This window comes from Anabrus simplex, chromosome X, assembly GCF_040414725.1.
Source record: "Anabrus simplex isolate iqAnaSimp1 chromosome X, ASM4041472v1, whole genome shotgun sequence".
Taxonomy (NCBI): Eukaryota; Metazoa; Arthropoda; class Insecta; order Orthoptera; family Tettigoniidae; genus Anabrus; species Anabrus simplex.
The window spans coordinates 129,703,935-129,776,023 of record NC_090279.1 but is presented as its reverse complement, the minus strand read 5'-3'; the positions used below and the strand labels follow the sequence as shown (position 1 = coordinate 129,776,023).

Sequence of the window (72,089 nt, the reverse complement as noted above, 5' to 3'; positions counted from 1 at the left end):
TAGTAGCAGTCAAGAAAGAAACTATTTCAGTTTTACTGTGAGTGGCCAACAACGCTATAAATCCTGCCAATACTAATTAAGTGAAGGGGTTACTTCTTGCTCACTCATGTTTGAATGACTGCGCCGCCTTCAGACGGTAAAAATGAGCAAACCAAATACACCATTCGGAGTTGGTAACAATGAATATATTTTACAGCCTTTTAATATCAAATGTCAAAAGAAACAGAGCAATAAATAGCAGGTGGTGGGCACAATGTTCCCCCCGTTAGTATTCCTGGGGTTAACTATAAGAAGGAACCACGAATCCAAACCTGACCGTTGCCAATGAGAAGTAAATAATATACAGTAAGATAAAATAAACCCAGAAGAACAGAAAAAGTACAATTTCAACAATAGTATTGAATATTTATGTTTTTGGCTTTACGTACCACTAACTACTCAACTTGTACAGTTTTCGAAGACGCCGAGGTGCCGGAAGTTAGTCCCGCAAGAGCACATTTACCTGCTCGTAAATCTACCAGCTTGGGGATGACATATTTGAACACCTTCAAATACCACCTGACTGAGCTAGGATCGCACCTGCCAAATTACGGTCAGAAAAAGTCCAGGTAAAATGTATATCAGTACTCGGAGAACCATATAACTAAGTCAAGAGTGTGAATTTAAATCGGTAGTTGGGATCCAAAACAGAGAGATGTTAATCCGTCTAAGGACATCCCTCATGGACCTGTGATTTACACTATAAAAGGCCTTCTGATGACCAACTCCTGTGCTCCCTCTACCATCCAACGCATATTGTTAATGCTATCTATCCTAAAACGAGCTCGAGGTTTAGACAATTAAGGTTCTAATCTTCGTTGCGTGATCTTTAGCAACACCTTACTAGCATGTGATATTAGGACAAGCGTACTGTAGTTTGTGCAGTCCAACAGATCGCCTTTTTTGGTATAGGAACGTAGATGATGGATCGTTTCCAGCCAGTGGGTATTGTTCCATTTTTCCAATCTGCTGACATAATACTCTTAAAGCTTTGACCGAACCCTCTAGTGTAGCTTTATTTTGATATTAGAGTATCTCCTTAGTAACTACATTTTGTATGTGTCTTGACACAGATGATGTACTATACTGTCTTAAACTACCTATGATACCCATCAAACACCTTTTAAGGGGGAACATACTTAAAAATGAGTAAAAATAGCAAATTTTTATTTGCTCATAATATACCGTAACATGTCAGGATTTTAATAAAAAATATTACAGGTCAATGCCATCTGTAAATATGAGAAAAATGAGTATCTGTAACTGCTTGTATACTGCCACGCCCAACTCTGTAGGACGAGTTTTTTCATTGCTCTTACGGAGAATTTCCACGTGTTTGTCTTTCTTCCATGGAAACCTGTCATCAATAAAGCTGTGGAAAAGTATGGCCGCCGCATTCTTCAGGTTCCTTTGTTGACAGCGTATTTATCTATATGTGTTGCTGTGGTTTCAAATCCGATTTACCAATTGCTAATTTTGTTAGTTGTATGTTATTCAAAGTAACAGTATGCCTTGAGGTGAACGTAGAGTTTTGAAGAAAGTAAAAAAAGGACAGTTCTTCTCGGTTTACGAAAAAGAAATCGAATGTATCAGGGCAAGGCACAGAACAGGATACCAGTATCCGCAGTACTTCGTTCAAGATATCCAGTGCTGCTGAGACGAATATTGATTGAGGCATTTCGTTCGATGAATACAAGATGGAAGATAAATCCTCAAGTGGGTTTAGGTTCATAGATTTGAGGATTCTGCGAGAAGTTATTCGTTCAGCTTGTGCATGTGCTAACTGTTGTGCGCGAGATTTGAAGTTATATGAAGACGAAGAGAGGGTTGGTGTAGTCTGTACGTTATATTTGTATTGTGACAGCTGTCAGTTTTATATTGCTTCTAGAACGTCTGAAGTGAATAACTGGACTTATGAAGCAACCTGAGATTGTGCTATGGAATGAGATGTTCAGGTATTGGAAGGGAAGATACCAGCTTGTTTTGTGGAATTATGAACATGCCACCCCCAGCTGCAAGGTAGACTCATACAAAGAGAAGTAATGTGAGGATAATCTGACATCATCAGTGCAGGAAGCTGTGAACCTAAACAGTGATTTGGAAACAACTGAATCAGATGTTCCCGTTACTGGCTTGTGTGTGTCTTGCGCTGACACCTGGATGAAGCGTGGGCAAAAGACGTGAGTGAACGATTCGGAGATGACTGGAGCAAGATATTATACAATTATAATTGGTTACTTATAATAATACCAGTCAATGAACCTGAATTATGATACGATATTCTGAAGTAACAAAATTCCAAATTTAATACAAATGAATGAAATTCCCCTTGCAAGAAACTTATTCATTTAATTTTCATTATACTGATGTGTGTATGGTATTAGATATGTTTTTAATTTTCCAGGCATGTTTTTCCGACGAACCAGTGTTTGCAATAACAGGCGAAAGTAGTGAGTACGTGAGGAGAAGCACTGATGAAGAGTTCTTGCCCCAATTAATTGCACAAACTGTCAAGCATCCCATCCAGGTTATGGTCTGGAGTGTTACGTCAGTTCATGGTATAGGACGTCTGTATATTGTAGAGGGTATGATGAAGCAGCCTCAATACAAAACAGTACTTGAAAGAAGATTATTGACGCAAATGAGAGAGTGGATTCCCAATGGCGACTTTGTATTCATACACGATGTTGCTCCTTGCCATAAAGCGAAGTCTGTGACGAAGCTTATAAGTGGAAACAAAGTAAAAGCACTTTCTTGGCCTGCAGTAGTCCAGATGTAAACCCCGTTGAGAATCTCTGGGCCATTGTGAAATGAAAACTGAAGAAAAACAGCATTACAACAAAGATAAATATCATAGGGACACTTATTAATAAATGGCACTATGATAAGCAAATCAAAGATTCCTGCAAAAAAAATGTAGAAAGCATGCCATATCGCACTGAATCTGCCATATAATCAAAGAGAATGCATACCAAATACTAAATATGTGATTAATTTCAATTGGAAGAAAAATATCAATGAATAAAAGTGATTTTATACAAAATTTTCAAATTTTTCTAATAATTTTCACACCGCTGTAAAATCAACAATGCTAAGGTATTTCCTATAATCGATATCTCGATACAAAGAGCAATGCACAGAGGTTATAAATACGACGAGACTGCAAGTGAACCCTTTAACAAACAAAGATGTAGGAACGAGGTAGTTTCGGCATATAATCGTACACCTGCTATTGAATTTCGTGATGTTATTGTGCAAATTATTGCAGTAATGTTCAATTTTCTAGTCATCTGAGTTCGCCAAAGCTATTTCTTTTTAGCAATATTGAGCAGTATAGCGTGACGTTCCCTGAACATCACTTTTTAGTTACTCTTCAAGCTTACCCTTCTCTGAATGAACAAAAACTGAAAACAGAATTGCAAGTTCTATATTCAAGACCAGGTCTGCGAGTGGCTGCCGGTGCTAAAACGTTGTTAAGGCTTCTTCATTCGGAATTACTTTCTGGTAATGCGTCAATGCTGTGAATAAAACCGTCACCATACACATGCCAACTGTTGAGTTAACGTCGTTCTTCGACTCAAAATGGGGTTGACATTTTTCTGAGAAACACTATGAGAAGATGGCTCTGTTCAGCCTTGGGAAACATCCCGGAGTTTAATAAGAAAGAAACAGAGCAGTACACAAGAGCTAAAGAGAGAAGACTAGAACTTTTATACAAACAATAAATCATCAGGTGTGGTTATCATAATTATCTGCATGTTAATTACATTGTAATATTCCTTAATTAGTTAGCTTAGCTCAGTTCCGCTCTTTTTGGGTAGCGTTCTATCAAATGACAACCTAGCAAAACATGAGGTGAACAATCGAATCAATAAGGCAACACAATTTTTCCACCAGGTAAGACACATGCTGTGGGATGAGCAAATACCTATGAAAACAAAAATGACGTTGTACAAGTCCTATTATACACCAATTCTTACATGCAGTCTCGAAACCACAACACTGACCAATAGAGATAATTACAAACTCCAGACAGCTGAAATGAAACTTCTACGCACTGTGATCCATAAAACCAGGAAAGACAAGGTTAGGAATGAGAAAATTCGAGAAGAAGTAGGAATAGATGATTTTCTCCTCAATAAGATTCAGATATCAAGACTGAAGTGGTTTGGCCACATGAAGAGGATACCAGTTAACAGAACTGCAAGGAAGGAATTTGACAGAAAAGTAAGGAAGACGACCCGTGGGAAGGCCACGAAGGAAATGGATAGATTCAGTTAAGAACGATGTATTGCTGAGAGGTCATGATTGCAACAAGTTGGTGGAGGAGGAATGGTACAAGGCACATGGTACGTATACCACACCCGGGAAACTGGAGATGGTTTAGGATGTTGATGATGATGATGAGTTCATATCCGCTCTCGAAAGCATTTTCTTCGTGCGGATGAAAGAATTCCGAATGATGTAGATCTTTTTTTTTCACTGCTTACGTCAGCCAGAAAGGCTAGGATATATAGATCAAGGTCAGGAACCACCCTTTATAGTGGGATTGCTGCCTGGGAGACTGGTTACCTCGGATCGAGTAGGGGTATTTCAGTCGCTACCAAACGGGTTCTTAATACTATACTGTTCACGTCTCATAGTTCCTTCTACAATATACAATCGTCCACAGCCATACCAAGAAAACACACTGCAGACCACCACTAAAGTTGGATGCTTCACTCAATCTGGATGGAATGCTTCTCCTTATCTTCTGACATATTGACTTGTCTCTTCTTCGACAGGAATTACCGATTCGTCACTAAAGCAAACCTGAAATAAATAAAACAAATAAGCCTATCATTAAATGCAATAAGCTGTATGGTTTAAAAGAAGAATTTCATACATTTACTGTGCTGTACGGTTACATCACTTAGATTGGGTTATAATGGAATAATGAATGGTAATTTAGGAATTACAGTAATTGTCATGGACTTGCCTGTTTCCATTCATCAGATGACCAATTCTGGAGGGTCGTGGCACACTGGAATCTCTTTACAGCCATAGCAGGAGTAAACTTCGCTTTGCCTTGAGGTCATCTTGCTTTCATTCCAGCATTAAACAGCTCTCGCCTCAGAGTCCTGGCTAATACAAATGACCCATACTCTTCTAATTTCTTACGTAAATCTAAACTAGTAACCTTGCGGTTGTTTACTGACAAATTAATCAGTTTTGCTTCCTCCTTGGGGTTGGTTTCTTCTTCTGCACACAGTTTCCAACACGTTGTTGACATTTTGTCTTGGGCCGATGACCTTCGATGTTAGGCCCCTTAAAACAACAAGCATATCATCATCACATTTTGTCTTCCCGTTATCTTCACATTTTAAAATTCTACTTACAGATTGCTGTGGTATTTGCAATCTAGAATCTATTTCTTGTTGTGATTGACGTTTCTCAAGAAGTAGCTCTCTGACAATGCCTTTCTTGGCGAAAGGTCTCTTCGTCTCCCCATAACCTCAAATTTTGACAGTTCTCTAGAACCACTCTTAAGAAATATGAACTGAACTCCTGAATAGTATCAATAATACATGTAATTTACAGAATGCACAGTCTTAATAATAGGTCACATTATTTACTTCCAAACAGCAACAATATGCAGGTAATAAAGATAGACAACAGAACATGTTCACTAACAAAAATGACACAAAACCATGTGAATAATGAAATTACATTGTGGTTCTCACTGTAGCCACTGTATGAAAAACATACAATAGTGTGGACCAGGATATCTCAAGTGGAAACTTTGCCTCCAAACAAGTTCAAGGATTAGGCTATAAAGGTCGATAGTTTACATAAAGGTAGAAATATAACTTTTACCATTAAAATTTGGCCACGTCTGGTGTATTTCTACAAAATAGGACTCAGAGCATTAGAGTAGGTGAAGCTTTATTTGATCCTGTAACAATTATGGTATTTGGTCCCACAGGGCAGTATTATGAGACCTTTATTTTCTGATATATTAAACAAGATGAATAATTAACTGAAAAAATGATGAGGCTCTGTGTAATAAATAAGTTTCAGGATTATGAGCAACTGAAAAAGACCTTGACAATATTGTAAGTTGGACATCGTGCAATGCTATATTTGTAAACGTGGTGAAAAGTCAGTTTCTTTGTTTCACAAATAGAAAGAGTCCTCTCCGTTTTTATTATTATATTGATGGGTGAAATTTCTTCATGGGGATCTCTGTAAGTACCTAGCTATTCATAATAAGGATATAGCTTCATTATGGTAATCACTTAAACATATTGAAAATAAAATTTACAGATCTCTTAATATGATTATGAGGTTATTTAGGGGTTGTAAAGGAGAGGGCATATAAATCTCCAGCAAAGCCACAATGAGCGTGTGAGACCATCACCAGTATTACTTGAGTAGAGAACAGGAAATGATCCACAGATATATCTCCATTTCTTGCAGGTGATTTCTAACAAAAGAGTTGTGTTACAGAGATGTTGCAAAGTTTCAGCTGGGGAGAGTTTGAGAAAGGAGACCAGTTGTTTGATTAAGCAGTATATTCTGAGATGTCATTGGAGAGTTGGCTTGGAATGACATTAGTTGATGAATACCTTTAAGTCATGTTCTTTAACTGTAGGAAAGGTCACAACATGAAGATAAGTTTGAATTCAAGGGGACAAATTTTGGCAAATGTTCACTTATAGGAAAATGATTTAGTGATTGAAATAATATGTTTCATATATTTCCACAATCTTTTTTCTATATAAACAACCAACAGCCCTAATTGCTGTTGTTTGATTGATTCATTGATTCATTCATTCATTCATTGATTGGGACATTAACTGATTTATGCTTTTGGTCTTAATGTGATTTACAGATGGGGGATGATGGATATTTCTATGCTTATGATTTAAGCATTGTCCACTTGTTGGGAAAGTGGTAGGAGTACTGTGGGATTATTTGATATTACAGTGAAGTGTTTTTAGAAAGATAGTATATAGGAACATGGAAATGAACAAAGAGGTGACAAGTCAACTCATATGTAGGAAGATGGGAACAGGGCAGTATGAATATAAGAGGATGAAGAAAATGGCTAGTCATTGTGGAATTAGGGATCAACAGAAAGAGAAACAGAAGCAAGGAATGGTATTGGGTAATGATTCGGAGATACTGCTTACTATTATTTATTTTCCTAAAATTGTACATGTTCACATACATGGAAGTACCTCCACCCATACATGTATGTGTACATATACTCTGCTGAATATTCACAAATATGTAGGTGATTTTAAATTTACAAATTTGCAATGTTCCTCCCTTTCTATGCTACTGTGTTTACTGCTGTCCAACAGTGTGTTCCTTTTCATGTTCTTATATCTCATCAATTGTTTGAAAAGCAGTGCCAAAGGGACTCAGGTTAAAACACAGCAGGTCATTGTGCAAGTTAGGTTCCAAAAAGGGTAAAAAATTAAAGAAGTAAATGCAATGTAAATTTTAACCTATTAGAATTTGTATAGTATTATTTGAAGTAGTTGCACAAGTGGTATGTGTGTTGATTATGTTTGTAAAACAGAAAACATTATGAGTAAGAGTTTGTAAATTCTATACATTTATTAAGGATGAGCTGTGTGCTTAATAGAAAAAAATAGCAAAAATTGTAGAATACTGTTTTTAGGAAATTGTATTCTTCTCTGTCCTTTTAAAATTTAGTGCTTGATAATAATGTATTTTTGTGTACCATTTACCACTAAGGTGGACACCTCTCTTGCATTTAATGGGATTTTCATTTGATTGTTCCTTTCCATTATACATTTTTTAAATGGGGGATAAAATAATTATACTCTTCTTGTGCCACTATGAAATTTATTTTCTCAGCTGTTTCTATTTTAGGCCTATATATTTTTATTCCTTACTTCTTTATTCTACTTGTCTTATTTCTTACTGACAGCCTTCCGAAGATACTAAGGAGGAAATATTCATAGAGGAACAAACTGATGAAAAGCTGTTGCCATACATCAAAGAAGAAACAAAGTACGTACACTACAAGTTTTATACAATATGGAATATGTTGTACCTATTCACAGTTGTGTTCAGTAGTGGTTGGTTTATCTCCAAAAGTGGCCATGTTCATCAGTTCAATCCTGTCTTTACAAGGTTACATTTAAACACTAATATCTGAAAATTCTATTGGTTAAAATTATGAAAAATATTCAGGAACTTTAAGGTCATATTTAATGTTCCATCATGTACTCATAGTTTTATTCAATATATATCTACAAAAAGAATCTCTGGTAAAGCTAGATATTTTTGAAGTGTATTTGTTTACAATACCTTTAAGCAACCATGAAAAAGTGTTCTTTCTTTCACTTTCTCTGCATCATTTGTTCATCACATTCTTATCATCTGAAATGCTATCTGAAACTATTGCTTCCAGATATTCTGAGTAATATTTTTATACGTTCATGCCAACAGTGACACACAGAAAAAGCTATACTTGTAGATTAGAAATTAAATCTTCTAATTCGAAATTGTTAAGTTTTATGTACATTGTAAACAATAAATATTTCAAACTAACATAATCAGTTTCATTAATCAATATAATGATGGCTCAGTTCAATAATGTGATAACTCGAAGAATGTCATTTTGAAATTATTTGGTTAGATTCCTTTTTCTGATCATTTCTGTTCTCTTGTGTGTTAAGTCAGATTCCTCCATTTGTGGACGCCAAAGCAGATAATGTGTTGTAGAAATGAAACTTTGAGGTCAGTTATGCTACATCTTCGGTATCATAGTTTTCAAATAAAACTTGTGCATTGTTGTAAGCATAAAAAATTGTGCTATTTATTTATGTTCATTCCAGTGATGTGGTCACACTTTCTGATTCATTTTAGTGTTCATTGTCAGTCAGGTGCTTCTAGTGTTATGATTGCAAACATACTTACACAATTAGTATTAACTAATAAAATAGACAGGTACAAGTGGAATTTTAAATTTGTTCAGGATGCCTAAAAAAATTCAGAATTCTGCAAGTAAGTGAATTTATTATCTCATAAAAGTAGATAAATAGGCGGTACATTATTGCTTCACGTCCGTAGGTTTACCCTCAAAGTGCCCTACACGTGACCCCCGGGTGGTGCTAAGAAAGCAATAACTGTGTCTGCTGGACCTATCTTTTTAATGATCCTCTAGCAATGGCAGAAGTATTTCATGGAAATGGCTCTTCTCAGAGCTACCAGACAAGAAACATCGGACCTTTCATCCATGTTTTCGAGCTTAACCTAGAAAGCATCAGCAGAGCAAAATATGACTACCTATCCAAAGTTATCCTGAATAATAATATAGACGTTGTGGTTATACATGAAATCCATACAGCCGATAAAGAAGAGTTTCGGAAAAGGGGCCTCATTGATGGTTTCACAGCTCTTGGTGCAACATATCACAGTGCACATGGTATAGCTACTTATGTTCGTAATAATATCCAAGATGCCTCACTGCTCTTTCAAAACGAAGACGAAGGCATCCATTGTGTTGCTGTGTGAGTGGCAGATGTTACTATTTTTAACATTTATAAACTCCCAAACGCACAGTGGTCAGGTACCGTACTCCCGACTGCTCAACACCCTGCAGTTTATATAGGCGACTTCAACAGCCATCACGAACTATGGAAGTACTCGAATAACAATGAATGTGGAAAGAAACTCGTAGATTGGACAGAAATGAACAATCTCCACCTGATTTCTTACCCAAAAGATCTTGGTACTTTCCAATGAGCTGCATGAAATAGGGATTTCAATCCTGAATTGTGATTTGTTACCTGCAATGAGGCAGGACAGCCCTTACATACCAGTCGTAAAGTGTTAAGACATTTTCCCCACAGTCAACATGGCCCCATTGTAGTGGGCATTGGCATCAAAATTCCTGTTTTACGGTCAATACCACATGCTCGGAGGAACTTCAGAAAAACAAACTTGTCAACATTCACCACTGAACTGGATAAATGTGTTCGGTGGATTGCTCCCAAGCACAATTACAAGCGTTTCGTAGATGCAGTTATGATGGAGGCTAAGAAGAAGAGTATGCCATAGAAAAGAATACATCCCTGGTTGGAATGCAGAGACTGATGCACTCTATAACGAATATCTGCATACTGGTGATGAAGACATAGCTGATGAACTTCTTTCCAGCATGGATACTACGCGGAGAGAACGGTGGATTGAAACAGTGGAGAATATCGACCTAACTCATTCCAGTAGAAGATCTTGGGGGCACCGCAGAAAACTTGGAGGAAGGACACATTTGGTGAAGGAACAGCCTGGAGTTACTCCGGATGAAGTAGCATCTCACATCGTCACAACTTCCCAAACTCTGCCGGGGTGAGTGGCTCAGACGGTTGAGGCGCTGGCCTTCTGACCCCAACTTGGCATGTTCGATCCTGGCTCAGTACGGTGGTATTTGAAGGCGCTCAAATACGTCAGCCTCGTGTCGGTAGATTTACTGGCACGTAAAAGAACTCCCGCGGGACAAAGTTCCGGCACCTTGCCGTCTCCGAAAACCGTAAAAGAGTATTTAGTGTTACGTAAAGCAAATAACATTATTAACTTCCCAAACTCCATCAGATAAGAAACATACCAAATACATACGGCGCCAGCTCCAAACTCTGGAATCAAGAACACCACGCACATCAAGGTATTCACAACCGCTTACGGTGTAAGACATCAATGCTGCTCTCAATGACGTTAAACCAAGTACAGCTCCAGATTTTGACGACATTCATCCAGAATTTCGCATTCATTTAGGGAAGAATGCAAGAAGTTGGCTGTTAAGGTTTTTTACCGACCTTCTACAGAACAGACAACTCCCGGCAGAATTCAAACGAACGAAAGTGATTTCCATCTTGAAACCAGGTAAGCCTGCCAATGACCCAAGCAGTTATAGACCAGTTGCCTTTCTTTTTTGAGAGGCTATTCCACAACAGAATCAGCGCAACTATTTTTCAGCGTATTACAGTTGATCAAGCTGGATTCAGGCCAAATCGCAGCTGCTGCGATCAAGTGCTTTCACTGACATTCCACATGGAAGCAGGTTTCCAGAAACAACTCAAGACCTCAGCTGTATTCATTGATCTTACAGCAGCATTTGACGCAGTCTGGAGGGAGGGATTAATTTACAAGCTTCTCAGAATTGTACCCTGTAGGACCATCGTGCAGGTTATAAGCAATATGCTCGATGACAGAAGATTTTGAGTGTGTATGGGAAATAGTATGAGTAGAGAAAGGAAGCTCAAAAATGGATTACCCCAAGGATCGGAACTGTCTCCCCTACTGTTCAATTTGTATATCTCTGATCTCCCAGAAATAACATCACAAACATTTTGTTATGCTGATATCATAACACTAGCTACTCAAATTCGAGACCTTAGTGTGACAGAAGAAGTGCTACAAAGAGACCTGATTTCACTTGAAACATACTTCAAGAAATGGCAACTGTGTCCTAACTCTAACAAAACAGAAGTGTCATGTTTTCACCTGAATAATCGCCAAGCTGGCATTAAACTTCACATACGTTTTTGTCACCAAGAACTTCGGCATAGCAGCTATCCCAAATATTTGGGGATTACACTTGATCGCACACTATCTTACAAACAACATCTTATGAATCTGTCCAGAAAGCTCAAAACACGTAATATTATCCTTCAGGAATTGTATGGCTCAAGTTGGGGTTCATCAGCAAAGACTTCATGATCTTCTGCTTTGGGACTGGTTTTCTCGTGTGCTGAGTACTGTGCACCAGTTTGGCTGGATAGCCCACATACAAGACTAATTGATACTCAACTGAATGCTAGCATGCGGTTAATATCTGGTACTATCCTGTCCACATCCCTTTATTGGCTCCCAATTCTGTCAGCTATAATGCCGCCTGATTTAAAAAGATGAAATGCTACAATCCGAGAGTTCAAGAAGATAGACATGAACCCTCAACTGCCTGTTTTGGATGATATTCCTGTTCTCAAAGTAACGAGACTCGAGTCACGACATCCATCTTTGCATGATGCTGTCGCATTGGCTGATGGGAATTTTCACCCTTTAGAAGAATGGAGAAGTCGCTGGAAAGTTGCCACAGACAGTTCCTTACACAACATCTTTTCTGGTGAACATCATCTACCGCGTATGATTTGGACCACTCTGAATCGGGTGAGAACAAATCATGGACGATGCAGGGATGCCCTTTATAAGTGGAAATATATCTCATCACCAGAGTGCGACTTTGGTGCATCTCGACAGATGATACCCATATTGTAAGTGAATGTACACGACGTTCCTACACAGGTAGCCCGAGTGACTTTTTGGAACCAACAGAGGAAGCCATACAGTGGATCACTCAACTGGACATTCTGCTATAAAACATGTTTCTTGTCTGTGAATATTTGTAAATACTATATATTTGTTTATATGTATCTAACTTGTTGCCCTATGCTAATAATAATAATAATAATAATAATAATAATAATAATAATAATAATAATAATAATAATAATAATAATAATAATAATAATAATAATAGGTAAATAACGAAGTGATATAATATTCTTTCAAAATTGTAATTATTGTCACTGACCTTACAAAGTACCACAAGTGTATGTCCTGTTTTAAAACATTTAATGCAGTAGTGTTTTTGAACTGTAGTTGTGACATTGCTAATTAACTTTTTGCTGTCACACCTTTGTTGGTTACTGTGTGAAATGATCTTTGATAATCCCTGGGAAATGATTCTATAGTCTCGGATTGGTGCTCTTAACCAAGCCCTTGTATCAGCAGGTCATGCGATGGCTAGTCGTAGCCTAAGGTTTGACTTCAAACAAGATTTGTGATGGAAACTACGAATTCTGTATGGTTTATTTGATTTTGTGAGTGGTTAGAATCTTCTCGACCCTTATGTGATGCACTGACTTGTTCCTACTGTACTTTCACAACTAGTGGCAAGAAATATTCATGTCGGTCCTCAGAGCTACCAAGTACCAGCTCACACTCTCTGTTTCTTTGTAATTCATGTGTAACAGGACACAATAGGCTACGTTAGAGAACAATCTTGTATTATGACCACCAGTAAAAATGTTGCTTATGAATCCTTTTCACACACAAAATCATATTTCTATTTTTGATGGAGTCTAAATTAGCTTTCTACTTTCTAAACATATTTTGTGCAGAGACCAGCAAAGCGACATGCATTTTATGTGTCTTCTTTTTTCTTGGCATATATGTCAGAGGACAGTCCATTGTCTGCGTAGCATAGTCCATTTTACATCATAGATTTTAGAAGCTTCTGAAGGATTCAGTCGACCGGATCTTATCTGCTACTTCCCACTTTGTTTTAGATCTCACCTCAGGCGCTATTGTTTCCTCACTCTCGTTTCAGCAGTCTACAAATATCATGCCGCAACTTAAATGACTTCCTTTAAAATGTCTAAACTATTTGCCATGCCAGTTGGGTATTGAATTACATAAGAAAAGATTTTATGATTCAAAAAATTTCCTAATTGCTGACTTGTGGAAATACACGTATTTCTGAGGTTACCAATTAGTGATGAGATTACCTTCCATTTGTGGAGACACACATCGTCCTGAGCTAAATAGTGATGAGGCTTACTTCCGTTTGTGTAGAGACACATGGTCCTGAACTAACCACTTAGTTATGTGGCTTCCTTCCAGCTTTAGAGCGTTGAGTGTCACATGGCCCTGAGCTGACCACTTTGTGCCACACCTCCATGGTCTTCATATTTATAGGCATGATCGGAGTGAAAATAACAAACTGATTAATATGATCGTCTGCTGTCTATGACGTATGTAAGCAGACATATGAATTGCAAAATTCTATTCAGGCTAGAATACACTGACGGACTCCCCTCTTGTAGGTACTGAGACAGTATTACGGATTTAAAACTGCTTTCCCAAGGAACGGTATTGATTTGGCCAATTAGCCGTAGAAAACAGTGTCACGTTTATATTCTCAACTTGGATTTCTCCTACTTGTAAACCATCATATTTCTTAAGTAATTAATTTATTCTCTGGGACTTGCTCTCGATACTTAACTCTCATTCTGCTGTGTGCTGCCATCTGTTATGGTGTGGTCGAAACGTGACCTCGCCTCCGACCAATCAGGGAGCTCCTCGCCATCTTGTTGAACTGCTCTCTTCCAGCGGGAGTAATCGGCCATTATGAAATGAGAAGAAGCTTGACCATGATGGAGGAAGGACATGCTACTCACTCGCTCCGGCTTTTGGCCTTAGCGCACATTATGGATCTGACATAATATATTAGTGCGATGGCTTTCAGCCATTCTAAAGGTTAAATTTTTAAATTTTGAAGACCGTCCTCCTTTCTGCAGTAAATGCAATATTTTGTGATATCATTACGTGAGTATGGAGCAACTGACGCTTTGATGTTACTACAAGCCTGATTCTGCAACTGTAAGTTTCTTCTTCATTTAAATTGAACTTAGTCTCCGGAGACCGGAATGATGTTTTGGAAAACATGCCCTCTTCTTTGAAAAGCCATCACGCTAGTTGTTGGTTCAAAAATTTAAAAGGCAGTAACTGTTCAAGTTTTTCGGCTTTCCTCTGTAAAAATTTATATATATATATATATATATATATATATCATAATGATCTGGATATGTGTGGTATGAAGGTGTATTACGTTTCATCTAGTTTGGGAAATTATGAAAAGTTATGATTATTATTAACGTGGAGTTTTGGGAGATAAGGTGTATCTCCTCTATATGTACTTCATAGGAACTCTACCTCTTGGAAAGGTTTTAGGACCATGTGAGTTTTCTCCAGGGTATCAGAATATTAGTTTGGGTCTCTTTTAATTTTATTCCTGCTTTTCCTTTTTTTCTTGTAAAATGTAAATGAATGAGTTTTGGAATTTCCGGGTTCCTTATGTTTCGACCATTGTTATGCTTATGCTTTGTGATTGGTCATTGCCAACTCTTGATGGCGAATGTTGGTTACCATGGCTACTCTGTAGTGATGGTAGTGGTTGTTTTTGGGATTCTGTCGCTTTTGTAAATATTTTATTTTGGTGTCTGTGTGACTTTAACACTTTATCCAAACTTTCTTTACTTGATATTTTCCCGGTTTGTGTTTGTTCGGCTGTCTTAACGTCTGTTTATTCTACTTGTGTTTATGTCACTCGAGACGTAATTACCCTGATCCCCTTGCGAAAGCTCCACGATCACACTATTCGGACGAATATAATAAGTTAAATGAAAGTAAGAGTAAATGAAGAGAAAACTTGTACTTTGAAGGTCACCCTTTGTAAAGCACCCCAAAGGCACTACTCACTTAAAGTAATTATCATGTAGTCATGTACCTTTTACACTTATTTCTGGTTGGCCGACCTCAGTTTTTCAGGAGTTTTACTCAGTTGTTAATTACCTTATATTATTGTTTGTTTTTCTCTTCTATGGACGGTTTTATTTAATTTTATTTTTATAAATAAAAAAAGTACAGGGGTTAATTTAAATTATCCACGGTTTGTTGTGACACTTCTCCACTTGTTAAGGTAAGTTTTTCTTGTTCTCTTGTTGTTGGAAGGAGTGTATAGTGTTTGATTAAGCTTCCACTTATTTCTTACGAACTGGTGCAGTTGTGTAACTGCTAGTTCATACTTTGGGCTGGCCGTTATGGTTGTTGTTGTGGTGTTTGGCAATGTAACGGCACAGTTATTGGTAGCAGAGCGTGGTTAATTGTTTTGTATTCCATTTACTCGTATATTCCGAAGGTGTGTTGTATCCTTCATTAAATTTATTCTGCACTGTACTGTACCAGGATGTTAAGTGAGTGAAAGAAGGACATGGTATTTAAAAGGTGTAGAATGTTATTGTAAAAGAAATGCATTCGTCTTGTTTATTTTGAACGATTTTTATTTCATGTAATGTCAACGCGGAGTTCCTTGCCTTTCCATTTCTTGCTGTTTTGGTAACTGTTTCGACTCAAGTGTGTGCGGTTGGTAGCCCTGTTACTAGCTGTTTACTCTCGCTGTATGCTCCTCCCTTGGTTTCCTGCTTCTCAGGTGTTGTGTACCTTTTCCTCTCTTGTTTCTTCATAAATTGGTGAGTACTGCTGTATTGATTTAATTCGGAATTTGGTGTATTATTGTAAACCTTGAAACTGTTCCTAGTATTTCTATTCAGACACAAATAGGTTGGGCTTGGGCTGTGAGCATGCTACGGTTTTCAGTGTGCTCTCCGTGATTTGTGTGACTTATCTGTTTTGATATTTTAAAAAACAACATGTTTGTTCTCTATACTTGTTCGGTGTGCATTAATTTTAATTTCTACTTGGTAAGCTCGTGTGATTTTATTCACCGTGTGAAGTGCAGTTGGTTTTTGGTTTAAAGTATGATGTCTTAGTTCGTGATCTGGGAACGCTTTATTATATTATTTGTCATGGCATTGTGTTTTGATTCCCAGATTTAGTGTGGTGATTATAATTAGTGTTGTTTCCTGGCCTGTGTATTTGTCAGGGTGTGTACCAAAATTTTATATGAGAAACTACTGTTTCTAACCGTGTTCTGATGTGCTAGTACTGGTGTGTGAACCGAAATTTTACTTAACCTAAATTTAGGCCTAAGCATCATGTGTTATTCATTTGTGCCACTGGTACTGTACCATCATATATCGGAAATTATCTTCTCCTAGCATCGTTATTACCTGGTGCCACGTATTTTAATTGTTTCTGGTGTAGTGTGATTTCCCTGGTGGTCGTGTTTTCCGTGCCGTTTGTGAATATTTATGTATAAAATCGACCTTAGGCTTGCTGGTACGGTTTTCATGCTAGCTCTGATTTTTCTAAATTAAGTGAAACCTAACCGGTGGTGAATTATTTATGCTGGTTTTGAATTTAATTCGCTCTATTGTGTATCAGTAACCTTGGCCTTGCAACCTTATTTAACCGTTAATATTTTACGTTTTCATGCAGTGTCTTGTGGCCAGTTACGTTATTTACTGGTGTGATAGCTTGGCAAGCCTGTAATGCCTGTATTAACCTGTGTAGCATCTGTTTTGATTATTTATGGCCTGTTGATGTGATGGCTCTGCTTTTGTTGCGTGTTTGCTGGTCTGTGCTGGCTGTGAGGTTGGTGTTTGCAAAATTGCATGAATGAAGTATTTCATTTTTACCCTGTCTCGCGGTTGGTATGGATTGGTGAACTGCTGGATAGAGGTTTGACTCATTCACCCACCTCGTCCTTAATATTATGTGTTATGGGAAAAGCATTGGTTACGGTTGTATACGGTTAACTTGTGAACCTTTTACCTGTGATGTATGTGATAATGTGCTGTTGGAAACTACCTTTGGCCTAATTGATATCGTTCTCGTGTGCCTTGCTTCTTTTAATATTTATTGAGATCTAACTGTTGAAAATTTATTTAACTAAGTTACTGTTTTCATGTGAGGTGTCAAGTATTAGCGACTTTTGAGTTATAATTATTTCTGTATTGCTTAAAATTGTTTACCTTTCGGGGCTACTTGAGGTTCAGTCATATTTTCTTGTGGTGATATCTTGACTGAGTATTGAAATTATATCTCCTGTATTATTTATTCTGGTCATCTGGGGACTGTCATTGGTGGTGTGTTCCTGTTCCTGCTACGCTATAGCTGGCCTATGCTAATTGTGAGACTGATGTTTGCCTATGGCATAAATATGTATTACTTTTACCCTGTCTCGCTGCTGGTGTGGGCTGGTGTGTTGATGAGTGGTCACTCGAGTTATTTCACCAAGGATTCTGTTTGTGTGGGATTACTGGGTAGGCATTCGTTGTTGTTGAATTCTGTCAGGCAGTAACAGTGTGGATGCCTTGTTGACCCTGTGTCTGGACCTATTCAGGTCTTTACTAGTTCATCCGTGCTGGTTATTGGTTGCTGGCAGTTTTCTATTTCTGATGGATCCTGTGCCCTCTAATTAATTTAACCTGTTCCCTGGTTATGGTGTAGTCGCCCGATGTGTGGTCTTCCTCGAGGTTCCAGCTCATGTATTTTCTGTCGTGCTTTTGAAACCTAACCTGTTGCATCTGTGAAATTCTGCCTGTCAAACCTCTGTTAAAAATTAAATAATTGAAAAGGAGGTTCAACCTATTCAATACATAAAAGAAAGAAATGTAGTAATTACATTCTTATTTAAATAAATAAGTCTAATGCTTTTTCTAAATCTGGTGTATACAGATTTAAATGCAACAACTGCAATTCCTCCTACGTCGGACAAACTGGCCGCAACTTCAATATCAGATACTCTGAACATGTCAACGCCATTAAATACAACAGATTCTCTGCCATAGGACAGCACATACAAGACTCCAAGCATATTTTCACCATTATTGACAATGACATGAATATACTTAAAATCATTAACAAAGGCCCCCTCTTAAACATTACTGAAAATTGCTTTATCCACCTTGACCAGTACTTCAACCCTAATTTCAATTTAAACGACATTTCTGAAAAACCCAATATCCTTTTTGACTTCCTAATTCTTCTTCTCAAAAATTCCAAATTCCAAAACCCCAATTCTATTTTCCATGCCTTACAAAGTTCCCACCCACATTTTCTACCTCCAATAACCCACCCTCCTAACCCACCCTAAACTACCCCTCCTTCATTTCCCTATCTTATCCTTCCTCATTACCATCTAACTTCAATTTCTTTTATTCTTTCTCTTATTTCACTATCACTCTTCCTCTTTTAATTTATTCTTCCTTCTCTATTAAAAAAAAAGACCTTCATTTCGGTTCTCCTCTTTCAAATTTCAACTCTTGTCTTGCGCCAACTTCGACTACTTCAATCATGACCTAAAAATTTTTCAATTTAAAAAATAGCGCACTGTGCATATAAGTTTTCACTTGTTTTCCGATATTGCGCTTTTTACTATATTTTTTTCTTCTCTTTACAATTGTTTTTTCAAGTCAACTGTTTTCCAAGAACTTAACAGGAGTACAAGTACTCATTCAATTATACTGATTTGCGTCGTATACTTTTATATACGTACTTAACTTCCCGCAACCGAGACAAATTCTGGACCTTCAAAACATTCTCCACTCTACTTTGGCGTTCGAGACCGCAGCGCATGACCTTGAATGTGCCGCGCTGATCACCAGGAGCTGGCGGTTTGCTACTACAAATCTATTCGTCTGCGACTTCAAGTTATTTATGATCTTCGTATATTATTTGATAGTGTTGTGACTTTGTGCCTGGCAGAATGTGGTGTCGTGACTTTGTGCATAACAGAGTGTGAAACTGACCTATTTGACCGTTCTACAATATTCATAAATATTGTACATGTTTTTACGTCTGATGATGACCTGGACTAAGGTCGAAACTGGTCCCATTTAAATAAGAATGTAATTACTACATTTCTTTCTTTTATGTATTGAATAGGTTGAACCTCCTTTTCAATTATTTAATTTTTAACATCAATACTTTCGATACGGAACAAGGAAATTTTTATCTTTAAATGTCAAACCTCTTGCGTTAGTTCTGGTTCATGTGTGGATATTCTTAGGCGACTAGTGGTTTTCTTGTGTAGTTTGTGTGGTACTCTGCCGTGCTCATTGTGTTCGTGGAATTCCTATGTCGAGAAAATTTCTAACCTATTTGTATTTAATTGCATTCCTTTTTGAGTTGTGGATTCCATCGGCCTCCCTACCATTTCTACTGTATTGGGTTGCTGTTGAGCAAATGTGGTCTGTAGCCTGAGGATGGAAAAGCCTCTTAACCTAATAGGATTGGGTACAGATTGGTGTTGGGTGATGAGATTGGTACCAAGTATTTGTTGTTTGGGGTTTATATTTCGGGGTGGGCATGATAGTTTCGCAGCATGTCGTTGAGGGTTGTAAGTGCCCTTTTTTCCCTATTTGGGCTGGCGCATGCATGTTGGAGCTAGTCATGGTTGTTTTACGGTTTCTGTGTTGTGTTGGCTCATTATGACATGTCAGGTATGGACCGGTTGAGGTCTTATTATTGTACCTTGTGTCTTCGTAGATTTGGAAATACCCTTCGAGGTGGGTCTATTGCTCTGATGGACTGATTTTAACTTGTGTTATGTAACTTGTTGGCTTTGTGTGTCCTGGTTTCTTCGCTTTTGGTCTCACTGCATTACCTATTGATCTGATGTTATCTTGTGTTCTGTTGCTACCTCTTGTAATGCTCAGTTAATGTTCACCTGTCACTCTTTGACATTTTTTCTCTTCAGTGGATCTAATTTGTCTTTCGACAAGGTTGTTTGGTCATCTTACCATTCTGTGGAGTCATTAACTCGGTATGGGACTCGTTAATGGTCTTTAGGCAGTACCGTAGTCGCCCAACTGTTAGATTATGGGGTCTATGTGTTGAGTTCCTCTATTCTTCATTTTCTGTGAGCATTTTTCCAACGTCCTGCCATCTTTTCTGCCATTTATATTTTATTTTACCTTGTTTCCTGGTTGTATTGAAAGGTACCTGGTTAGCGGTAATGCTACAGTGTGAATCTGTGGATGTCGTATATTTCTAGTCCGGTTATCACCGAGGCCTTGTAAAAGGCAACCGGTAGATTAGGTTGGGTAGGTCATTGCTCTAATTTCTTCATGGTCATTTGGTTTGAGGTGGATTCTATCGCATTTTCTTACTTAATCAGGTGTCCTGCGTGAAAGCATGTTGTTGTGAATTCAATGAAGTTGGAGGTTTTGTGACTTCGGATAGGTTTTCCCTCATGAATTTCTTTCATCCATTTTCTATTCTGTTATTCCCATGGGGTTAATGAAGGAGTCCTTATGTATTTACTGTTTTCCATCCTTATATTATTCTTGGCTTGGTATTGTTGTTGCTAGTTCGGTTGTTGATGACAAACATTTAGCGCACCTCACCATCTTATTGAATCAGAAGTCTCCTTCCGTACTACCAGCGTTATCTTGTCTCGAAGATTTTTACCTCTAACCCTAGGATATTTTCATTTTTCTAAACTTGCATTAGGTGTGTGATATTGTTGAATTGAAGTACTGTTTCCTCTCAGTTCTCTTGCTCAATCAGGTGATGTGATTGGGAATGTTGAACCAGTAATTGTTGCAAATTTTACTTGATGTCTTTGAAAAAATTTTGGAAATTTTAAAAATGCATTTGTTGCTCACCGAGCCGCTATATGGAGATGGTTTTGTTCTAATAATTTGAAATTAAGTGTACCTTCAGAATGTCGGCTCCTGTAATGTGTTATGGTTAGGAATTTGTACCTCTGAATATACCCGGGGTTATTTTATGTTCACTGTGATGTGGTTGGTTGTGACCTGGTTTGGTAAGTACATGCGATGTATGCCTTAAATTTGTGTGTTACCTAGTTAAGTGTTCAGTGGTGGTACTGTTATTTAACTTGGCGTTGTGGATTTTTGATATTGTGATGATGTTAACTGGTAACGGACTTCCGCCGTGTGGTGAATCGGAAATTGATTATTGCACTGCTGGTTGAAATTGGTATCGAAATTTCTATTTTCTAAAACTCGGACGTGTGCACCTATTTAAGTGTCGTTCATTCTGTATTGGTGGAATTTCAAGAGTCACTAATGTTTGTGCGGTTTACTCTTGTACTACTCTGTAGGCAAACCTATGCTCTTATGTGGTATGCTCTGGCCCTGGCTCAGTCGATTGTAGTTTGAAATTTTAAATTCATTTCTGCCTATTGGATCTTAGTATCCGTTGTAATGTATACACCAATTTAGCCATCTTTTCTCTGTTTGCCGGACTGAGTGGCTCAGACGGTTAAGGCGCTGGCCTTCTAACCCCAACTTGGCAGGTTCGATCCTGGCTCAGTCCGGTGGTATTTGAAGGTGCTCAAATACGACAGCCCCATGTCGGTAGATTTACTGGCACGTAAAAGAACTCCTGCGGGACTAAATTCCGGCACCTCGGCGTCTCCGAAGACCTTAAAAAGTAGTTAGTGGGACGTAAAGCAATTAACATTATTATATTATTATTTCTCTGTTTTCCTTCTTTGCTCTTTTGTGGTCTTGATTGTGTGGTTACGCCCTATTTAATTTTGAGATGAAACAAGAGGCTGCATTTCTTGATACTTGAAACCCGATTATTTAGATCTGCACTGAAACTCCATGTTTAAAGGTTAATTGTACTGCCAAAGTGTATTATTCCTGTTAATCCTATTTGTCGTAATCATTTGGCAATTAGAACTCCACTTGAAAAAGGTTAATTTTACCTGTGCATCTGCGTGCGTGTTGTGTTAAGATGAACTGATTACTGAAAATTTAATCTGCCGTTACATTGAATTAAAGAAAGTGTGTAATGTTGAAGAGACTCTGGTCTAGTGCTCGCAAGTGATGTGTCAATTTAGACTGTTTCTTGACCACTAATCTAAGTGACCATGTTGGAAAACATGGTCAGTTTCGGGAGGGGATGACTGAGACAGCATTACGGATTTAAAACTGCTTTCCCAAGGAACGGTTTTGATTTGGCCAATTAGCCGTAGAAAACAGTGTCACGTTTATATTCTCAACTTGGATTTCTCCTACTTGTAAACCATCATATTTCTTAAGTAATTAATTTATTCTCTGGGACTTGCTCTCGATACTTAACTCTCATTCTGCTGTGTGCTGCCATCTGTTATGGTGTGGTCGAAACGTGACCTCGCCTCCGACCAATCAGGGAGCTCCTCGCCATCTTGTTGAACTGCTCTCTTCCAGCGGAAGTAATCGGCCATTATGAAATGAGAAGAAGCTTGACCATGATGGAGGAAGGACATGCTACTCACTCGCTCCGGCTTTTGGCCTTAGCGCACATTATGGATCCGACATAATATATTAGTGCGATGGCTTTCAGCCATTCTAAAGTTTTAATTTTTAAATTTTGAAGACCGTCCTCCTTTCTGCAGTAAATGCAATATTTTGTGATATCATTACGTGAGTATGGAGCAACTGACGCTTTGATGTTACTACAAGCCTGATTCTGCAACTGTAAGTTTCTTCTTCATTTAAATTGAACTTAGTCGCCGGAGACCGGATTGATGTTTGGGAAAACATGCCCTCTTCTAGAACTTTCGTGTGTTCAAGACCTTTGAAAAAGCCATAATGCTAGTTGTTGGTTCAAAAATTTAAAAGGCAGTAACTGTTCAAGTTTTTCGGCTTTCCTCTGTAAAAATTTATATATATATATATATATAGTATACATATCCTAATGATCTGGATATGTGTGGTATGAAGGTGTATTACGTTTCATCTAGTTTGGGAAATTATGAAAAGTTATGATTATTATTAATGTGGAGTTTTGGGAGATAAGGTGTATCTCCTCTATATGTACTTCAAAGGAACTCTACCTCTTGGAAAGGTTTTAGGACCATGTGAGTTTTCTCCAGGGTATCAGAATATTAGTTTGGGTCTCTTTTAATTTTATTCCTGCTTTTCCTTTTTTTTCTTGTAAAATGTAAATGAATGAGTTTTGGAATTTCCGGGTTCCTTATGTTTTGACCATTGTTATGCTTATGCTTTGTGATTGGTCATTGCCAACTCTTGATGGCGAATGTTGGTTACCATGGCTACTCTGTAGTGATGGTAGTGGTTGTTTTTGGGATTCTGTCGCTTTTGTAAATATTTTATTTTGGTGTCTGTGTGACTTTAACACTTTATCCAAACTTTCTTGACTCAATATTTTCCCGGTTTGTGTTTGTTCGGCTGTCTTAACGTCTGTTTATTCTACTTGTGTTTATGTCACTCGAGACGTAATTACCCTGATCCCCATGCGAAAGCTCCATGATCACACTATCCGGACGAATATAATAAGTTAAATGAAAGTAAGAGTAAATGAAGAGAAAACTTGTACTTTGAAGGTCACCCTTTGTAAAGCACCCCAAAGGCACTACTCACTTAAAGTAATTATCCTGTAGTCATGTACCTTTTACACTTATTTCTGGTTGGCCGACCTCAGTTTTTCAGGAGTTTTTCTCAGTTGTTAATTATCTTATATTATTGTTTGTTTTTCTCTTCTATGGACGGTTTTATTTAATTTTATTTTTATATTTAAAAAAAAGGTTGTTCTACTTTGGGCATCAATATTAATTTATTTTACCTTTGTAAAGGTATGTTGTTGTTGTTCTTTCTTTCACTTTTTGGTGTTCTGATGTCCAGTACAGGGGTTAATTTAAATTATCCACGGTTTGTTGTGACACTTCTCCACTTGTTAAGGTAAGTTTTTCTTGTTCTCTTGTTGTTGGGAGGAGTGTATAGTGTGTGATTAAGCTTCCACTTCTTTCTTACGAACTGGTGCAGCTGTGTAACTGCAAGTTCATACCTTGGGCTGGCCGTTATGGTTGTTGTTCTGGTGTTTGGCAATGTAACGGCACAGTACTCATAGAATTTCACTGGATATTCAAACTGTCCTTCCTATTTAACACAGATATACCCATTTTTTATTTTGTTGAGTTATAAATTTTTCTTCGCAATGCATTTATAGGAGTCACTTAAACACGAAATCGAGAAGCGTTCAGCCACTCAAACACTATTTTGTAAAAATAAGTTTTTATAGATATCGGACATAGGCATTAGGGGAGAAAAATTGAACATACAATAAACTAATTTGAATGTTAGGATGTGTAAAATATCCTTTGCACTCCATTTTTGTAACAGAATATTCATCAGTCTGCATCTGGTGGCAGGGTCCGGTGTTGTGGTTCATTGACTCCAGTTAGTTCGGTCTCCGGCCATGTCTGCATGTAGTCTTCCAACTTTCAGGCCGTTGTGCACTTTATCAGTCTATGCTGTTTGGTTCGTCCCTAGCGCCTCTTTTCACCGACTTTCTGTGTAATACTCTGACTTTCCCAATGTATCGTCCTCTACACGCAACACTTGCCCAAACCAGCGCACACGCCTTTCCCCAATTTTCTTCTGGATCGTTGCAATGCCAAAACGTTTTCTAATAACATCATTTGAAATGTGATCTAGTCTAGTTATGCCAGCCTTCCACCTAAGCAACTTCGTATCCATGATGCTTATTTGGCGTTCTACCTCTAGAGCTGGGCAGCATTCGTTGCCGTAGAAAACGACAGGATGGATATCGATAGGACAGATATCAGTTCGGTAGAACTTAGTTTAGAGATGGCCCTTCGTCCAAAGTTCGGAAGGGCGCCTGTTGTCATTCTCCACTGCAGTCAGGCTTTGTATATCCTTAAGTTGACTTCATCAGTAAGTCGGCCATAATCATAGATTGTGGAGCCAATATACTTAAATATCTCTACTCGTGCTGTATCTTCAACGTCAACATGCATGGTTCCAACTTCTCGACGATTTAATGCAATGTATTCTGTCTTGTTGTTGTTGAGGCGCGGGGCTTATTGCGCTAGTCGATTGTTCCAGTCTTCTGTTTGACGCTGCAGGTCTAGCTTATTCTCTTCAGCCAAATGATATCATTTGCTTAGAGAAGTGTCCCTGGTATTGAACTGCACAGGTTTGTGGTAATTGTGTCCATCACAAGAATGAGCTGCAGTGGTGATAAGCCTGGGCCTTGATGGACTCCTACAGTTATGCGGAAGTCATCAGACGCTCCTGCGGCAGCTTGAACACAACTCATTTGTTCTTTGTAGAGCAATTATACCCTCTCAGCTAGGTGCTCTGGAATGCCATGTACTTGTAGGGCTGACTGATTACGTCATGAATTACCCGATGGAAGGGCTTCTAAGGGTCCAGAAATTTGTCATGAAGCCTCTTATTCTTTTCACAGTGTTTCTCAAGTAATATTCCGGCAGCATGGGTTTCTCCTATTGCGCCACAATTTTACACAAATCCAGCTTGGCTTGTTGTATGTTTGGCTAAATCGCTAATCCTTTTGTCGAAGATTTGTTCTAAGTCTCTCGTTGCGAGGCTCAGAAGTATGTTCGGGCCGTGATTAGAAAAATCCCCAGGGCTTCCCTTATTTCTGAATTGATACTCCGTCGCCAGTCTGTTTGTTTATGACCTTCTTTGATGATATGGTTGAAAAGCTTGCTTTAGCCACACTGCTGCATCCCCCCATTGAGAGAAACAAAACTCTGCTGGAAGATAATCGGCGCAGATGGCTTTCCCTGGTTTCATTTCCTTCAGCATAGCCTGGACTTTAGTGACGTCATTTTCCTACGTTGGACCTTCAACAGCGGAGGTGATTAGGATTGGTAGATACGGAAATTCCATGATTGAAATGTTGTCAAAATAGTTCCGCCAGTGTACTCGCGCTTCCCGCCTGTCCAGTAGCAAATCGTCTGTTTCCTCATTGATGCCGTAAAAACGTTGGACTTCTGACGTTTTGCGTTGGCTCGATTGACTAGCCGTTAAAAATTCCGCTCCAATTCGCGCATGTCATGTTTAACATATAGTCCTGCCTACCGGTTTGATTATGTTACGGCAAATACCTCCTTCATTTTATGAGTGGCAGCCTCGTAGGCATTCCAACGAGCAAGAAACTTGTGGTACAGCTGCTTCTTCAACCGTACTGCATATTTAACATATTCATTCCTTAGCCATATGTCATGTTTAATCCTTCGTTGTCGTCGCCCTGACTTAATTGTTCCAGGAATAGAGCGAAAGGCGTCTTTCAGTTAAGTCTGACTCACTTCAACTATGGTGATTTGTGACTCTATAACTTTTGCAACGACGTTAGTCTCCTTCTTCAGGGGCAACCATTTGATCCCAATTTGTCTATTTCCTGCGAAGTATTGGGCTCTTGGTGACTTTATCCGCAGCTTAGATGACTGGTCTTTGTTGCATCGCAAGGATTTAATAAGGGACAACTGTTATCATTAGAACATCTTCGAGATTTCACTCTCACACAAGGATGTAGTCAATGCGAATTGGATGGGAGCCACTGTAGTACTGAGTAGATGAATATCACTCTTTTTGAACCGTGTGTTTGCGATGATCAGTTTCTGCATAATCGCGAATTTGTTGGGCATCGTCATTCTTTTCACTAGTCCATGAACGGCATGGACTGTTTGTTCTTCTTTCCTCGGTCCGACACGTCCATTCAGATCAGCGGCAGCGATAAGATAGTCAGCGGTCTTCTTGTCAGGCAGTGCCCAGAACGCATCTTTGGTTTCCATGAGCACGTCAGTTTGTGGAGCGTTGCTGTGAAAAATTGGAATTTCCTTCTTTCCCCAGTGCGGACGACTTTCATCAAGCGATTGTCAAACTTTTGCACCTCGGAGACTGAACCGTCAAATTTAGCTGATATGACAATGTCAACACCATGAACTGTCCTTCGGTTTCTGTTGTACACCAGTTATATACCACACCTCTTTTCCCATGACTTTTCTCCATTCCATCTTTTTTTCCGCACCTCTCAGATGCCTATAAGCCTTCTCTCAAGTGCAGAGGATTATTCGCTACTTCATCCAGGCATAATTCAATGATGGGATGCAAAATGGGGGTACTAGCATGGTTAGCCGTTCAGCCCGTGCGACGGTAACCCTAGCATACTTTTCATGCTGACTGGGCCCTGCCAATGCGCGTCCCTTCCAGGGGCTGCACTAACCGTGGCTCCGATACCATGAGAAATATTTCTGTAATGATATAACGGTATTATTTTACGGCCGGCTTGTCTTGAGCATTTTAGAACCCGTATCCGTCACCTGGGACGCGCCACAAGTTACAGCAATATAGCTGGTTCGTATAGAATATTTATCAATGCAAAATGAAACATTATTTTACTGAAAACTAATTGTGAACCTGATAAATTACTTGTGACAAGAATCACATATTCACGTAAAGAAGAATGGTTACAGACGTTTGCACCTTTGCTTGGCGTGATATGCCACATAACGCATGACATACAATCCAGTGTCGTATTTTCTGCCCCCTGTTGTCTAGGGGTGTCAACATCAATATCTTGTTTGATGATCAAGAGGTTTAGTCTGTCATATTTGGAATCAATGTCCCCCTTTCATTTGTCCACTTATTTTCTCCAAAGAGTGCAGTAACAATACATGGTCGAGCCTCCCATTACTTTGCTTGTGAGCCAGTCATGCATTCGACTGGGCCATGTGAATTCATATCATACAGCATGAATTGGAAAGTACCTGTTCATGTTACTATATATTTTAGCCTGCGTGATCGATTTTCCCATGTGGCAGTTGTAAGCAGATCTCACCTTTAACCCTTCTTCCGTAAAATATGTAGAACTACTCTGTGGTGGGGAGACAGGCACAGAATTGGATGCTATCCAACTATGTTATCAATCCACTAAAAATAATCACGTTGCCCGTGATCTTTTGAAATAAATAGAATAACATTCCTTCCTTTACATAGCAGCAATATCCACTACAGTGCAATTCAATGTCTTGTCATCTCGAATTTTGGCTCAAGCCTTTATTTTCATGCTCCTTCTATCCGTACTGTTAAAGTAATACTTGTAAGAATATTCATAGGTTTCGTTTGGTTTCAAAATCAGGATATTAGAACATTGTAATAAAACGCTACCACCAAAGCCATATTCTGTGTTGCCTTTATAATGTCTATAACAGCAGTGTCTTGAGGAGAAAAGACAGTATCAATGCTAGGGAGAGAGCCGTCGTATACTTGTTATATTTCAGCTTTTCCAGGATTTCGTCAGTATTAGTGGTTTTCGTGTTAAATACACCAATTAAGACGCAGACTGATGTAGTACATGGTAGTAAGTATGAACGTCCTTGTATAAACCTATCGTCCTATATATAGGTTGGCTATGTTTGATTGCACATCAAAGATACATATTTCGGAAAAGCGACACAGTGACATAATAAAATGCTATAGTGATATGATAACAATGTACAAATACAATGTGTATATATGTGTGACAAAATAACATTCATACAAGATTAGCCATGTTTCAACAGATCTTGCTGAATGTCGGCAAACGTTCTCAACTTTATTAATATCTACAACACAGACATTCTCTCAAACAACCTCAAGAACGTCGTCCTTTACAAAAATTATTACTTGCCTGCGACAAAGCGCAGAGTGGTTCAACAAGATCAAAACTCCAAAGCATATGCCGTTCTTTATGTAGGAGAACAGACTACGGATTTCGGTAGAATAATATGTGCTGGATTAAAGAGCTTGTATGAGTATTTACCCTTTTAGGCTGGACCACTTCTCATGCTTTCTTCAAATGAGGTCTATTAACTCGTACATTTCTAAACCGTGACAAGTTTCTTGCGCGTGATATCGTGATTAAGAAAATACGCAACACATTCTCGTTACAAGTGAGAGGTTTTGAATTTTAACCTCAGATAATGTTTACTCTCAGGTTTGTAATGTTTATGTGTAACGTGCTCTCTGCACTGGATATCAGTGATTGGAATGTCCCGTAGCAAATCCCCTGTGTGAGAGTTGTAGTGGAGTTGGCTGTTGAACTATTGGTCACATGGTTTTAATTTGTCACTGTAGATCGAGACCCGAGGTGAGCTATAGAGATCATCAACCTCCGGACGGCGGATCTGCTAGTTTTAGGTGTAGTGTGTGCTGTGACATCCTGGCTGGGAAGTTGGACCTCTTGCGACATCTGAAGAGACACAAGGAAGATCGACCCTTCAAGTGCGATCACTGCGGAAAGGTGTTATGTAGCCGAAGCAGCTTGTCCGAACACCTCAGGATCCACCCGCTCCAAGTGTGCGTATTTTCTGATAGATGTTTTACAAAGAGGAAAATGGTGACAGGGGACACGCGATTGCATACAGGTGCCATTATAAACGAATGCTCAGTATCTCATAAAAATTTCAGGAAAAGGGCGGGCGTTATGCGGTCTCACACACGCGAGAAGCCAAACCGCTGCAATGTCTGTAGCAAATCATTCATACAGAAAGGCAATCTAACGAAACAATTGCGGACCCATACAGGTGATAAGCCATACAGCTGCGGTGTCTGTGGGAAATCATTCTTAAAGAAAGGCAAACTGACGGATCATATGCGGACCCATACAGGCGAGAAGCCATACAATTGCCATGTCTGTAGCAAAACATTCATACAGAAAGGCAAACTAACCGAACATGTGCGGACCCATACAGGCGAGAAGCCATACAGTTGCCATGTCTGTAGCAAATCATTCATACAGAAAGGCAGTCTGACCGAACATATGCGGACCCATACAGGTGAGAGGCCATTCAGTTGCGGTGTCTGTGCGAAATCATTCATAATGAGAAGCAAACTAACCGTTCATATGCGGACCCATACAGGTGAGAGGCCATTCAGGTGCAATGTCTGTGGCAAATCATTCAAGATGAAAGGCAGTCTGACCGAACATCTACCCATTCATACAGGAGAGAAGCCATTCAGGTGCCGTGTCTGTGGCAAATCTTTCATAAAGAGAGGCAAACTAACCGATCATATGCGGACTCATACAGGCGAGAAGCCATACAGATGCAATGTCTGTAGCAAATCATTCACACTGAAAGGTATTTTAGCCGATCATATGCGGATCCATACAGGCGAGAAGCCATTCAAGTGCAATGTCTGTTGCAGATCATTCACAAAGAATGCCAGTCTGACCGATCATTTGCGGACCCATACAGGCGAGAAGCCATACACTTGCAATGTCTGTAGCAAGTCATTCATACGGAAAAGCGTTCTAATCGGCCATATGCGGACCCATACAGGAGAGAAGCCATACAGGTGCAATGTCTGTGGCAAATCATTCATAAAGAAAGACAAACTAACGGGTCATATGCGTACCCATACAGGCGAGAAGCCATACAATTGCCATGTCTGTAGCAAATCATTCATACAGAAAGGCAATCTGACCGATCATTTGCGGACCCATACAGGCGTGAAGCCTTACACCTGCAATGTCTGTAGCAAGTCATTCATACGGAAAAGCATTCTAATCGGCCATATGCGGACCCATACAGGAGAGAAGCCATACAGGTGCAATGTCTGCGGCAAATCATTCATAAAGAAAGACAAACTAACGGATCATATGCGGACCCATACAGGCGAGAAGCCATACAATCGCCATGTCTGTAGCAAATCATTCATACAGAATGGCAGTCTGACCGAACATATACGGACCCATACAGGTGAGAGGCCATTCAGTTGCGGTGTCTGTGCGAAATCATTCATAATGAGAAGCAAACTAACCGTTCATATGCGGACCCATAGAGGTCTTATGCCATACAGTTGCAATGTCTGTGGCAAATCATTCATAAAGAAAGGCAGTCTGTCCGATCATATGCGTACCCATACAGGCGAAAAGCCTTAGAGCTGCAATATCTGTGGCAAATCATACATAAAGAAATGTAGTCTGACCGATCATATGCGGACCAGTACAGGCGTGAAGCCAACAGCTGCAATGTTTGTGGCAAATCATTCATCCTGAACAGCACACTAACTGTTCATATGCGGACACAGACAGACAGGAAGTCATACTGTTGCAAAGTCTGTGGCACATCATTCAGCCGGAAAGACACTCTATCTCATCATATGTGGACCCATACAGACGAGACTTTCTGTGGCGAATCCTTTAGCAGGGAAGACAACCATGCTATTCACATGCGTTCTCACACGGACGAAAAGCCTTACTCCTGCAATGTCTGTGGCAAGTTATTCGGCAGTAAATCCGTCCATGCTATTCACGTGCGGACACACATAGATGAGAAGCAATAATGCTGCAAATGTCTGTGGCAAGTAATTCAGCAGTAAATCCGTCCAAGCAAGTCACAGACCGACACACACAGTTGAGAGGCCATACTCCTGCAACGTCTGTGGGAATTCCTTCAGCCAGAAAGTCCATCTATGCAGTCTATGCGTACCCTCACAGGCGATATACCACCCTGTTGCAATGTGTTCGGCAAATCATTCATCCACAAACGCGAGTTAGGAGATCACATACGGACACACTTAGGCGAGAAGCCATATTGCTGCAATATCTGTGGCATATTCTTCAGCATCAAAGTCAAACTAGTAGTTCATATGCTGACTGGCACAGGCAAGAAGCCAATCTCATGCAAGGTTTGAATCAGGGTATTCAGCAGGAGATCCCACCTAGCACGTGGTATGCGGACTCACACGGTTGTAAGGCGCACTGCCGTAATATCTGTTGCAAATCCCTCATCCAGAAAACCGACCTACCAGTTCACATGAGGACTCACCCAAGCCAGAAGCTATACTGGTGTTATGTCTGTGACAAATATACAGCCAAGAAGGTCCCTTTAACATTTCAGATCCGAACACACACGAGTGCTCTGTTTTGCGATAAAATGTTAAGAGAATCATTTAAGTTAACCACGCACATGTAAACCACACTGGTGAGATGCCGCACTCCACCGTGTTTCTTGGCAAATCGTTCGCATGCAGCACCACGCTGTCGGTTCACACGGGCGATACGGCGCACGAACGTCACGTCACGTCGTGATTAAGCCGCACGTGATTTAATAACAATGTTATTTTGCTTAACGTCCCACTAACTACTACACATGTGTCCGGAGTTCCACAAGACCTCCAATTCCGGAGATGTAGCAAGGCGCATGAAATCGCACACAGCAGAGAAGGAGTAAGCTCTTCAGCTAGAACAGCACCTTTTCTGCGACCTCATAACATACATCGGGGAGCGGTCCATCCTTTTGTACCATTTTCTCTGAGAGAAAATCTTCAGGTAACATAATGCTAGGTCCGTGTACGAAAAGAGCAAAGGTCATTTCATGAATTATCTCCTCATCAACCACAGATATATACAACCGCTTGTTCTCAACCATGGACGACCCTTTTTATGTTTTCGGACCAAAGTAGAAGTGTGCTCATCAACAATCGTTTGGGAGCCGTCCAGGACGAGGATAAGAATTAATTCGGATGAACACAGAAGGATCCTATGACAAAGAAAACTGGTAAAAGTCTAGAAGTGCATGAAAGAAGTATTCAGACTTATGAATAAACAATTCAAGGGAATTAGCAAGTGCCGAATCAAGTCATAATACGGCGCAATTTAAGAAATTGTTGCTGAAACCTGAGCATATCTGTGCTCCCGTTTCCTACATGTCGTGTTTTCTTTTAATTATGAGTAGACCAGTAGCTCAAAACTGTACATGCTCCCTCGGCACTTGTACGATAATATTGAGTCTGTTAGCCGGTTCTGAATGCAAATTGAAAGTTCTACTTCAGTGCCTATAGCTATTCATGTATGTCACGTAATTCTCGAGGGGCGTCTTTAAGTAGGGACTCGTATGTTGACAGCTGCAGTATACTTTTCTCCATTTTAGTTTACCTGGGGGCAGTTAATTGGCCTCTCTCTTTTCTCTAACGGGGCCACAAGGAAGTTACTAAATATCTCTTATATCTCAACGTTGCAAGTGTTGAAGAGACATAGTGAGTAATGAACCTTTTTCGTCATGTCAAACTGGTGTTTGCCTGTTCCAGGTCTTCAGCATGAATTGTTAACTCTTGTATCTCAGGGGTTGTTAATGGCTCTTCGTCACTTCCAGACATGACTATTGGAGTATCAAGGAAGGCCTACATAAATTAAAAGCCTACATAATCTAACTATTTTATTCAATAAAAGACAATGAAAAATGATGGCGGGTTTGTTAACAAATATGGCCATAAACAGTGTTCTGCGGTCAGTGATATTAATATAACGCTGCGGCTGGACGATTTCGAGTTGAAATTAATATCCACCACAAAAAAGTCTGAAGGGCTATTCACAGAAAACCAGTTTATGGTTAACTAGAAAACAACATGAGATTTAATCTGCTCAGCTCCATAAACAACTGTGCGATATGCATCCGATTTCTCGATCGTCTAAATATGAGGAAGTGTTTTCGATACCTTTTTAATTTAGGCCATCCACTGACTGTCCATCACCATAGAACGAGATACCTGGACCCTCAATGGAATCTGAGAAACGTCGAAATGAACATCACTGAGCTATCATGGTCACCCACTATATTAATGTTTAAGGTTGAGGACCAAAGTGACCTATCGTTGAAGATAATTGAATGTGCGTGATGACCACAGTGACCCTCCAAAACAAGTGGACTTCGAGTGCCAGTGAATAATAGCGTAAAATTATACAACAAAATAGTGTTATTTGTATTGACTGAATGATGTTTCATGAACCGAAATAACAGGTTGAAGTCAGTGATTGGAATAAATTCATGAAAACCTGTGAAAATAAATTCTGTAAACATTTAGTTATAACCTTCAGTCAAACCCCAAAATAAACTTGACTCATGTGTAACCCTTACATATTTTAAGTCACGGAGTTCAACTGCATCCACTTATAGTCCTGCTAAAATATAAACACACAAAATATTACAACTCCTTTATGAACAACATGGCAAAAAATCATGGGTATCCCATGGACTAATGGCAGGGTGCTACTACACCCTATGGAATACTATGTGGTACTGACTCATTGTGTCAAACAAGAATAGTCACCTGTCATCTAGGAGCAGTTGGCTAGCTACGTAATTTCACGATCCTAGCATGGGCGAGCAATCCCAATATTCCCTTCCATGCACTTCAACCACCATCCTGCTTTCCACTGAAGGACACGCCATCGGCAGTCCTTAACACCTAGCTGCACTATGAATATGTCAAGAAATGGAAATCTTAATATCTAAGGACAACCTTCTGACACCAAAGTAATTATTTAAACGCTCAGTGGCAATACGAACTATGACTGTGTTATGGAAACATCGAAACGAGAATACATAGTCAAGTGTTCGGGAATGTTACTGAGAATCCACTCTTGTCATTTGCCTATGCAGTAGAATTGAAATTCAAATTACTCCCCATTTATTGTAACATCAATAATGTTGTAACACGGGCCTCTATTTCCTAAGAGGTTCCGCCGCATATAAATGTGAACACCTGTTATCTCGTCAAACAGGTTTATACCTGCCGCTCTCCACTGGCTTACACAAGTGAGCAAACAGATCTCGCCACGGATGGCCTTTTACTACAGCACAAATCTTCGTCCAAATCCTTGTATTATCACAATATATCGGTCAACATTATTGCCATCACGAATTATTTCAAGTCTAATGGGATCTGTAGAATTTGATATGCATTTCACTGGTACTAATGGAGTAATTGGATGAACAAAGAATCCCTCTGGATATACGAACCTGTTCTGTGTTCAAACCATGGACCTTACCATATTTCAAAACACTCTGCCTGATTTTTTCCCTCGAGCATTTTTACAAAGAAACCTCGGCATTATCTACACCATTACCTCTGGAGTATCTACTAGGAGCATGTCTCACAAACTGAGTCGCATGGTTTCATAACTACATGGACAAATAGAACTTATCTACCACCGACAGTTATGGACAGTTACGAAGTTTCTCACTTCACTTGGAAATACAATAGTCCAGACGCATATGACACTGACTTCAACATAGACCCCAAACCTCAATACACCGAACCCCGAGCTATCACCTCCTGACAAATGTATCGCAGACTGACACTTCACAAAAAAGCATACCACATGGATGGTAACTATTACTCATTCCATTACTTATTATTATTATTATTATTATTATTATTATTTCAAAATGTTTTGCCCCACTAAGGAGCGCGATTGTACTTATTTTGCAGATGGTTGTGCTTTCTTCTCCTGCCAGAGTTTCTTCCCTCTTTGTGTTTATCATCTGTTCTTCCTTCTGTGTAACTGTGTACTCATCTTGGGTTCTCAGCAAAATGATGTTTGTTCACCAACGTTCTAAAGCTAGGCGTGTCCCATATAATTTCATCTGGTATGTTGATTTCTTGAAGGTCCTTTTCAATTTCGATTATCCAGTTATTCTGACTTTGAGCGAGGAGGCATTATTAAATTTTTAGTGAGTCTTTCATCATCTATTCTTTGAATATGGCAATCAAACTTCAATCACCTTTTCCAAAGATTGTATCTAATATTTCCTCAATATGTTGATTTAATTCCGGTGACCTCCTATTCATCCACACTCCTATGCATACTGGGCCATGGTTTCCCTGAGGACTTCCCTATCTTGTTTTTCGATCATTTTAGATAATGATCTTTCTCGACTGATCAAGGTTTCTGACGTGTGTAATGTTTGAGGCTTAATTACGGTGTTATAATGCTTTAATATAGCGTTGCTTGATACTGATATTTTGTCGTACTTTTCCATGTGGTTCTATGGCCTACTTGTAATATAGAAATCTCTCTCTGTTTTCCTCATGATTTAATGCAGATTGTTGGATGATTTTCCCAAGTATTTGAAATTATTTACCTGAGTAATTTTGCGAAAATGAGTTACCAGATTTTGTTTGTGTAATTATCGAGTAGATCCTCCCATGTATTGGGCTTTCTTATATGAGTTTTAGATTCGTTTTAGATGCAATTGCACGAAGTTTTCCAGGGACTAAATTCGTTCCTGCCTATTGTTGGATAAAATAATGAGACCTTTTGTGAAGGCCGAACATTTGATATGAATTTTATGATTAACTAGCTTCACGGAAAGTGTCTTGACGCAACCGCAGATGCTAAATATCTTAGTTATACTGCTGAGATAGATTAAAATCGAACTCTCCCCTGTATTCAACTTATTAGCATTATGAAATCAATTATTGATATTAGTATGAGATAATATTTGTAAATATTATTTGTTTTAGTGATGTAGCCACACGCCAAATAAATAAATAAATATTGGAATTACTGACATGTACAAATTAGAAGTTGACCAGACCTTTCCAATTTGCATACTCAACTGATCCTCTAAATTTCACTGCTATACTGCAAACATGTTCCTCATTACGTCTGAACAAATTTTATGAGAAATGCACTCAATCTAACGTCCCATCCTTAAAAAAATATGAATAAATGTCGGTTATAACACAGTGACACTTCTACCATATGCAAGCATCGTAAATGTCTACTTGTGTCTTTTCAGCACAAAAATTAATAGCTGAAACTGTGATAAACTTCCACTAAAATATTACAAGGTCAAATCAGACCTACAGATAGCAAAATACACCATGCTACGTTGTAGAAGTTACTATAAAAATAATTTCGTGTGGCTATTTCTAGCCGAGTGCAGCCCTTGTAAGGCAGACCCTCCGATGACGGTGGGCGGCAACTGCCACGTGTAGGGAACTGCGTGTTATTGTGGTGTGTGAGATGCAGGGATATTGGGGACAGCACAGACACCCAGCCCCCGGGCCATTGGAATTAACTAATGAAGGTTAAAATCCCCGCCCCGGCCGGGAATCGAACCCGGGGCCCTCTGAACCGAAGGCCAGTACGCTGACCATTCAGCCAACGAGTCGGACTGTAGAATTTACTGGAATACACAGACTATATTTAACTCTTATCAGCTCCCATTTTCTGCTCAACTTCGTCCTCTGTATGTACAGGTTTACTGGTTTATGTTACGCAAGTTTTCATAATAATATTTTGCACTTTGATTATTTTATTTCTATTATTCACTTAATTTTAAGAATCTGAAAGACAACACAAAATATATAGCCTTGCAATTTACTGGACACTCTAATAATATGCATTTAGGAAAGTCGCCGAGACTAGAATCTTCGCCGTCCAAAAATCAATGTCATGCGTTTAGTGGTTGAACACCCTCAGTGCTATCCAACATCCAGATCATCTCCCGTGATGACATTGAGACTCTCACAGTATAGCTCAATCAATAAGCCACCAGGTACTGTATTTAGATTTGTGGAGCCTTCCAGCATCAACATGTGAATTTTTTGGTTGGTGACATCAAGAGTCATAATACAACATGGGGCTACCCAGGTACCGAAGAAAGAGGAGAAGCTGGCGTAGAATGGACAGATTCGTGCAATCTATTTCTACAGCATGATAACAAACTTCCAGTATCATTCAACAGTGCGAGATGGAGGATGGATATTATCCAGATATTAAATTACAGTATCTGCGTAAGCAAACACATATCTCGGTTTTCAGCGAAATCAGTGGGGCAAACAATCCCTCATCGTCCTGTTATATGCCAGAACTAATCAATCTTAAAATGTATTTTAAGAAACGGCTCTTTTCAGAGCCATCCATGACAATAATATCCATAAATATTGAAGGCCTGTCAGCTGCCAAAGAGGAACTCTTGAAAGAACTATGCCAAGACCAGAAATGTGACGTCTTGTGCATTCAGGAAACGCATAGGGATGAACATCAGAAACGTCCAAAGATTTCAGGAATGATTTTAGTTGCAGAAAGGCCTCATGCGAAATATGGTAGTGCTGTATTTGTAAAGCCAGACATCCAGATCATCAGTACTCATCATACTGAAGATAACGACATCGAAATAATCACCGTGGAGTTAAGCAACATGACCATTACATCTGTGTACAAGCCTCCAAATGAAAAGTTCTCTTTCTTACCACCTGTAAATTTTGGTAATCAAACAAAGTCAATAGTAATCGGTGACTTTAACAGCCGTAGTCACGTCTGGGGATATGCTCAAGAAGATGAGAATGGAGAGATCGTCATTGCATGGGCTGAAACTCAGGAGCTTTTCCTTATTCATGACAGTAAGCTTCCCTCCTCCTTCAACAGTGGAAGATGGCACCGAGGGTATAACCCAGATCTTCTCTTTGTGAGCAACTGCTTTGTGCAGCAATGTTCTAAAGAAATGGGTTCACCAATCCCAAGAACACAACACCGGCCACTAATATGTCACCTCTCTTCACCCATAAGACCACACGAAGTTCGGTTCAGACGGAGATATAACTTTCGAAAGGCTGACTGGAAAAGGTTTTCCAGTATGTTGGATGAGAGGATAAAAACTGTCTCTCCTATACCCCAAGATTATGACAAATTTATTGATATCGTGAAGTTCTGTTCACGGGCATCAATTCCCAGAGGCTGCAGGACACGCTACCTTCAAGGTATAACTCGTGAAACAACTGCTCTGCTGCATGATTACTACAGGCTTCACGAAGAAGACCCATTTAGTGAGCGAACGATTCAAGCAGCACAAAGTGTTCTTTCCTCTATCTCCCAGGCAAAGAAGGAGACATGGATGAAGTTGATGTCTGAAGTCGATATGGGTAGGAGCAGTCAAGAAGCTTGGAGACTTTTAAAACACTTGAGCAATGATCCTACGCAAGGTAACACACATGCCAATGTGAGTGCAGATCAAATAGCACACCAACTTTTGCTTAATGGAAAACCTAAGCTTTCCATGAAAGTAGGGAAGAATCCTATAGTCAGACAACCAGACGAGAGCAATGAATTATCTAAGCATTTCACACTAACTGAACTGGAATTAGCTCTCAATAAGTGTAAGATTGGGAAGTCAGCAGGACTTGATGACCTTCGAATGGAACAAATTAAGAACTTTGGTCCTACTGCGAAGTGCTGGTTGCTAGAACTCATGAATAACTGCATTCAGTCTTCCATGATACCTAAAATATGGAGGAAGGCTAGGGTCATAGCCATTTTAAAACCAGGCAAAGATAAAAATGACCCTAGGAGCTACAGGCCAATCTCCTTATTATGCCATCTTTTTAAGATTCTGGAGAGACTAATCCTCAATAGGTTGACTGATAAAATCGAGCCACTTCTGATTCCACAGCAAGCTGGATTCAGGAGAGGGAAAAGCCGCACATCGCAGGTGTTGAAATTAAGTCAACACATAGAAGATGGCTTTGAAAGCCGGAAAATCACAGGAGCTGCATTTATAGATCTCTCGGCAGCATATGATACTGTTAATCACCGAATTCTCCTTGGAAAGGTATACAGCATGACAAAGGACTTCCATCTGACTTGTGCCATTAGAAACCTACTTCAAAATCGAAGTTTCTTCGTTGAGTTCCAGGGAAAAAGAAGCAGGTGGAGGATACAGAAGAACGGACTACCTCAGGGAAGCGTGTTGGCACCAATGCTTTTCAATATTTACACAAATGATCAGCCTCTTCCTGCCGGGACGAATAGTTTCATCTATGCTGATGATTGTGTCATCACATCTCAGGGGATAACTTCGAGGCGATTGAACAAACATTGTCCACAGCTCTAGACACTTGCTGGCTATTACATGAAGAATCAACTAACACCAAACCCAACTAAGACGCAAACCTGTGTTTTCCATCTAAACAACAGAGAAGCTTCCCGAACTCTGAAGGTCACTTGGCAAGGCATAGCATTACAACACAATCCTACCCCGAAGTACCTCGGAGTCACTCTGGATCGTGCCTTAACCTACAGAAAACATTGTTTGAACATCAAGCAGAAAGTGGCTGCTAGAAACAATAATGTGCGGAAGCTAACTGGAACATCTTGGGGCCAGACACAGTGAGGACATCTGCCCTTTCGCTCTGCTATTCCGCAGCTGAATACGCATGCCCGGTGTGGTACAAATCTTGCCATACCAAAGCAGTTGATGTAGCACTCAACGAAACCTGCCGCATTATTACTGGATGTTTGAGACCTACACCTTTGGAAAAAGTGTATTGCCTTGCAGGGATAGCACCTCCCGATATTCGCCGTGAAGTGGCAGCCAAGAAAGAAAAGAGAAAGGTGTTGAAATCGGAAGCCCACCCTTTGTTTGGATATGAGCCACCACGCCAGCGGCTTAAGTCTAGGAAAAGCTTCTTGAGAGTAACCGAAACACTTGCAGGAACAGCGCAGCAAGCAAGAATTCAAGAATGGCGCGTCAGGAGTCAACATACGAGGATCAGTCAATGGATGACACCAAAAGAGGAACTCCCTCCTGGCCATGTCACAGATTGGGTGAATTGGAGAGCACTGAACAGACTGCGCTCTGGTGTTACGCGGTGCAGGGTAAACCAGAAGAAATACCTTGTGTGTATGTGGAGAAGAGCAGACCACAGCCCATTTGCTGCAATGCAGTTCATGCCCATTCAGCTGCACAACAGAAGACCTGGTTAAAGCGAAGCCAAATGCACTTGATGTTGCAAGGTTTTGGGCTCACATAGTTTAATGTGGCTCTCGCCATTGGAGTATTTATATTATGTTTTATGTTTTTCCTTATCTTTAATTTTAAACTTATGTATGCTTCTGACACGATATAAATAAATAAATAAATATATGCCAGATATATGCTGCAATCTGACCGCAGACAGTTCCTTTTCATACATACATCTTCATTACAGACTTTTATGCCTTTCATCGTTCAGTCTGCGGCTCTCTGTGAATTTACAAAACGCCACCACAAAATTCTGTTTGCAACTAGTTCTGTGGCCTCGTGTTAGTTCAATACATCTTACCTTTAAATCGTTAGAATCTGAGTGCCTTTTCGAAGATGATGTCATTTTAAGAAGGCTGATTGGGGAAATGTGTTATTTCACTGCACGAGAACATTCTGAATATGGAGCATTTTCCTTAATGTGATGATTATGTAAATATCGTGAAATTTTTTCTCGTATCTCAATTCGCTGACGGTGAACTCTATATACAAAAACTATTGAAATATTAAGAAACTATCGTGATCTCTTTGACAACGATCATTTGAGATCCGATACCGTCCAAGCTGGGGAAGATTTCTTAAAAGCGATATCTAATAACAGGAGCGATGGGGACACTGATCTAAGGAAGGATAGCCAGAAAGGCTGGAGGTTTCTTAAACGTCTGAGTTGTAACCAACCAGTTACAGAGGGTCATGCGAATGTTACAGCTAAACAGATTGCCCACCAGCTCGTGGAAAATGGTAAACCTCACCAACAGACTTCAAAATGTTACGGTCAGAAGAATTAGAGTCTAGTCATCTTATGCGGCTTTTCTGTATGGCAGCCATTGGCAGTTCTAAGAGAGTGGGGACACACGACATCAAGTAACAGCAGATTATCCACGAACCTACTACGCTGCCGTAGCATGGGGAGAGGTGTTACTCCCACGTGCTGCGTCCCAGGTGGCGTGTAGGGGGTTCTTACCTGGCTTTCCCGTCGACGTGTGCGAAATAATATAGCTCTCGCGGACCAAACACACAGATCTCTGTGCGTGGAAGACGAGACCAAGGGATGCTGAATTTTGAACCAAATTACTTGTGCTTAGTTCCACTATCCTTGTGATTAGTACCACAAACTGAGGAATACCATGGGTCTGTTAGAGGATCACTGTGTATTTATAGTACCCATCACTATGACGGAGGCTAACCCTTTGCCTAGATTCGGTTAGAGGATCCCAGGGAGATAAAAGAAGCTAACGTCGCTCGGGTGTTTCAGCATCTGGTTGTGGAAACATGGGTGTGCGTTCCGAGGAACTCCACCGGATAGTACGAGTCCCAGAGATTTGTACAACTATATGACGAACACCATGGGTTGCGTTCCAAGGAACATCTGAAGTCTAGGTTTTATCTGTCATTAGTACCCACTATGTGAGGAAAACAACGGGAATGTACGGGTCCCTCAGATTTGCACAACTATGTGACGAACACCATGGGATTGCGTTCCGAGGAACACCACGGGTCTGGGATTTTCCTGACATTCTTACCCACTATGTGGGGAAGACCACGGGATAGAACGGGTCCCTGAGACTTCTGAAACTATGTGACGAACAGCATGGGTCTGGGATGTACCTGTGATAAGTACGCACTGTCAGGAACACCACAGTATAGTACGGCTCCCTGTGATTAGTTCTCACTCTGTGAGGAACACCATGGGATAGGACGGGTCCCTATGATTAGTACCAATATGTGATGAACACCATGGGATAGTACGGGTCCCTCTGATTAGTAACACAATGTGAGGAATACCATGGGATGGTACGGGTCCCCGTAATTAGTTCGCACTCTGTGATGAACATTACGGGATACTACGGATCCCTGTGAATAGTACAAATGTGTGAGGAGCACCACGGTATAATACGGCTCCCTATTATTAGTACCGCTATATGAGGAACACCAGGGTATAGTACGGGTCCCTGTGATTAGTACCACTATGAGAGGAGCACCACGGGATAGTACGGGTCCCTGAGATTTGAACAACTATGTGAGGAAGACCATGTGCTTCGTTCCGAGGAGCACCACGGTATAGTACGGGTCCCTGTGATTAGTTACGCTATGCGATGAACATCATGGGTCCGCGTTGCATGGAACACCACTGGTCTAGGATTCACCTGAAATTAGTACCCACTATGTGAGGAACACCACCGGATAATACGGGTCCATATGATTAGTACCACTATGTGAGGAAATCCAGGTGTTTGCGTTTTGAGGAAAACCACAATTCTGCCGTTTACCTGTCATTAGTACCACAATATGAGGAACACCATCTGTCCGCGTTGCATATCACACCACTGGTCTAGGATTTACCTGAAATTAGTACCCACTATGTGAGGGACACCATGTGCTTCGTTCCGAGGAGCACGACGGTATAGTACGGGTCCCTGTGATTAGTTACGTTTTGTGAGGAACATCATGGGTCCGCGTTGCATGTAACACCACTGGTCTAGGATTTACCTGTGATTAGTACCCACTTTGTGAGTAACACCCCTGTATAGTTCGTGTCACTGAGATTTGTACAACTATGTGAGGAACACCATGGGTTTTCATTCAGAGGAAAACGCCGGGATAGAACGGGTCCCTGTGATTAGTACCCACTTTGAGAGGAACACCCCTGTATAGTTCGTGTCACTGAGATTTGTACAACTATGTGATGAATACCATGGGTTTGCGTTCCTAGGAAAACCACGGGTCTCGTGTTCACCATGGAGAATCACGGGTCTGGGATTTACCTGGCATTAGTACCCACTATGTGACGAACACTACGCGATAGTACGAGTCCCTGAGATTTGTACAACTATGTGACGAACACCGTGGGTTCGCGTTCCCAGGAACACCATTGGTCTGGGGGTCACCTGAAATTAGTACCCACTATGTGAGGAACACCACCGGATAATACGGGTCCATATGATTAGTACCACTATGTGAGGAAATCCAGGTGTTTGCGTTTTGAGGAAAACCACAGGTCTGCCGTAGAACACCACGGGATTGTTCGGGGTCCTGTGATTAGTACCACTATGTGATGAACACAATGGGTTTGCGTTCCGAGGAACACCACGGGTCTGGGGTTTACCTGTCATTTGTACAACAATCTGAACAACACCACGGATAGTACTGTTCCCTGAGATTTGTACAACTGTGTGAGGAAGATTTTGGGTTTGCCTCCGAGGAACACTACGGGTCTGGGTTTACTTCTCATTAATGCACATTATGTGAGGAACACCACGTGTGTGGGTTTTACCTCTCATTAGTACCACAGTGTGAGGAACACCGCGGGATAATACGGGTCCCGGTGATTAGTACCAACTATGTGGGTAACACCACGGTATAGTACGGGTCACTGTGATTACTATTCAATATGTCAAGGAATACCGCGGGGTAGAACGGGTCCCTGTGAATAGTACCCACTATGTGGGGAACACTATGGGTTTGAGTTGCCTATAGGTTGCGCCCTTTTGTGTGGAACACCGAATGTTTACGTTATTTTCTAGAAATACCGTTCTCACAACATAAGGTAAATGTCAAGAGTGTTAGCACGACCAGGGATAAAATAAGCAAAAGGACGACTTACGAATTATCCCAACAGAAGGCCGTCGCTGATTGAGGAAGCTCTGGACACAAGAGGCCTAGCGAATCAACTAAAATAAGCTTAATTAACTAATTGGCTGAAATAATAACTCAAATTAAATTGATCAAACAAAATTTAATTAGGTAAATAATTTAAGAATTTTCGACCTCAAAACTAATTTTTTTTAAATCAATTACCACTGCACAATGAACGTGAACAGCTTTCAGAATAATTAATCAAGGATATCAATTGAAAATAAATTATTTTAACACTAACTCAAATTGCCAGGAGGCAGAAAATCTTTTTGAACAATAAACAAACGTAGATCAATAGAAGATTAAAATCTTAAGACAACTATTACTGAATGAAAGCTGAAATTTCCCTAATGAATTTCTCGGTTACTCCAGGGCTGCATTAAAATTAAATTAAATCCACCAAAAAGCATAACTTCAGTTAACACCATGAAATCATTCGAAACATGGACATAAATCCATAAATAGGATAAATAACCCTAATATTCTCCAAGGTACGGTGGCTTAAACCAAATGAGTTAATCAAACTCATCAGAAAAACCTTCCATATGCACGAAGATCCACGCCAAAAATCAGCTGAAAATCAAGTTACCAACAATAATTCGATACTCAAATGTCAAATTCAACACAGCATGGCCACGGTATGTTTTCATTCTGTTACACAGAGTGTAACAGATGACGAGCACCGAAATCAAAACAAGCACTTGAAGTACCGAGGAAGTCATTAGAAGCCCTACATTAAAGGAACAATGTTTCTCCATTAGTAGCCCGACATTTGATTGAAAATATTATAATAATAAACATAACTTGTTTTGTGCACAAAACCTTAATTAACTAAAGTCAAGAAGATAAACAAATGCCATAATGACCATTACAACTTGAAGCCCGAAAATATTACCATATTACAAGATTATTATGAGGACCTGTTTTAGGAAGTCAATTTCTTTTAAAACCACATGCAGAATTTCAATTTTGAGGTTAAATATCTCCGCGTATTAACACTATTAACTAATCCATTCCTTGGTAGCTTAGTTCAGTACAGAAGATGGATGCAACTTACCTACGAGGTCGAAGGAAACAAGATATATTAAATATTCTAAAAGAATAACCTAATGTTCAGGCCTATTGCCTAGATGGACAATCCATCATCCAGGGTCTAATTTCGCGACCATCTCCTCTTCTTGCATCATGATTTTCTACTCTTCATGAGGCACAATCCACAGAGAATAGGTTCCAGCGTCTTCAGGTTAAGAAGCAAAAATCAGAACAACTGCTATCTGCATTGTCGACTGACTACGACTGAGAAAGCTTCACTTCTAGCGCCCAGATAGCAGCACAACTTAGCTACCTCGCTGCTTAAATTCCAAGTCGACCGCTAGATAGCACACCATCACCAATTAGAGAAAGTCCATGGAATCCTGAAGTTTGAATACACGGTGGGCCAGACAAGAAAATGGACACATAATCAATATGCATCGTATCATCGCGAAGATTAATTTTAAATCCATTACACCGTGGTTCTTCTTTACTAGCCGTAGGTACCTTTATGAGGGGCCATTCACCTAGATTTTCGACCTCTTTAGACACAAAGCATAATCGATTCAAGGATGTGCTTTGGAAGCAGCTCCTTGGTCAGTATATACCATTGTTATAAGTTAGCTTCTGGATAGGTGCGCCATTTCGGAGCGGATCCGCTGATTGTTTTAAGTTCATAATAATTGTTCATCGTCGTGTTTATATTTGTATTCGTAGGATTGATTATTGGAATTCTTCTTAATGTTTAATATTCGAGTTGGATCCGCTGATTATCTTGCTTTCGTATTAGTCCATTCATTATTCACAATCAAGATATGAATTCCGGTCAGAGGTTGAATATTTGGACATTTAAATTGTTTTTACATTTCGTATCATTAGGGGCCAAGGAGCTAGATGCTAGGCCTCTTTAAACAATAATCATCATCACATCACGAAGATATGGAGTATACTTGGCTAATTGTTACTCACGTTGCAGTTCCGTCATGAGGAAGGTAATCACTATACAGCTCAGGAGATTTCTGGGTGTGGCCGTTGTATGTTGAGTACAGATTGAAATATGTACACACGGCCGAGTAGTAAACAGTCCTCCCTCTGTTATACATAACGGAAAGGCGAGGTAAGCTGAGCCACAGCTTGTAGGAACACGTCATTCCACTCGACGGCCACAAGCGGTACCAGATTCCCACTTTCACGGCAGTTTCATTTTGCTACATCTTCAGAGCTACACCGACAAAGTGTTTTATGTTTCCTTTCAGATAAATTTCTTGCCGCTTCGGATCACTCTTCCATTTACTGGATGCCACACCTTCAGTACTCTACTGACCTTCATACGGACCGGATTCCTGGGAATGCCCCGCTCAGTTTCCGGTGGGACATTGGCAACTACTAACGCAATTCTACCACGGCATACAGCGAAGACACCAGCCGTGAAAAACTAAACCGAGAGTCTCAGAGAGTTCAGGAAGCTCTCGAGCCTAAGGAGCAGGCAGTGGTGAAGTGACTGCCCGCTTCATCAAGGACATCTTAAAACATCTTCCTTCCAACATATTTACACAAAACTCTAAATTCTCTTGGTTTCTTGCCTGTAGCTCCACATCTCCCTTGCTAGTGTCCTGGCCAGGCATAGTTCACCATCTTTCGAGTCCCAACCTGTACGCTCTTGGTGCGCCTCAACTCCCAATGAGAACGAGACGCCCCGGGAATGCGGAGCCGCACAGCAGCGCGGCCCATCTTCCCTCGGTCCGCACGCGGCGGGACCTTCACTTTCATTGCGCCTTTAGGTTTAGTTTCTACCCAATGACTCGCGCACATGTTAGACTCCTTGGTCCGTGTTTCAAGACGGGTCGTGAAATTACCCGAAGCTTTTGCGCCGCTGACGCGAGTCTAAAAGATTCTTTTGTCCGAGGCATCCCCAAACCAACAGCTGAGCAGGGCCGGAGTCGGGCCGGAGGTCCGTCGTCCATGCCACGTGCCCTCGCTTGTCAGGGGCCGGACGCCTGCCCCGAAGGGCGGCGAATCAACTCCGCGCACACATACCGTCGAGCCGTCGGCCGGAACACCTGGGGTCTGTCCGACGAACACGCCTTGCGACGCGGACGAACAGGCTACACACCCAGGCCTTAGACCGACACCCAACGGGTCGCGACGTCCAACGAGGGGAGAAGTGCGGCCCACCGACCTCCCCACCACTACCCGGCCGAGTAGAAACCCGTTACCACCCTGACGCCGGATTGCTCCGTGCGGGGGGACAGACCCATCTGGCCAAAGCAGGGGAAGAGGCGCGGATAAGGCTTGAATCTCCCCGGTTGAGGTATTTTCGGGTTTCTCACGTTTACCCCCGAACGGTTTCACGTACTCGTGAACTCTCTCTTCAATGTTCTTTTCAGCTTTCCCTCACGGTACTTGTTCGCTATCGGTCTCGTGGTCATATTTAGCCTTAGATGGAGTTTACCACCCACTTACGGCTGCATTCTCAAGCAACCCCACTCTAAGGAGAGATCCTCCCGGAAGCCGCAGCGGTCTCTACGGGCCTGGCACCCTCTGCGGAGCGTGGCCCCATTCAAGGAGGACTTCAACTCGCCGCAGGTTCCCTGTTAAGTGGACCCACCCAAACACCACATTTCCCGGCAGGGTGAACCTGCGAGATTCGGTGCTGGGCTCTTCCCTGTTCGCTCTCCGCTTCAAAGGGAATCTTGTTAGTTTCTTTTCCTCCGCTTAATAATATGCTTAAATTGAGCGGGTAGTCTCGCCTGCTCTGAGGTCGTGTTTGGTTTGTGCGTGTCGCACAAAATGTTCGGTCGCTGCACACACACAGCACACACTTTCGAGCTTGGTCGCGGGCAAGGGCGGCGAACCGGCGCCAGGAGACACAAAGACGCTGCGCGGACCAACCCCCCCGTCTCACACACTCTCAGCGGTGGTGTCGACCGATCCAGCTCCCCCAGGGTGAAGCTCTTTTCAGGAGACGCGGCGGCGGCCGTGGCCGCACGAACCGCGACGCTCCCACCCTTCGAACACAATGTCGCGTTCAGTTTTAGCAACCGACCCTCAGCCAGGCGTGGTCCGGGAACGGAATCCATCGAAATGGTGCCTTAAATGAAGACATCCAATTTTGACACAAAGTAGAGGCCCATTTCAACCAGGACCGCTGTTCCTATCATAAGGGTATTGCTGACTTAATTTGACGATAAAGATCAGGGGGCTTGATAGCCTATTATCATTGTCACTGAGCTGGCTGCGGTTGGAGTTCTGGCTACGGAATTCGGGAGTTATACGAAGTACGTACAGAAAGTAAGTTCCGTTTGGTAATAAAACTAAATTGTGTACAGATACAGAAAAAATATGTATTGCACAAAATTCCACAACTCTTAAACTACTTTTCCCCATAACTGCAGACATTTGTCATAGCGCGGCACACGTTTTTGTATACCTTCTTCCTAGAAGTTTGCCGCCTGTGTCTTCAACCAGATGGAAACATTTTCTTTCAGCACTAATTGTAAACCTGCGGTTTTCCCGGATCTTGTGAAGCAGTTCTTCTGTAACCAAAGATGGACGCCCACTTCGTTCTTCATCGTGCACGTCACTACGTCCTTCATTGAACTGTCGGACCCACCTTCTCACCATTGAATCACTCATCGCATTTTGTCCGTAAACGTCGCAAATTTGCCGATAAATTTCAATTGGTTTCACTTTCCTAGCATTCAGAAAACGAATCACAGATCTGATTTCACAAGCGGCGGGATTTTCAATCAACACGGACATTGTAAACAAGCACAACAAAGCGTACGTGGCTGACAGCAATCTCAAAATGGCACACGCTTCTTCTCCTTGATACAGAGCGTCTACCGTGCATGTGCGGACCTGCGATCGCAGCGCTGCAGCGGAGATAAATTGAAACGGAACTTACTTTCTGGGCGTGCCTCGTAAAATGAAGACATCCTTTGGTTCGGATTCCACATTACACTAGAAACCCTTGGTCATGATCAAGGTATATATGTTCATGAAAGACAGGAAGTTTCCTTGCAGAAGAGACTAATTCATCTTGGTGTTGCTTTATTCCCAGTTGTCCAGAGACTTCTTTGGTTACATGGTAAATTGGCTATAGTATATGATATTGGTCTGGATGGAAAAGATATACGAAACGTTGCCAACCTGTATTAACATCAGTTCTCATCTCTTAAGGTTGATAACACCAACGCCTGTGCTATTGAAATAAAGCAATGGATGAGGCAAGGCTCTGTTATTACTCCACTCCTCTTCAATAACTTCTATGAAAGGGTGCTTTTCTGATATCAGTATTGTTAAAGGAATCGTGAAAAATAATCTGCCATATGCGGATGATACCCTTCGGTTTGCAATAAGTGCTGAAGGTCCACAGATATTAGCGAATTGTGTGGTCAAACAGAGTTGTGCGTTTAAACACGAAAACTACTAACTTAATGATCGTAAGAAAACATGTCATTCAACCTATAAAGTTGAGAGTAGCTGGCACATCACTAAAGCAAGTCCAGTATATTAGGTCTCTCACCTGCATACTTGATCACAGCTTGAGCAGTCCTGTTGAAACACTATGTCCCAAAGACTGCCTTCAAGAGAATTATTTAAATCCTCTGTAACAGGGACTTCATTTTCTCCGTCCATGTTTACTTCGGTGCTGTGTATCTCCTGCCTTACTTAATGTTGTTGAGGCCTGAACACCATCCTTTGAGATGTGGGGCTACAGTACTCCGAGCTGGAGGTCACGTACAATATCAGAATCAATATCATTCGAAATTTTTTTTGCTAGGGGCTTTACGTCGCTCATCCGAAATTATGAGGTACTGCAGTGGTCTACACGTTTAGAGAATAATAAGTTAAAACCAGATCCATGCTTTTCACGTGAGGAATGAAGAAGCATCTTGAAACTAGCAGATCAGGTGGATGGCAGAGGTACTGGAACACAGTGATACACCTATGTACCTGTGGCCACACTTTGCAAGTATCAATGCGCCAACTCCGAAGCAAAACTTCTCTCTCACGATGCTTTGACATGATCAGGCTGGGCTCCTCATTCAGATCGCCTGAAACTTGCGAAACTTGAATAGAAGTTGCTCCGTAACTACGGAGAGCCCTGGACGACGTAGAAGTCTTCAAAGAGAGTGCGAATTGCGACAACGTAAAGAATAACATCCACCTGATACTAGTGCTCATATCTGGCACTATGCAGCACCACTGTAATATGTATAATCTCTCTTGTAATTTTTACTCCATTATGCGACTGACACAAATAAATAAATGACCTCCTTCAGTTTATCTCAAAGATATACTTTAAGGAAAGAGGTGTAGTAGAAGAAGGAGAAAATCTTGGCTACGGACTGTACGAGAATGGTATGGACTCGGTACCCCAACTTGCTGAGGACAAGGGTCAGATCGCCCCGATGACAGCCGACCTATGATAAGGATATTGTAGAAGAAGAACAAGACGATGAATCATTGCCAGATATATCTGTACAACGTAGAATGCAATAAGCCTGAATTATTCCGCCTCGTGTGGCTTAAATACTGTTTCAATAATAGACATGGCCTAACTGTCACTGCTGAATGTTTCATACGGCACAGCGACACACGGCGCACTTCCGTCTCGGAATCCAAGAGAAACAGTGCTTCGCGATGGCGTGGTGGAACATGAACCACGTTTCATAGCTAAGTCTAATTCACGAACTAAAATGTTCGACGTTCTAATACAGACAAAATATGAGGATCATGAAGTATTTAATGTGCAAATGTACAACGTACAGTATGATAAATATATGATGCACAGTATTGTAGTACCAGTATATAGTACCAGTAATATACAGCGTTTTCTTCCTCATTACGCGCTTACAATGGTACTAAAAGCAATCAATTTTTCCGTTAAATGCACATTAAAACAGTAACTAATGTGAATAATTATAAAATAATTAACGAAATTTAAAAACAGTTCAAAATAGTTATTCTATATGTACGTAATCCAGTTGCAAAAGTAGTCTAAGTAAGTGGACCAACTTGAATAATTATAAAATGAGTAATTAAATCTCAGAAGAGCCCAAGTTCGGTATTATGTGTACAGTAACACACTTGGTCTATTCCAGTTTAAAATTTTACTTCGAATTGAAGTTTTAAAAAAGTAATTTTAGAAACTTTTGCACTTGGCAAACGGAAGCGACTTTCTCTTATAATATGACCCTGCTTTGAGAACAATAATGTAATGTTTCCGTGTGAAAGACCTTACATTGTGGAGTGCATTGTTATTTTAATCACTTGACTCGCGATTCGGAATATAAAGAGTCTCGGCTTATCTTCAGGGCAATGTCACGCGGAGTGTTTCTATTGTGGCGAGGAGATGATCAAAGCACCGTCACTGTTTCAAAGCTCTGCTGTTCCGAAGCATCGATGGTTCCTGTTCACGCGACATGACACACGAAGTGATCTCAATGTTTCGAAACAGTGAAGCCTTGATGTGTTGATTGCGCCGGCACAGTGTTTCGAAGCCTACTGGGCCTACGGTATAAATGTGAGGTAATCTAGAGGCACCTTCTCTGAAATATAAATGCACATTTTTCGCTTATGAACATTGAGAGTGGATGGCAGATGTTCATACATCTCAGTAGCTTGTACCGTCACGCAGGAGTATTGGCAGATATCCACCTCGTTAATACGGGGTGCATGACAGTACCTCGAAGTGTTTCGTCGTAGATAAGTACAGAAATATTACGGCAATCACCTCACAACACGATGGCAGCTGCTTTAAAATTGGAGATATATTTCTTTCTCTTCTACTGTTTTTCAAATATTAAATTTTACACTTTGCTAAACAAATAACAATTCAGGTACAGATCTGGCTTGTTAGCTTGGGTACAATGTTTGAAAAATTAGATAACAATAATTTAACAATATGAGCATGAAGCTCCCTAATTACAATTTTTAAATCAGCGCTACTGATCCTTTCAATCAACTGTCAAGGAGACGGATCTTTCAATTTCTACATCAGGGGAAGAGCTTTTTGTTCTACAAATTCACATTTTTGTAGACTATTCTCGAAATTTACAAGTTCCTGGCCTATCCAGGCACAACTTACATTTAACAAAATGAAACAGTACTTCCTGTCCTAACTGCTCAGCAGTCTAACTGCCTAAAAATGAAGTGAATGATGTTAACTGTAACAGGGGCAACAAGTACCGATCCTACCTGACCTTTGGTAAAAACAAAAGGTAAAGTTACTGGCCGAAAATCGAAATGGTAAGGAGGCGAACACATTCACTACTTGATATTTACATAAAATTCTTAAAACCCTATTTGGGCTTATGGCCCGACGTTAGAGAGGTGACTACATGGAGAAAATATTTAAGTTACAGAAATGCCAGGTGGATTTTAACGGTTACAAAATCATGGTCACCTCAATGTCAACTTGAGAGGGAATACATGAGAGTTACTCACTCTCTATTCTCTGATTATGGTTAAGTTATTTTGACTTGTTTGAATTTTACATTTAAAGTTTGAAATATACGTTTGACAAAATGAAAGTTACATTACTAACGGTTTGAAACTTTCCTCTCAAGCTAGCTCTCAAAACTATCACATAGTTAAGACGAAACTGCCATTATCTCGAGCTTGTGGACCTCCAGAAGATGGTCGAGGGAGCCTCCGTTACGTACACGCTCTAGACTGGAGCGATCGCAAAGGACATCATGGCTCATCAGCCCTCGGCTTTTATAGCGGAGAGGAAAATCCAGTCCCTGACACACCCCAAATTCTTATTGGTTAATTTAATAAATATCAGAAATTTTTTGATTGGTCGATAAATAAATATACAACATTTTTCAGCGGCCAACGCTTTAAACGTGTGGGAAGAGATAGCAGTGTTGATAACCTTTGAACATCTAAAACAAACACTAAATATTCCTGTTTAGGAAACCTTAACGCACAAAATTTATCCTGATTTTTAATAGTTCATCTTCACCCCAGAGGGCACAACATAAGTCGATAGTAGTGACATATGTCGAGAAACGTTCACACTATTTCCAAAATGGGTTTCAGATTTCATGATCTTCATGGACTTCTACAAGTCACTAGTTTTAAATGCACGAGTCGGGCATACCTCTGGTACAGTAACCATGGCATGGATCTGTTATGTTCTACCACAGCAGTGATGTGTCGTACATGTGGATTTGACTCTTGTTTGCGATCTGATGCTCTTCCTGAGGCCAAGCCTACGTGATGGAATGTACCGGTAATCCCTATTGCGTGTTGGTAGTGTTGCGTAAATATGAAGAGGAAAATTCTGCGACAAACACAAACACCCAGTCCCCGATCGTGAACCAAGACCAATTACAATATTATCAGACCTGAATGCATACAGTAGCGGCTCGGGATCAATTCCGCCAATGGGGCCCGATATAGAGTTTTCGGCCATGGAAATGGGATTGCGGCAGATATTTCTGAAACACGGGTATCTATACCGTACCACAAAAACTCCAAAGGAGAGTACGTACAGCAAAATATATCGGCCTAAATATATACACTAAATAGTTAATAATGAAGAAATAGAAGTGAACTCACCAAATGGCACATTACGTATACAGTGGTTGAGCACTGGCAAACATTTCTATGACTCTGTTGTTGAAGTTGGGCATTTCACCAGCGTCCTCCTTATGAATTGAACAAACAGTGAGCGAATTCAGTCTGCTTTGAAACTTCGCTCTGATTTCGCTGCTGAAACTGGCGTAGTTAGTGCAATTTGTAGAGTTTTGTGTTCCTCAGAGAACGATTCTTCGGAGGAATGCTTCATGAAGAATGTGAAAAAATCACAGGCAGAAGGAAATATCCTTAAATTATAATTGCGATAAATCACTGAAAGTTCATTTCTCAATTTATCTTGGTAGACAAATGGACTGAAACTTAATGAAAAAGTATTGACTAAACTCGTTGGGAAAATTTCTCTGAACGTAGCAAACTTTTCGGAACAAAATTTCGAAACTCCTTAATGTATAAGACTGTGGTAATCGGTCTTTCACTTGGTTGATCACTATATCCCACACTTCGTTGGCATCTACAATCAGATTTAAACCAGAACTCTGTTTAGAGCTTTTTGCTGCTGGAGTAGAACATTCATCATCATCTATCCGATACCTTTCATTATTTTCTCTCTTATTTCTGAAACAGCTGATTCAGAATGTTGTAGTGCATTGGGTATGGTAACTGCTTTGGCACTCTGCATCGCAATCGTGTTATACAAAATAAATACATTTTGCAGTCTCAAAGAAGAATTCCAGAAAAAAATACACTGACTGACAGAGCAAATGCAACACCAAGAAGGAGTGGTTCGAAAGGGATGAAAGTTGGAGAAAAAACAGAGACGGCACGGACGAATAATTGATGTTTATTTCAAACCGATATGCAGGTTACACAATGCGCACGGCATCGACTCAGTAGGATGTAGGACCACCGCGAGCGGTGATGCACGCAGAAACACGTCGAGGTACAGAGTCAATAAGAGTGCGGATGGTGTCCTGAGGGATGGTTCTCCATTCTCTGTCAACCATTTGCCACAGTTGGTCGTCCGTACGAGGCTGGGGCAGAGTTTGCAAACGGCGTCCAATGAGATCCCACACGTGTTAGATTGGTGAGAGATCGGGAGAGTACGCTGGCCACGGAAGCATCTGTACACCTCGTAGAGCCTGTTGGGAGATGCGAGCAGTGTGTGGGCGGGCATTATCCTAATGAAACAGAGCATTGGGCAGCCCCTGAAGGTACGGGAGTGCCACCGGCCGCCGCACATGCTGCACGTAGCGGTGGGCATTTAACGTACCTTGAATACGCACTAGAGGTGACGTGGAATCATACGCAATAGCGCCCCAAACCATGATGCCGCGTTGTCTAGCGGTAGGGCGCTCCACAGCTACTGCCGGATTTGACCTTTCTCCACGCCGACACCACACTCGTCTGCGGTGACTATCACTGACAGAACAGAAGCGTGACTCATCGGAGAACACGACGTTCCGCCATTCCCTCATCCAAGTCGCTCTAGCCCGGCACCATGCCAGGCGTGCACGTCTATGCTGTGGAGTCAATGGTAGTCTTCTGAGCGGACGCCGGGAGTGCAGGCCTCCTTCAACCAATCGACGGGAAATTGTTCTGGTCGATATTGAAACAGCCAGGGTGTCTTGCACATGCTGAAGAATGGCGGTTGACGTGGCGTGCGGGGCTGCCACCGCTTGGCGGCGGATGCGCCGATCCTCGCGTGCTGACGTCACTCGGGCTGCGCCTGGACCCCTCGCACGTGCCACATGTCTCTGCGCCAACCATCTTCGCCACAGGCGCTGCACCGTGGACACATCCCTATGGGTATCGGCTGCGATTTGACGAAGCGACAAACCTGCCCTTCTCAGCCCGATCACCATACCCCTCGTAAAGTCGTCTGTCTGCTGGAAATGCCTCCGTTGACGGCGGCCTGGCATTCTTAGCTATACACGTGTCCTGTGGCACACGACAATACGTTCTACAATGACTGTCGGCTGAGAAATCACGGTACGAAGTGGGCCATTCGCCAACGCCGTGTCCCAATTATCGTTCGCTACGTGCGCAGCACAGCGGCGCATTTCACATCATGAGCATACCTCAGTGACGTCAGTCTACCCTGCAATTGGCATAAAGTTCTGACCACTCCTTCTTGGTGTTGCATTTGCTCTGTCAGTCAGTGTATTCTGAATTGTTAAAGTAATATTTTAAACCAAAACACTCCCTTAATTTTACATCATCCCAACCATATTCGTTCTCAATCTTCTCAAAACATTACAATAAATGTGATTTCTTTTAAGACCATACGGCATGTTGTTGAATCGAAATAGTCCAAAAGGGTTGATTACGGCTGAGATTTCTTTATCTTCATCTGCTAAGCATGTCTGCGATGGTTTCCACACACCCGTTTAAACTGCCAATGCCCACACAATGTACGAAATTGATCTATGTATTTCATTTTAGATTGTGTTAGCTACATTACGAAAAACAAAGCAAAACTAAAAATCTAGAGGAAAAGTGTTCCACAAAAAGAAGAAATACAGGGATGCCACCTGTAGATTACATTGGTCAGTATAGTTATACTTTGCAGCCTGCTGGTAGCCTACTTTCAATTGCGAACACAGCTGCTGCTCCTAACGCATATTGGACTGTCGCGGCTGCTGGGCCGGTTTTGATCCTTGGTAAGGCTCAAAGGCTACGAGGTAAGCAAATCGCGTAGGAATTGATCACAGTTTAAGGCCGAACCTTAGAGGTTTCCCCTTGCTTGGTGCTGTGACTGCTGGAATAGGAAACCATAGCTTCATCCACTGCAAGATCACTTGAACCGATTCCCTCAAATTGCTGCCCAAAGTTTTGATTAAGAAATTTGAAGTATCTTTGTACCTTGCTAAGTTCGTTATTGAGGGGAAGATTCATATTTTCTGAAGGGTACAAATACTGATTAATTTTTGGAAGTGTATTTCTTCTCATGCTTTGAAAAGTAAGTTATTGTAACATCTGATTTTATTTCCAAAAAACATTCATATGTTTTCCAGATGCGTTTTGCCAGTCAAAAATAGTACAGTGATATAAAACCTTATGCCATCTGAATTTATGTCTAACATTTGGTTCCTGTGCACAACGTATAATTTTGACATTTTCACAATGAGATTCTTCTTCTGCAATGAACAGTAATTCAAAACATTGAACTGGAGAGAGTTGCGGTCCGTCATATTCTGAAGGTTCCTCATGCCCGTCCCTCACCCAATCGGAAAATAAAATTCTCCTCCGTAGCTGCCCACAAATTATTGTATTTTTTCTTGGAGGGTGCTCGTTTATTTGCCCCAGAAAAAGCAGGCGCCTACTTCATTTCATTAGAAGGTACCTGCGTACCATCATCTGCTGATATATTTATTTGCGTTGTCAACCTCAACATTCTACCTGGAGGGGGATTGAGATCGATAGAATTAGTTGCCTCATCGCCACTTCTCTCATCTGTAATATACCTGTCATTTTGTAGAAACATAGTAATATCATCTATAGATCTATAGATCTTCCAACATTTCTAGTACCTCATTCAATTTAAGACTGAAAAGGGAGAGAAAAAACTAACTGAATATCAGATACTATTCATAACTGAAACTGGACAAAAGGGCCTACTTTATGTGACCAATGACACATATAGGTAACATCATGCCTTTCATGTCAATAACACATGTTTAAATTATAATATTATGCTTAAGAATGTATCACTTTCATTTCTGACCCTTTAAGCAATATACAAGCATCAACTGCAAAATATAATTACATTTTATCGCACGCTTTCCATTCCATAATAACGCGCAGTTGCAGTTCCTTCTCCTCTTCAATCCAGTCTGTTACCTCTTGTACTTGAGCGTGAGCTGACTGACCAGTGCAGGTTGCGAATTTAAAATGTTCCATTTCAAATTCCAAGACCTTTCTTTGAGTACTTCCAACAGGCAGAGAAGTTCAAACAGGAAATTTGATTAATATTAGGTCCCACCTGTAGGTGACATTGGGCTTTGACAGATTAAGAAAGGATTTCAGCTTCGTCATTCCACAAAGAGAAATGCATTTTACTGAATCATTCCTTTTTGATAACTCGTTGAGAACTTGCTTCACAATTTGTTACTCCAAATGTAATGTAGACTAATAGACCGCCTCAATCTTGATTCGCAGTGTAGCTTTTTCCTTCACTTTTGAAGGGAATTCGACGATGCACACTTTCTAGGTCAGCGGGATGGGTTTTAAAGGTTGATACAGTCACTGTGTTCTTAACCAAAATTTCCGAGCTATGAATCTCTGTGGAGCATGGTAAGCATTATGAAATGAAAAATCGTGTACCTGTTGTTTGAAACCGACATAAATCTGTAGCTCTCAAGGTTATCACTCCCTTCACCAAAAGCAATAAGATACGTAAGAGACTAACATCATCACCCTAAATCGAATTGGTGAGGGGAGATCGATTTGGCTAAATTTGATGAGAGGGAGAGATAAAATGTTATACACCCAGCACTTGTTCAGCGTGTGTAGCCAGTAGGCCGAGGTGTGAATATGAAAGGCAGATTAGAGCAGAAGTAGGGTGAAGCAGTTATGTACAATTAAAAGTTTGGTACAGAATAGGATGGCATCAAACCAGTCTATGGGCTGATAACTCAAACAAAAACAACAACAAATGTAGAACGACATAGCAGGCTTGTTGGCACATGTGTTGAAATGTACAGGTGACAATTTTCAGAAATTATGGAGGACTCCATCCCATAGGTTTGGTGAGTGCCCGGACCCTACCTATCCAGACCAGTGGTCTTGTCATTAGCCAGACTAGTGGTTTCGTCACTAGGCAGACCAGTGGTCTTGTCACTATCCAGACCAGTGGTCTTGTCACTAGGCAGACCAGTGGTGATGTAACGTAGGGTACTAGAATCCTGAGGGCAGCTTCGTGGCTTTAAACTTGTGGTATGCCCCCCCACCCCCGTCCCCAAGCCGCCTTGGTGAGCAGTCATCCCTAAGCTTTTCTCACCAGCCGGACCTAACCCATCCAGCCAAATGGTCTTGTAAAGATTCCTAAGTTGGCAGCCTTGTGTTGCCACTGTTCGAGCCACGCCATATTGGACCTGTTCGTGAATGGTGGAAATGGAGATGTGTTTACACATAACCATCTTAATATGTTCATTGGGCTGTATAAAATAAACCCATTCATCTTGTTGCCTGTAAATTATCCTGTGCCTTTCGTCGGAAGGAAGATGATCGGGATCTCCTTAAGTGTTCTTCACACAACATTGATCGAGGATGCCATTCAGCCTACCAGTAAATATTGGCTGTATTGAGTTTTGCACAAGTTGCTTCATAAATTGTGTTTCTCCAGATGGCATATCATCACAGTTCTTGTATGAATGGTATGTAGTTGGCGCAGAATGAGTGTTGTCCTTTAGTAAGTTTGCAACAAGGTAAGAAGCTGAACCACAGCTTATAATTTACTTTTTTATACTGAATAACGCTGCTTTAAGGGCTCATTTGTTCATAGGCTGTCTGAACTTGGCTCCTTACTCTTTGTATTTCCTCCATATTATTCTCTTGGAATCCTGAATGTTAACTGTGAATTATCCTGTTTTAGAAAACAAGACGGCAGGAAGTGGGTATTTTAGGTGTGACTCAATTTTGTTGTAATTTTCAAAATGAATTGATTATAATTTCTACGTTAAAATTTAATTAATGAATTAACCTTTCCCGCAGTATCAAAAATGTGTTTGGAATAAATAAATCCGTATAAACAAATTAACTTAAATTAATATGACATTCATTGTGAGTTTTTAGAAGTCTACTCAATAATCTCGTGTGGTAAAATACAATCAATCATGAAGTTTATTGTCTTAACTTACTTTTCCATATCCTCGTCTACGGACTCAGTGCCACAAACAAGACAAATCATGAAGGTATGTAATATATATGTAATATGTATCACTCAAATGTCCTCCTTTTCCATATCATACCTTTATTATGTGTTATTTACCCGTAACAATACTCAACATTTTTATAAGTAAAAACTCTCCCTTCGGCAAACTCGTATCTATATATATGCTTCATAGAGATTTAGAGAAGAGGTGAAGCTCGTTGTTTAATGAAACTGGTCTCCGCTGGAAATAGTTCCCCCTACACGTGACAGCTTACACTGATAAAGAGAAGGATCATGGAGGATGAGAGCTATCCACGGGCTTTTGTCTCTCTGTGTCTCTGCTCGTCTGATAGCGATCGCATGATTTCATTGGTACAAATTGAAACATACAAATCTCGGAGTTTCCATTTCATGGTGTAGCTGTTCTGAGCGCAGTTGCTGTTGCTGTATCAAAATGGACAGCAATGCTGAGAGACATGTTAATTAGCAAAGTAGAGAAGAGACCCTGGTTATGGCAGCTTTCCAATAAAGGCTTATAGGGAAGTGTAAAAGCAACCTTAACTCTTCGTTAGACAACTCGCTGATGTATCCGAAAAAGTCTCCTTCGCTTATTCCACCTCCTCATATGTTTGGATAGGCTCTGAACAGCTGTTACTTCATTTTGGAACACTGGCACGGACTGATACACACTTCGCTGTGCAACTCCGTCAAAATGTGCGGCGCAATGCAACACGCCTTGTTCATAAGATTGCTGTGGATTGTGGAACATGTGTATGAACACTGGATGCTGCAGACAGTCTTCTCTCGTAATTCATATGCATTCCTAGACAGAGTCGTCTGACTGGTAAACAAATTCTTTCAGCACGTCCTATATGTAGGTGTCTACAGGTGTGAGATCTGGAGTGCCGAACAAAGGACCATTGTGAGGTAACACGTGCTGTACCAAAGAACCCAGTGGACACCTTTCATGTTACAATGACAAACCTGATGTTCATAGCTTGTTTGTAATTCCAGCATTGTTTGTTTCTTTCTACTCAAAATGTATTTGTTAGTTCTTTTACGTCTGAAGTTGTCTACCAAGTGATTGAGACTGATCCACACGTTCATCTTATAGGTTTTTTTACACAAGTCTACGTACTTGTGAATGTAACAGTTATTGCGAGAGAAGCAATCAGCTCTGTAACACGTGACCTAGCTGTGTATCGGCCATCACTTCCTGCAGCTTGTCACACTCTCTCTTCCCCGTATAACTTGGAAGGAGTGATAAGGTAAGTCTGTAAGGCTTCGTGGCCTCATTAAATTTCATACCTTTAATGTTTACCTCATTAGAAACTGAGTCTAACCATTGTCGTCTTAGTCTGCTACTTCACTTACCCTCTGTGGCTGAGTCCATTATTCCCCTCGATAACACATCATCCTCCATTCGCCTTACATGATCCCAAAAATACGCAGGTTTACACATTTATCGAATGAGTTCATTCATAACTTGGCCTTTATCTCCCTTCATTCTGAATAATCTCCTGCCATTGTCTCCACCTGTTTGAACCAGCAATCATTCTCACTCATTTAATGTCTGTTACTTAAAACTCATGAATAAGATATCCCACTTCCAATAATTTTACTCCCTTGCAGCAAAGTTCCTCTGAAAACAGACCGATGTAGAGATACTGTCTCACAACTGCGAGCTACTTGCAGTAACCCTTCACAAGCAGGGCCGCGACTCACTGTTTTCTCGAGATGTCCACTCCTATTCTGTAGCAACTGGTATCCAGAGTCTCAGTTCCATTTACCAGGTCATTCAGCTGTTGTTCCTGATTCATAAACTGACTACAGTAACCTACACCATGAACTATTAATATAAATTTTATACCATGATAACAGGTTTAAGAATTAGTAGGATAACTGCAAGGACTCTGTAGAAAGTAGGCCTAATTTTCACAAGCCCACAATTCTGTAAAAGTAGTTGTTAACATACTGAGTATCCGTTCCCATTAAAAATATTAAAATCGTATGATCATCATGCCAATATTTATATTAAATTTTTGTGTATTCTCAGAGTAAATTCAGTTTGTTCAAAAGGTTGTTTGAGGAGAAATATTCTCTTCTCTTGCGTGTATACTTTATTTTATTGATAAACAAATTTTTGAGTGCCTGTAGATAATTGTCGATGCTCGTTATAAAGGTTTATTTATTTATTTAATCGTATGGTGATTATAACTACAAATTTATAAGTTCAGGTCCAAGTGTTTCAGCCACTCTACAGCACTTTCTGAAAAATGAAACAGGTCACTGGGGCTTCCGGTGTAGGTATGAAGAGGGCAGCGCGGGATGACATGGTCCATGGTCTGCTCCTCTTCATTGCATTCACTAATTGGAGAAACCATCCAAACCCACATATGGTGTAAGAAATAGCAGCGTCCATGCCCAGTTCTCAGTCTGTTGAGGCGACACCATAGTTTTCTTGGGAGGTCGAATCCCTTCATTTTCAGGGTTGGATTTAGGTCATGAGCATTTGTTCCAGATGTAGAAATTGACCACTCATCCCGCCAGCTCTCGTTCAGATTAAAATTATCCCTCAAGAGTCGGCCAGCGAGTATACTTGCTGGTCTCCTAGATCGAAGTCGTCGTGGCGATGGGTAACAACATTTCTGGTGAACTGGTAATGAGGTAGATGACCAGATCTTCTTTGCTTCTCTCAGCAGAGCTTCCTTTCTCCTCAGGTGGGGTGGTGGGATATGACTATGTACGGGTAACCAGTGGCGAGGTGTTGCCTTTACACTACCAGTTATGCAGAGCATGGTATCATTCAACTTAGTATCCACTTTATGCACATGTGCACTTTCCAGCCTTACTGGGGCTCAGTATTCTGCTGCAGAGTAGACGAGACTGATACCCGTTAATCGTAAGGACTCAGCCGAAGCTCCCCAGGAACTGCCACAAAGCTTGTGTAGGATGTTATTCTCATAGTTTGCGAGTTGGTTGCTGAGATGAAAACATGAAACCTCGGTCTTAGAAGTACTTGGGATCACACGCCAAGACTTGAACGAAGTTGCCATTTTGACCAAGTCTGCTGAAAGAATGTCTTCTCCATCCTCGAAATTTCTGCTTTGAGCTACCAATGCAATATCGTCTGCATAGATGAACTTAGTAGCTGTGGTTGGTGGTAAGTCATGGATGTCTAGGTTGAAGAGAACTGTGGCCAATACTGATCCCTGTGGCAGACCGTTATTTAATTTTCTTTTGCGACTTTTAGAATCACCTACGAATACTACAAACTCTCTTTCACAGAGCATGTTGGAAATTAGGTTTTCAATTTCCAAGCAGGGAATTACTCCCAGCACTTTAAGAATTAGTCCATGTCGCCAGACAGTATCATATGCACTTGTCAGATCAATAAAGACAGCTGTTGATTTTAACTTCTTTTGGAAGCCTGCCTCGATGTGAGTGGTAGGAGACAAAACTTGATCAGTGCAGCTACGATTTCTTCTGAAACCAGCTTGCTCTGGGGGAATTACAGCGTCAATGAGTGGTGCTATCCTAGTGAGGAAGACTAGCTCCAAGAGTTTATAAGTGCAACTGAGAAGTACTATTGGGCGGTAGTTTTCAGGTCTCTGCTCCGACTATCCAGGTTTAAGAAGGGCGATCACCTTTGACCGTTTGAACTGCTTCGGCAGGTTATTAGTCTGAAGGATGTAAGTAAAAAGAGAAGTAATCCATTTTGTGCTATGTGGACCCATATTTCGAAGGAAATCGTTGAAGATATTATCAGGGCCAGCAGCCTTACCGGTTTTCAGCATTTTGATAGCAGCTTCAACTTCCTGAATAGAGAATGGTCTAAACAGTTCCTCATTATTCTTTGTTCCATGTTTGAGCTCGGTGAGCTTACGTTTCACAGTTCTCGTATGGCATTTATCTCTCTTGGCTCGGGTGACTTCAACCATTCTATTTGCAATGGCATCTGGACTCAAGTTAGTTCACTGCTCTTTAGAATAATGTTTTCCAGTAAGTCGATTTAAGACTCTCCAAGCTTTTCTGCTCGATTTTGCAAAGTCCATATCTTTCACTGTTGCTTCCCACTTTTCTCCCCTGTCCTTGTCTAATGACCGTAGAATCTGTGGTCCTATTTCATGGCTGCCTGTTGTCAAAAGCGTCAGAAGGTTTCATCAAAGTTAATAGAGCACTGTCAATGATAATGATTCCGCCTGTAAGCAAACTATTAATGTATGGCTAAGTTTGTGTGTAATCTGTTCATGGCTATCAGACTCAATATATAATTAGTTTAGCAACATCAGACGATTGTTATCCAAACGCAATTTTTGTTTTATAAAAAAATGTTAGGTCCACAATTTGTGAATGTTTATGTGTAGTGTACCATAATTGTGAATTTTTATACTACCGTACCGTATATCTAGATTAATTCAAACTTAGTACAATACAATCTGTACCTCAAATGTCCATAAAGAATGACCGAAACATGCTTGTTCTTTTAAGTAAACTTGAAATGAATTTGTAACCCCCTCCGGAGGTTGAATAAGGTTTTGAATAGGAGGAAAAAACAAAGAATAATACTTTGCACAGTTCAGCACTGACAATACAGATAATGAAGTTTATACAGTTTAGTCCTGATTATTTTCAGACGTTTACAGAAGAGACTGAAAATAATGTAGTTTACATTAACTTTGTATTTACCTTGATAGTCTAGTAATAGAGAAGGGACCTTCCGCATTTGTACACAATGAAAGTGGCGTTCTTGTATTTGCCTGGGATGTTTCTCAATGCAGTGAAAACTTCGGTAATCGTTGTCTCAGTAACTGAGTGGAAGATCTGAGAACAATAGTTCGAAGATTTATTTGACACCAATCCCAGGCTAATGGGTCGAATAGTTCATGAGAAAGAGGTCGTATACTTTGGCGTGTTTTGTCGTCCGTTACTTTGCTGCGCGCACTATGCACTCCCATTTCTTTTGTTAATACGCCCATTCTCGCTTCGCTCAGTTTAGTCTGGTGTAGTGCTGATATCGTCTGATTTATTAAACCTGTATTACTTCCCTTTCATTCAAACTGCACCGTGCCATCCTTCCGCTCCACGCAATGTCATTTCAAATTGTCAGCGGGTCAATTAATTATGAAAATCAGCTCAAAATTGGCCTATTGACTTTGTAATTGATTGGGTGGTTTATCTCTATATCCTTTTTCTCAACTAATAAGGAGTCATAGCAGATTTCAAGGCACTGAAAGAATTACGGTATATGAATTCACCAGATGATGTCAACATTCATATCAGTGAAGAGATTGCGATTTCTGCTATCAATCTACATGAGGAAACATCCCGTAATGAAACGTAGATCTGCTAGATTCGTCTTCGTGCTCTCAAGCGGATAGGGATCAGACTATTTCAAACACTTCAGAGAGAAAGGCAGAAACACTGATTAGGGATGATTCATACATACAAGGAAGGTAGAGGTCTTTACCGTCAAAGGTATACCACTTCCATCTCTACAACATTTATTACTTTAAGAGCAACAACAAAATGATGTTGGTGCTGCAGGTGTCTATACCCCGTATGGATGTCGGCGTCAAAGGGTTATTGTGGGCCAATTGTCAGTTGCCTCAATGAGGGAGATTAAAATACAGTAATTAAGGTACAACACTGCAGGAAGTATGACTTACCTCTTGTTCTAATTCATGTAATGAATTGATTATAGTTTTCACTTAATTTAATGTAACTACTAAATATCACATTTCCTGAAGTACCACAAATGTAATTAAAATAAGGAAATAGGTATAAATAAATTTACAGTAAATTTTTGTGACGTACATGGTCAGTTTTTGAACTCAACTCAATAAACTCGTATAAAATATAAAATAATTCATTATGTTTATTAATTTACTCTTGTCACCTCCTCGTCAGTAAACTCACTGCCACAACCGAGACTAATCACGAAATTATGTAATGTTTATGTTACATATATCACTCAAATATTCTCCTTGTCCATATTGTACTAATGTTATGTATTATTTACTTGTAATGATAGTTAGCATTTTAAGGGAACATGTACGCGAATTTTTTTAAAATAAAAAAAATTGCTCTTATACTATTTCCCAGTCTTTCCTGAATCCAACCATATACAATAAGTACATGTTATTAATGTTTTAGGACCTTTTAAAGCCCTAATCTTAAATATCTGCAGAAATCTGCCACGCCCCTTTAGATTTCAAATGTATTTAAACTTCGTAATATTTCCCGAACAAGTCACTTTGGTGGAGTAAAGGTAATTTCTGTGCAAAAATAGTAAATTTTACTTCCGAAAGTTGGCTAACCTGCACGATGTTCATCTTTCTCCACATCAGTAATAAATAAACTATAGTGTTGATTACAACAGTTTTTCTTAAAATATAAGTAGCAAATATTTCCATAGATAAGCCGAGCACAAGGAAATTTGGTGCTGGCAGGCGCAAGTTTTACGGAAATAGATTTACATCTAAGGAGCAAGAAACACAAATCAATACCAGTAATGGTTCTGGTGAGAGTGAGGTTAAGATGCAATCAAGCGCTTCAAAAAATAAACTGAAATATTTGGACGATTCATACAGCAGTAACTTTAGTGAAGAAAAGATTCCAAACATAAATCCTGGGTCTGTGATAATTGAACTGAGTGTTGTGTGCAGTTTACTGAACAAATATTTAAAGTGTAAATATTGTGAAAGTGATAGTAGTATTGAACTGCTTGAAGATGTAGATAGTAGTAAAGAGTTTAGTCTCAAAACTTATCATTATGTGCAGTGTCTGTGGTCATGAGGAATCTGTGTATACCTCAGGGGTAAATAACAAGAGGCTTTATAATATGAACACAAGACTAGCCTGTGGTATGCGGTGTATAGGCAAAGGGTATAAAGCAACACAAACTTTCTGTGCAATTATGGATCTTCCTCTACGTCCTCACTGCTATTGACAGAATAGTTGCTGAGGCAGAGAGAATGTTGAAGGTGACTTCCAAGGAGGCAAGAACCAGAAAAAGGAATATAAGGAGGAAGAAAGAGGATGAAGAACTTCTGAAACAAGATGATTATGGGAATGGAATGCATTAAACACTCCAGGTTACGCCACAACTTTCATTAAAAGCAAAGTTAAACTTTAAGTCCAATTTCCCAAAAGTTTAGTTTTCTGACATATTTAATTTAATAGACCAAAAACTACTCAAGCTAGAAGGCTGAAACTTCGTACATAGAATCAGTACGATAATTGAAGAAAAGTGGACTACAATCATGAACCTATCTTATAATGTTAGGACTTGACTTCAGCTACACCCAACAAACAATTGCTCTATTTTTATGTACCAAGTGAAGTTTGTGAAGTTTTAATTAATGCTGCTAATTCATTTCTTTCTGTATGTTCTCCGTAGTAGTCTACTTTATCCACACACATATTCCCTGTATACAGTTAAAATGGTGGATTTTATTGATAAGTTTCAGAGATAAAGGTACCTAAAAACTGTCTACACTCCCAAAAAGAAAATTAAATACAAAGGATAAAGTAGGATAATTATTAAAATACTTGACTAACTAATTTTTCTTTGTTGTTTTGTGGTTCTAAAAGGTTAATTCCACTTGTACAGTGAATTTCGGGTTATATGAAGCAAATTATTGGCGTTATCTTGTGTGTGATTTGTAGTTAAAATTATGGTCCTTCACAGACATGTACCCTTAAGTTCAGGTTTATATGCAAACACTCTCCCTTAAGCATGACTGGTACCAGTGTGCATCCTTCATAATGATAATAGGGAACATGCATGATCCGGGGTTTTAATTTAAAATATGCTAATCTGATTCAAAATTTCATCCAGAATTCAAAAATGTGATCAGAATGTACAAATAATAACTCCAAACATGATAAAAATCTACGAAAATGTCACGTCACGCAAGTACGCGATCTCATTGGTCTGACGTCATCGTACAGGTTGACTGAATTAGCAGACGAAATAACACATAGTGTGCTGTGAGAAGCAGGATACACTTCGCGTATTTCTACTTTACGTTAGTGTCTAGTATGGTTAAATTCGAGGTCTATACGTTGGATAATAATCTGAGTGGTATATTTTAGACTTAAAATGAATCGTGCGCAGACAGTGAGGCAGAAAACTTATAAATGGTGTAGAGTTCCGATGTGCAATAGCACATCGCATACCGTACCAAACAAATTGTTTATAAATGTTCCAAAGACGCTAAAACTAGGGAGAAATGGATTTTGGCGAGCCGGAGAAATGCTGGTGATATATCGGGAAAGTCTACAGTTTATTTTTTTTTGAAGATTTTAACGTAAGATGAATTTGTTTGAATTTTCAAATCACTTTTCCATGTCAGCTGTTCTAGTGGTAAAACTTTAAATTTTAATGTATGATGCTTTATTTAAATGCTTCAATTACATCTTGGAATATGAAAGTAATAAACATTGCATTAAATAATGCTGATTATTAAAGTATTCTCCAAACCTAACCTATGTTTTGGGTGATCCATGTCAAGATAATAAATCAAAGGGGTTATGAACCATTTTGACAGCTCTAATTCTATCTTGGCATGGGACAGTTATGTATGTCTTTATTGAAGAGCTTAATTGGTAAAGAAATTTAGGCTATATCTAAATACTCTATAATGTAACAAAGAATAGGCGTGTACATCATGAAAGGAAACAACGTGAATTTAACAAATGTATAACTCTACACAAAACCAATGCTTGTCTGTTGGGGTCTTATAAGTTAACAATGCTCAATTATAATAATTATCATAATATTAATGAAATAAATAACATAATTGCACACAGGTGAAAATAGTGATGTAGGTGTTTAAAATATTATCCAACTTCGCCTAAGTTTTAGGTTATACAAGCCATTCAATAAACCGAAGGGTAAAAATACCGCGCGAGTTGGCCGTGCGGTTAGGAGTGCGCAGCTGTGAGCTCGCATCCGTAAGATAGTGGGTTTTGAACCCCATTGCCGGCAGCCCTAAAGATGGTTTTCCGTGGTTTCCCATTTTCACACCAGGCAAATACTGAGGCTGTACCTAAGGCCACGGCCGCTTTGTTCCCATCCCTAGGCCTTTCCTGTCCCATCGTCGCCATAAGACCTATATGTGACGGTGTGACGTAAAGCAAACAGCAAAAAAAAAAAAAAGTCACAGCACCCAAAGACATTCCTGTATTGAGCGACTAAAATGTCACCAGGACACTTTTCTTTCCTGATATGCGCAGCTTGTTAAAAGCCAAATGTAATTAATGTTATTGGCTTCACGCCCCGCTAACTACTACGATTTTCGGAGACGCCGATGTGCAGGAATTTAGTCCTGCAGCAGTTCTTTTACGTCCCAGTAAATCTACCGACACGAGGCTGACGTATTTGAGCACCTTCAACTACCACCGGACTGAACCAGGATCGAACCTGCCAAGTTGGGGTCAGAAGGCCAGCACCTCAACAGTCTGAACCACTCAGCCCGACTTGTGAAAACTAGATGAAGTCATATTTATCTTTGTCATGTTTAACTTTTTCCCTCCACAAAGATATTTAATTCTCTTTCATGGGCCCCGGAAGTGGGTAGGCCAGTTGTCCCAAACATAAATATATTTTTTGGGGGGAATGATAGATTATAGCCCTATAGTACTATGATCTTTCTTTCTTTCTTTCTTTCTTTCTTCCCTTCTTTCTTTCTTTCTTAATCAGTTTATCCTTCAGGGTTGGTTTTCTCTCGGACTCAGCGAGGGATTTCACCTCTACCACTTCAAGGGCAGTGTCCTGGAACGTGAGACTTTGAGTATGGTGATGAAACTGGTGAGGAGGGCCATTACCTCGCCCAGGCGGCCTCACCTGTTATGCTCAACAGGGGCCTTGTTGGAGGATGGGAGGATCGGAAGGGATAGACAAGGAAGAGGGAAGGAAACGGCCGTGGCCTTAGGTGCCTGGAGGAGAAGTAGGATAATACGAAAAACCACTTCGAGGATGGCTGAGGTGGGATTCGAAACCCTTCTACTCAGTTGACCTCCCGAGGCTGAGTAGACCCCGTTCCAGCCCTCGTACTATTTGTTTTCAACTTTCATGGCAGAGCCGGGAATCGAAACCGGGCCTCCGGGAGTGGCACACATTAACCGCTACACCACAGAAGCGGACTAGTACTATAATGCTACCTATATGTTTATGTTAGTGCTGAAATCCGATTTCTTACTTTACTAATGCTGAAAGCCCGAAAATGTAATGTTATTCTTTAATATGGGAATCAGTCTAGAAGGAAATTTTAAAAGTGATGTGATATCTATCCAGGTTCGTTGTTATCCTAATACTATGGGTTACAGTGCATTGCACGTATATAAAAGACGCTACTTACAAACTTGCTTGTTATCCGCGAATTTCTGCGGCCACAAAAGTCACATTTTTCAAGAATGATGACATCTACACATGGTAGATTGTCTGACTGTGCTGTTTTGAACCTTCCTTCTGTCATTTCGAAGTTATTCGCGATCATGAATAATAAACAATCGGCTTTTAGCAACGGCTGATGCACAACGGCTGGTAGAGCTCAATGCGGTACTGGATCGTGACGTCACAGCGCGCCGCTTACGTCAGAGGCCGTTTCACTCGCCTTGCGGAAAGGCAGTATTAAATATTTTTTTAATGGTAGAAAACAAGGCAACATACCACAATGCAATACGATTACGTACTATTTCATTGGTGTACTTTTCAAAAAAAAAATTTTTGAAAATGATGCACGTTCCCAATTGTAGATATTTTAATAAGAAATTAGGCTTATTGTGAAGTGAAGTGAAGTGAGTCTCCCCAATACCTGGAAATAGTTGCCATATACAAGACAGCTTACATGGGAAAACAGAGGAAGCACTTTGCATCACAGATATCCATGAGCAATTGTCTCTGCATGCCTCAAATTCTCCCGTAGGAATCACATGATTTCATTGGTAAAAATTGAAGCATACAATGCTCAGCCTTTCCCTGGCGTGAAGTAGCCGGTCTGAGTGCAAACGCTGTTGCTGTATGAAGATTGACAGGAACACCGAAAAGCACGATAATTAGCAAAATGGAGTTGAGATCCTGGCTATGGGAACTTCCCACTAAAGACATGTAGAGAATTGTAAAAACGCCCGTAAATGTTCGTTGGATAAATGGCCGATGTCTCCTTCGCTTATTCCGTTTCCCCATATGTTTGCGTAGGCAGTGCGCAATGTGTTAATTTTGAAGCACTGGCACGAACTGGTATGCACTTTGCTGTGCAAGTCTGTCAAAAGTGTGGCCTAATGCGTCATGCATTGATCATAAGATTCCTGTAGATCGTGGAACATATTTGTAAATACTGGTTGCAGCAGAGAGTTTTCTCTTGTAATTCATGTACATTTCTAGAGAACATGTGCTGTACCAGAGCACGCAGATATGTGTTCTGGTTGTTATGCGTTAGATTAGGTATCAAATGTTTAATAGACTGTGGTAAATTGACTTTAACTCAAGCGAGTTGGCTATAATGATAATAATACTCACGAACATCAATACAGAAACTAATGTCCAACCGAAAAAGAGCAATGATAATAGGAATTAACTAGGTTCGTGGAAGCATTTCGGCAACCAGAGATTTTCGCAGGAAAGTACATTATTGACAAAAGATAGTAGAAAGATATTTCAAACAACTCAACGTATAACACGTATTAATACACAATTCAGAGGACTAAGTTAAGAGAGCAACACGGAATAACATTCATAAAACGAATCACTGACCAAGACGCAGTGTACCAGCCGCATATTACTTGAATGGTCGCAAAGATAACAATGCGAAAGTTACTTTAAGAAAATAATCCTGACACCAAATCTCAGATAAACGATAACAAGAAGTGGCGAACATTAAAAAGGAAGAACCCTATCATTGGAAAAAGGAAAAGGGGAATTCGGGGAGGTACATGAATCGAAGCAACCGTCCCGCGTAGTTGAAAATGGCATAAGTAAAGAAAAATTGTCCACATGGCCACACGCAGTTACGTAACCAAAATAATACAAAGGATCGTTAACCACCTGTAATCACTGTGCTTCTCTGGGAACTTCAT

At 40.4% G+C, this 72,089-nt stretch overlaps 1 protein-coding gene across 1 annotated transcript; it reads left to right on the top strand.

Annotated features, from left to right (window-relative positions):
• Positions 1 to 29,799: 29,799 nt before the first annotated feature.
• On the top strand, positions 29,800 to 59,025 carry LOC137503348 (zinc finger protein 33B-like). The gene is made up of 3 exons (XM_068230906.1): positions 29,800 to 30,235; positions 30,320 to 31,075; positions 58,877 to 59,025. The coding sequence occupies exons 1-3, from the start codon at positions 29,800 to 29,802 to the stop codon at positions 59,023 to 59,025; spliced, it is 1,341 nt and encodes a 446-aa protein (XP_068087007.1).
• The last annotated feature ends 13,064 nt before the right edge of the window (positions 59,026 to 72,089 follow it).

Excerpts from the sequence above, each read along its gene's own strand:
- LOC137503348 (XM_068230906.1), top strand. The coding sequence starts at position 29,800 with ATGCGGTCTCACACACGCGAGAAGCCAAACCGCTGCAATGTCTGTAGC. Across the intron at positions 30,236-30,319 it reads TCATATGCGGACCCATACAG|GAGAGAAGCCATTCAGGTGC; the intron begins GTGAGAGGCCAT and ends CCATTCATACAG. Across the intron at positions 31,076-58,876 it reads ACATATACGGACCCATACAG|GTTTGGTGAGTGCCCGGACC; the intron begins GTGAGAGGCCAT and ends TCCATCCCATAG.